This window comes from Castor canadensis, chromosome 7 (genome assembly GCF_047511655.1).
Source record: "Castor canadensis chromosome 7, mCasCan1.hap1v2, whole genome shotgun sequence".
NCBI lineage: Eukaryota > Metazoa > Chordata > Mammalia > Rodentia > Castoridae > Castor > Castor canadensis.
This window is the reverse complement of record NC_133392.1, coordinates 138807570-138878438: the sequence shown is the minus strand read 5'-3', so window position 1 is coordinate 138878438 and position 70869 is coordinate 138807570. Positions and strand designations below refer to the sequence as shown.

The 70869-nt window shown below is 43.8% G+C and overlaps 3 protein-coding genes and 2 pseudogenes across 8 annotated transcripts in view; 1 reads left to right on the top strand and 4 right to left on the bottom strand.

The window, feature by feature from the left end:
* The window catches only part of Tmem54 (transmembrane protein 54), a 5856-nt gene extending 2319 nt beyond the window's left edge, over positions 1–3537 (bottom strand). Inside the window, exons 1-3 of one of the 2 annotated variants that reach the window (XM_074080658.1) lie at positions 3320–3537; positions 1367–1480; positions 1093–1286 (exon numbers count right to left, since the gene is read on the bottom strand). In XM_074080658.1, coding sequence (XP_073936759.1) covers positions 1093–1251 — 159 coding nt within the window. In that variant the 5' untranslated portion in view covers positions 1252–1286; positions 1367–1480; positions 3320–3537. The remainder of the gene's footprint in view (positions 1–1092; positions 1287–1366; positions 1481–3319) is intronic. The other variant, XM_020173989.2, reaches the window with a different exon arrangement.
* Positions 3538–17846: 14309 nt separating this feature from the next.
* LOC109678734 (cleavage and polyadenylation specificity factor subunit 5-like) lies at positions 17847–18762 on the bottom strand. Its single transcript, XM_074077966.1, has 2 exons — positions 18372–18762; positions 17847–18334 (listed from the first exon to the last, which is right to left on the bottom strand). Exons 1-2 carry the CDS (start codon positions 18730–18732, stop codon positions 18012–18014), a joined length of 684 nt encoding a protein of 227 aa, XP_073934067.1. The 5' UTR covers positions 18733–18762; the 3' UTR covers positions 17847–18011.
* A 590-nt stretch (positions 18763–19352) lies between these two features.
* On the top strand, positions 19353–21264 carry LOC109692996 (SH3 domain-binding glutamic acid-rich-like protein 3 pseudogene; annotated as a pseudogene).
* Positions 21265–25060: 3796 nt separating this feature from the next.
* LOC109692974 (small ribosomal subunit protein eS7-like) lies at positions 25061–26273 on the bottom strand (annotated as a pseudogene).
* Positions 26274–37301: 11028 nt separating this feature from the next.
* Positions 37302–62190, bottom strand: Rnf19b (ring finger protein 19B). Of its 5 annotated transcripts, none has more exons than XM_020173961.2 (9): positions 61423–62189; positions 50080–50285; positions 48090–48234; positions 45736–45898; positions 45184–45298; positions 43486–43626; positions 41966–42173; positions 39213–39344; positions 37302–38135 (listed from the first exon to the last, which is right to left on the bottom strand). In XM_020173961.2, the coding sequence occupies exons 1-9, from the start codon at positions 62061–62063 to the stop codon at positions 37679–37681; spliced, it is 2208 nt and encodes a 735-aa protein (XP_020029550.1). In that variant the 5' UTR covers positions 62064–62189; the 3' UTR covers positions 37302–37678. The 5 variants fall into 5 exon arrangements, with proteins under 5 accessions (XP_020029550.1, XP_020029551.1, XP_020029552.1 ...); XM_020173962.2 differs by having other exon boundaries at positions 48090–48231; positions 61423–62188; XM_020173965.2 differs by having other exon boundaries at positions 37995–38185.
* Between the last annotated feature and the right edge of the window lie 8679 nt (positions 62191–70869).

The following is a 70869-nucleotide window of genomic DNA, read 5'->3' as shown; positions in this document are numbered from 1 at the left end:
AAAAAATGAAATAGTCCAGCCTGATGCTTATCCCTGTGGCCCTCCTAACCCTTTGCTCACGCCCTTCCCTGCCTTCCTCATGTGGCTGCTGAGCCAAAGACATTGACCACTGACTGAAACTCCACAGACATCACAGATAGCTGCACAGCCCAGCCCTGTTCTGCTGACAGAGCCTTTCCTACTTGCCGGGGTGAAGTTCACCAACCCCAGCTGCCAGCAGGCTCTCTGAGCTTTACTATGTAGGCAGAGACAGGTTTAAAGAAAGAGAGAGGCTCTCAGTCAGGAGACAGCAGCAAAGGAGCTCAGACACTTAGTACAGATGTTCCCCCCAGTGCTGCAGCACCTTTGCTGACAGCCAGGCAAGAGCTTCATAAGCCTAACAATCCTGGGCCCCTTGTTTGTGAAGTCATCAGACGGGCTGATGTCCAGGCCTAACACAACTATCATTCATCCAGTAGTTGCCAGAGACCAGGCCTGATGCTAAGCACCTGCCAAATTGTTTTCCTGTGTCTCCAGAACAGATCTTAGCTATTTCCACCTCCACATGTCTGCACCTGCTATATTCTGTACATGGAATGCCATTCCAGCTTCCTTTCCTGCCTGCTAGTCCCAGCACACCACATATCTGGGTCATTAATTGCAGTCCATCTGTGAACTCCTACTCATCCATCAATACCTTGATCAGTGGCCTCTACTTCTGTGAAACTCTCCTGGATCCTCTCAAGCTGACTTCATGTTCCTTCCTTCTGTCCCACAGTACTTTGAATATCTATGGTAATAACAATCCTAACTCACAGTAGTGCACGCTCACTGTGTGCCAAACAGTGTGCTAAGCACTTTGTATGGATAATGTCATTCTGCACTTGCAAGACCCTCTGAGGTGGATATTTTTCCCACCCCATTTTACAGATGAGAAAACAGAAGCAAAGACCGTTTGAGTGACTCGTATAGTTGCTAAGTGGTGTACTAGGTAGGGTTAGTGCTCTGGGCTCCCTGTTTACCCACCCAGGTTCTGGTGGGGACTCATCAAAGACCCTTTAAGCCCTTCCCTCCCACCGTCCCCCCCCTCCGCATGGGTACACCAACCCGTACCACAATGGCTGAAGTGACGGAGAGGATGTTGACCGTGCAGTACTGCAGAGCCACAGCGTCACGGGGGGCAGCCACGTAGCGCAGCACAGTGCCATGGAGGACGGCGGCCACGATGAAGCTCACATGGCCCAGCACCACCAGTACCAGACCTGTCTTCATCAGCACCTTCCGGAAGTCACCCACACTCAGGCCACCTGTGGGGGACAGCATGTCAGGGCCATGGCTGAGGCTCATCTTGGGCAGAGCAGAAAACCTAGCCTCCAGAGTGACGCACCTTGGATTCTAAATCTATTTCTGGATGTCTTGGCGCCAGTAACTTGTCTTCTCTGAACCTCAGTTTCCTCATCTGTAAAAGGGGCTCACCATTCCTTTGTGAGAGTCCTTGGAACTATAAAGTTGGAAAAGCACACAGGTGGCACTTTAATCCTTGCTAGTGCTCGAGGTTGTGAGCGGTGCAGTTCTAGCTCAGGACCCCAAGATTCTTCACTGATTCATTAATTCTTATGTTCATTACACAAATGTTCCCTGAGTTCCTGCTGTCAGGCCCTAGGGTGCCACAGTGAGCCTGACAGTTACTGTCCGGGTCCCAGGAGCCCATAGTTCATTGGGCAAGCATCAGGCCCTGTTCAGTATTCATTCAGTTTGGTAGATGGAGACTGGCACACCATAGGGACTTAACATACAACTGCTAAACGAAACTGTCTAGAATGTGTAACTAATGCAAGCCCCTGAACCTCCACTTCCTCATCTGTAGAATGGGAAGAAGAACCCTTGTCACTGGGTGGGGAAGAGGGTCATGTCACTTTCCTACCCTGGGAATACTGGGAAAAGCAAGTTCTTGGTGCAGGGGGGAATGGGCTTATCAGCACATCCCAGGAATAGGGAGCCCCCTCCTTAGGCAGCTCAGGCTCTCTGCAATGTCCCCTTTGGCTCCTGGCCCTGCTCTCAAGTACTGTACCATGCTGGCTTCCTGACCCTGTAAGTCCCTTTGTTCTAGCAGCTCTGTGAGACTGGAAGTGTGGTCAGGTTCCAGAGCTAAACAGCCCTTTCTTCCTTTAGCTGCTCGCAATAGGACTTGACTTGGAGCCCCTTTTAGACTCCAGTCTCCCCATCTCTGGCAGAGAGGGCTGATCATATTTTGTATGTGGGAGCTTTACAGCTGAATAAACACAAGTAAAAGAAAAAAGCTATCACTAGAATGGATGTGCTCAGGGAGCTGGGCCAAGAGGCAATCCAGAGGGCTGGAGGGATGGGGGCATTTAGTCACAGACTCTGCAGACCTCGCTCCAGCCCCTTGCCTCTTTGGGCCCCAGTATAAAACAGGAAGAGCTTGACTTCCCTGCTCTCTGAGACCCCTGGAGCCTGTAGGGTGTGGGACCAGGTTGGAGCAGAACAGCACAGAAGATTGGCAGGACAGGTACAGGGAACTGGAGTGGCCTGGAGAAGATGAACAGCTGGCCAGACAGGAAGGGGAACAGCAGCTTCCTTCCAGGGGCTGGACCCACCTCACCCCATCCACCCACCTACCTGGCAACCCAGACATCAATGGGCTCGGGGTTGGACTCAATAACAACAGCTTTCCAGGACCAAGGCTTTGGTCAGACAGGACAGTGCCGGCTTGGGCTGTACCTGGAGCATGGGTGCAGAGCCTCAAGGCAGTGCCTGGCTTTATTTCTAAGTTCCCATTCTGGGAACATTTAGCAATGGGGCTAAGCACTTAACACTTGGTAGCTAACTTCATCCTCATAGTAGTCCTAGGAGATGGGTACGACTGTCCATTTTACAGATGAGAAAACCAAGGCTCACAAGGTCTCTAGGCTAAGTAGTAGGGACTCCCTAGTGCTGTCTGATGCCCCAGATCAGCATCTCAGTGCCCAGAGAGGGAGAAGGGGCACAGGGTTTCCCTCCTCTGTCCCAGCCCTTCTCTCCTGGCTGTGGGAGAGCAGGGGATGGAGGGGGGACCCTTGTGAAGATCCAGAGGCCCTGCGCTCTGGATCCCGGTCCCTCTCATCTCCCTGCATCCCTTCTCCTGCCTGGGAGTCTTCAGGGCAGTCGTGCCCCTCAGCAAAAAAGGGAAGTGGGGGCAATTGGGCAGCCCCACTCCCTGCATCTCACTGCTGGGGAAACTGAGGCCCCTCAGTTCTGCCCCAGGCCACGAACTGAGTGCGTTCCGGCTCTCTCCACCCGGAGGAGGGTCTGGGCCAGCCTCCCGCCCCCCGCCGCTCACCGACGCGCAGACACATGTCGCTCCCGCCCGGGTCGCCGCGGCCGGCGTCAGCGGAGGCTCCTGAGGCTGCGGGCCGCCCGGGGACCCCGCTCCCATCCGCGTAGCCTGTGCGCCCAGCGGAGCCGCGCCGCGCCCACTTCCCTCCCGAGCGGGCTCGGCGCCCCGGCCGGCCTCCCTTCCCCGCACCCCCTGGGCCGCCCAGCCCCGACGCCAGGCAGCGCGTCCGCGGCCGGTCCGACCGGCTCCGCAGCCCTCGGCCTTCACGACTGAGTCACCGCCCCCGCCACGCCCCCGCGCCCCGAGCCCGCCCCTACCGCACCCAGGCCCATTGGACGAGTGGAAACTGAGGCTCGGAGGAGCTGCGATCGCCCGGGCTGTGTGTGTGTCTGCAGTGCCCATTGTGACCCTGTGGGCACCTGCCGGAAAAGCCCCCCGGATGGAGGCTGGGAATGCGTGGTGAAAGATCGCTGCCTGGGAGACTACGGTCTGCCCTTGACCTGCTGTGTGACCTCAAGCCAATCACTTCTCCTCCCTGGGCCTTCCTTTTATTGAGGAAAGAATGCTGCCGGGTCTGAGTCATGTCTTCCATTTTGAACAAGGTGCTTTGTTTCTGTTTTGGGGGTCTCTTTCCCTCCTGGGAAAACCAGGGAGAATACTTCCTGTCCTTTGAGGTGGTGATGAAATAAAATGAGACACAAAAATAAGATACGAAAACGCCTTAGAAACTCCCTTGGGTGGCTATTTGGGGGTCAATGGTGGACCCAGCAGGACATATAGCTGGAGCTTCACTGATGCTGGGTAATGGTTACTGGGCCGACCAAGCTGTCCCTTGTTTTATCATCAGTGTGGGAAGGAGGTCTGTTCCTGTCCCTTGGGTTCAGAGAGCTCAGGACCACCCTGCTGGAGCCTGAATTCCCACCCACATCTCCAACACGGCCAGGCTGTGGCTTTTTCCTGGATTCTCTGGGTCTTTGGAGCAGTCCTCTGGGAGGCACTTATTGTGTACATGGATGACGTCCATTCCCACTCTGTACCCTGCTTTGGTGGCAGAGGCTGGCCTTGCACACAGGTGTCCAGTGAATGTGTGCCTTGTTGTGTCACCTGGGTCTAGCTTCTGGAGTTTGGAAAACACATTAACATCAGGAAACGGTGTGGAGCCATTTCTCCTGGGAAGCCCCAGGCATCAGTGGCCACCACAGACCATGGGGGGACGACTGTCATCTGTTATCTAAAGGGAGAATGTGCAGTGGCGCATGGTGGGGAGACAGTCTTGTCAGGTAGAAGGGAAGATGGAAGCAGGTCATTAAGCCACTGAGCTGGCTCCCTTCCTGGCTGACATGATGTCACGGGGACCTTTTAGGAAGTACTTGGACAATACTTACCCACATTGCAAATGGCTGCACCCTCGTAATTGGGGCCCACCAGCTCCAATTCTAGGTCTTCATTCTATACCAAAGAGTGCAAAGGGATGCCTGCATTTAATGGTGTTTGTGGACCATGCAGCCATTCCTACCTGAAGTATTGGCATCCGTGATAACCAAGGTGTGAGGGGGCCTGCAGGAGAGCAAGGGAAGGGTTTGCTTCCCAAATTACACACAGCTGTATTGTTGGAGGCTTACAATGAATAGTTACTCGTGTCTTCTGGCCCAGCCACTTAGAGCTTTCTGATGGGGGAGCTCGCCTCCCAGGGGCTGCTCTGGAGAGCACGTCTGGTCACTGCAAAGCCAAGGTCAACTCTCAGGTGTGCAAGAGCCCATGGCTTCTCTATCTGCCAGTGTGGGACAGTGCCACTGACGCTGAGCCTGGCTGGAGCTTTCTGGAATTGGGCTTGGGAGCAGACCTTTTAAAAATGCCTTTGTTTCTGGAAACATAGATGGCAATTCTCTTTTTATTCATGGAGCAACCTCAAGAGCTAAAGACGATCATGAGACTATCATTTTATAGGTGAGAAAACTGAGATCCCACAGCATTTATCAAGGGTAGGACTGAGACTCAAATCTAGGCCTATCTGACCACAAAGGCAGCTCTTGGCTTCTGAGTGTGTACTGGAGCACCGGGAGAGACAGCGCCCAGGACTGTGCCTGTTCTATGGGGCCTCTGACAGGGAGAACTACTTCTACTTTCCAGACTAATTTTCCAACCATCATCCAACCTTAGTGGCCTGAAGTTATTGCCATTTCTTTTCCTTATTGCCACAGGGTCAAAGTCCACTAGTCCCAGCTAGCTGTGACCCTTGCCTCTGTCCCACCTCTGCACACTGGCCTGAGACTCCAGAAAGATCTCCAGAGCTTTAGTTCCTTATCCTCTGTCACCTTAACTGTGACATTCTAGCAGCTTACCACCATCTCCTGAGCCTTAGTTTCCCTATCTGGAAGGCTGGCTGGATTTCTGAGGCATTAGTGACTTGAATGATATGAAAATGGGTTGAAACCTAGCCAGAAAAACACAAGTAGTAATTCTCTGCTTTCCTGGAACATTTAATGACCAGGTGTGGCCCAGTGTATTTAAACTTGGTCTTAACAGTACTTAAAGTGGGGTGAGGCCTCCCTGCTGGTGTTCTGCTGGGGAGGTGGGTTTAGGCGTCCACTCTGTGAAACCCCTCCTGGTTTAAAAAAAGCCCTGGCCACCATTTTAAAAACAGTTCTTCCATGTAAATAAACTGCCACACATCATATTCTGTACATATGTGTGTACTAAAACCAAGCAGCCACACTTCTCTGAAAGGAGAGGACAGTTAGAGGGGACTTTGGCTATAGCTCAAAGCATTCCCTTTTTTTTTTAATAAAGAAAATATGTTTACCATTACAAATTGTGAGTGGTGTGAATTGGGGCATTTGTTGCACTATTTTCTTTCTTTTTTGTTGGCTTTTGTTTGCTTGCTTTTGTTTTGTTTGGTTAAGACAGGGTCTTGCCTAAGCTGGCCTCAAACTTGCAGTCCTCTTGCCTTAGCCTCCTGAGTGCTGGGATTACAGGCGTACACCAACATGTTTGGCTTTTTACATTATTTTCTAACTTTAACATTTCTAAAAAGAAATATGCGTTGCAGAAAACATAGGGGAAGATGCAGGAAAGTATAAAGAAGAAATCAGAAGGACCCGTCATCCTCCGTACCCTAAGGATAACCACCATTCAGTTTGGAGGGTTTTCATATGTGTTTTCTGTCAGCATATATACTTTTCTCCTCCTTCTCTATGACTCCTGCCACATGTCTCTACTGTCTCCCCTCCTCATTTTTATCCTCCCTGTCACCTCCCTATCTATCCAGGACTTGGATTTTTGTTCCAGTGTCCTGTTCATCCATGTGAATGACCCTTCAATACCTTCTCCGCGTTCCTCAGTGACCTTCCTCATGACTCTGGCCATCCCTTGCCAGGGCCACACCTTAATTAATGCCCTCTTGAAGTCTCAGCCTCTGGCATGGTCCAGAGGCCTCTCTGGTGGCCTGCCTGTGTTCTGACTTCCGCTGTCTCACTCCCCAAGTTTTGGATGCCACTGGCCTCCACAGCACTAGGCCTAAACCAAAGGTGAGCATCTGAAGGCCAGCTCAGTTGTCCTAGTGAGATGGGCCATATGGGGGACTCGGATGGGGGCCATGATTGTGGCTGTGGGGATGGAGGAAGGAGAGGAGAGTTGGGGCATGTGACTCATTTGCACATTAAAATCTAAAAAGCACTGTTCTAAATCTCTCCCCTCCAAACTCCTCCAGGCAGCTTCTACAGCTCCAAGGGTCCCCACCCCACTTCCTCAGTCCATTGCAATGTGGCTTCAGAACATCCCTTGTTGAGGTCACCAGTGACTTCTAATTGTGTTAATCCAAGGAGGCATTTGGGTCCTACTAATTACCATTATCCATGCCCCCTGCACAGGTAGCACATGCCCCATTTTTCCTTCTGCCTCTGCTTGCTCCTTCCCAGTCTCTCTGTGGGATTTTGTCATCACCTCCACCTTTGGACATCGGCACAGTCCCTTTCTGTCTCCTTTATCATTCCCATTGGTTGGTTCAGTGCTTCCCTGACCCCAGACTAGGTAGCTCTCCTGAGCCTCAGGTGCAAACATCCAGTTACTTTCAAGCCATTATGTGGGCGGCCCACTGTCCTCCAAGTTCAACATGGACTGAATGACCACTTTCTCTTCCCCCAAATGGGATCTTTCCTTTAAGGTTGGTCTCAGTTGGTGGCATCATGATGGACCCCAAGTCAAAAATCTGGAAGTCCTCTTTTTTGTTTTTTGTGGGATGGGTTTGAACTCAAGCCTTCATGCTTGCAAAGCAGGTGCTCTACTGCTTGAGCCACATCTCAAGCCCATTTTGCTCTGGTTATCTTGGAGATGGGGTCTCAAGAACTATTTGCTGGGGCTAGCTCAAACTGTGATCCTCCCAATCTCAGCCTCCCAAGTAGCTAGGATTGTAGATGGGAGCCACAGGCCCCTGATTTGGAAGTCTTTCTCCTTCTTTTCTCCTTCTCCTCTTCCTCCTCCTTCTTTTGGCAGTACTGGGGTTTGAACTCATAGGCATAAGTCTTTGTGACCTTGGATCAGGCAATGTTGTTTTAGGTGTGACACCAAAAGCATAAGAAATAACAACAAAAAAGGTAAACGTAATTTCATCAGAATAAAAAAGTTAATTCAAAGGATACTATCAATAAAACAAAAAGATAGGCAACCAAACAAGAGAAAATACTTGCAAATCAGGCATCTAGTAAGGGTCTAGTCTCCAGAATATGTAAAGAAGTCTTGCAAATCAACCACAAAAATATAATCCAACTAAAAATTAGGCAAGGCTGGGTGCAGTGGTGTGTACCTGTAGTCCCATCTACTAGGAGGCTGAGGCAGGAAGATCGGATCAAGGACAGCCTGGGCAATGTAGTGAGGCTTCCGTTTCAAAAAAAAAAAAAAAAAAAAAAGCCTGCTCTTCTTCCTGTGACCTCACACCCTTCAGGTTTTCTTTCTTTTTTTCTTTTTTAAAATTTTTTATTATTCATTTATTCACATGTGCATACAGAATTGTTTGGGTCATTTTCCCCCCTGCCCTCCTCCCCGCCTTCCCCCCTCCCCACCTCTCAGGTTTTCTTACTTGTGAAGATATTCATTCATTCTTGTCTCTTTAGTTGATTTTTCCAACTTGGACCTTTAAGTTTGAGCACCAATGATCCAGTCTAAGGTTAGCAATAGCTGGACTACTTCTAAGACCTTACATTTCAGCACCCAGCTCCCTGACACCATGTCCTGTGTGTGTGTACGCATAAATGCAAGCACGTGTTCTGCCATTGAACTATATCACACCCCCCATCTCCTATCTTTCCAACTCATTTACCATAATTTCTTCCCAACAGTTCTTTAGCTTCTTGAGATAGCCATTCTGTTGTCCCTTCATGATGGCAGGCTTGAGAATTCCATCAAAGTTCTCTCTTCTTCATCTACGCACTCTTTCTCAGCAATCTCATCCAGCCCCTTGGCTTTTATACTACCAAAACATCAGGGACTATGTAGACCATATGCATAGGTGTATCTATACACGTATGCACATATGTATATCTCCAGCTCTGGCCTTTCACTCAACTTATGTGCCCGACTGCCCGCTTGTCATATCTACTTGAATGCCATTTGACCAACTGAATTGAATATGCCCAAGAAGAGCTCTGAGTTCCAGTCCCCTCAGTTCATTTTTCCCCAGTCTTCCTCATCTCAGTTAATGACACCATCATTTACCGAGTTACTCAAGCCAAAGACAGAAAAGCCATTCCTGATTTCTCCCTTTTTCTCATTCTCTACATTATATCTACCTGCAAGACTTGCTGCTTTATTTTTAAAATATTTCTTAAATCTATCAGCTTCTCTCCACTTCTGCTGTCACTCGCTTATCCAGTAGCCTCCTAACTGGCTTCTCTTTTATTTTTATTTTTTTCTTGGAGGTACTGGGGTTTGAACTCAGGGCCTCATGCTTTCTAGGCAGGCAATCTACCATTTGAGCCACTTCACCAGCAAAACTGGCTTCTCTACTTCCATCTTGCTGTGGTTTGCATGTGTCCCCCAGAAGTTCATGTACTGGAAATTTAATCCCCAAATTTGTATGTTAATGGAATTTGGAGGTGGGGATTAGGTTTAGATGAGGTCAAGAGGGTGGGACCCCATGCTGGCATTAGTGGCTTTAGGAGAAGAGGAAGAGAGTCTTGAGCTAGCAGCTGTCTTGCCATGTGATGCCCTCTGCCATGTTATGACATGACAGGAAGGTCCCCCTACATGTGGAGCACATGCCATCACCATGTGCATCTCAGCTTGGAGGGGAGTCCATTGGTCTTAATGCCTCCCTTGGTCATGACCGTGAGCGTGACCTTGATATGCTTCTGTTCCAATAAAGATTGTGCTCTGTTGTAACCCCAATCTGTCTGCCTCGCCTTCCTTCCTCCCTCCCTCCCTCCCTCTCTCCTTTCCTCCTTCCCTCCCTCTCTTTTCTTTTCTTTCTTTTGTTGTGGTTTAACTCAGGACCTTGTGCATGCTAGGCAGTCACTATATCTCCAGTGAGATCCATTCCTAACTATTTTACTTTTTATTTTAGAGATAGCGTCTAACTTTTTTGTAGTAAGGGAGGTAACAGAGTTTATTAGAGGTTGGAGAGAGGAGTTACAAAAGGTCATGTCAGGCCAGGTATGAGGTGGAAGCAGAAAGCAGGGTCTCACTTTATGCCTGGGTTGGCCCAAACTGTGATCCTTTTATTTGTGCTTCCGTGTGTAGCTGGGGTCACAGATATGCACCACCACCCCCAGTCATTGGTTGAGATGAGGTCTCTTGAACCAGGGTTTGCCTCAACCCATGATCCTGAGGTAACTGGGATTATAGGTATAAGCCACCATACCCAGCCAGTATCTTTGCTCTTGCTATTACCTCTATCACCAGTACTCTGCTCTCAATCATCAGTGAGATTTTTTAATACCACACAGGCCGAATCAGTGCTATACAATAGAACTCTCTGTAATGATGGAAATGTTCTATGTCTTCACAGTCCAGTGTGGTGGCCACTACACACAAATTACTGAGCACTGGAAATGTGGCTACTGTGACTCAGAAATTGACTCATTTAATTCAATTAATTAAAGTTAAAATTGAGGCAGAGTAGATATTCGGGCAGAGTAGATATTGTGTTGAACAGAGGGTGAATTGCTCCCAGTCCACTCCTGATTAAATTACCCTGTTTTATTTTCTCCAAGGCACTTTTCTCTGTGTAAAATAATCCTGCTCCTTTATTAGCTTTCTGCTTCTATTGGCAAGAACTTTGGATCCATGGAAGCAGAAGCCTTAAGAATCTTGTATATAGCTCACTACTCAGCAGTCAGGACCTGGAATTGGGTTAGGGACATAGTGGGCACCCGGGCAACATTAACTGGTGAATAAACGGTATGGACTTAGGGACCCCAAGAGCCCCCCAGGACTTTCCCAGAGGGCCCGTGGATTCAAAATGATGTTCTCCCCTGCCAGAGTATTTCCATCATAACACTAAGATCTTTTATATTCTGGATGCTGAAGAGCGATGGCACAGCTGGGCACAATGCAAGGCAGCACCTCTCAACTGTACGAGCGGGCAGTGTGCTCTTCCCGCACGCACTCACGAGAGAGGCAAGCTTCCCTACAGAACGACTTGATTAAGACTCCGCCTCAAGTACACCTGTATTTACTCATTCATTATCCTGTCTACTTTTGTGGACTGGGGTTTGAACTCAGGGCTTCGTGCTTGCAATACATGCACTCTACCATTTGAGCCACACCTCTTGTCCATTTTGCTCTGGTTATTTTGGAGATGGGTCTCATAAACTGTTTGCCTAGGCTGGCCTCGAACTGTGATTACAGCTGGATTACAGTCATGAGCCACTGGTGCCTGGCTCTTTTTTTTTAAATTTATCTTTCTCTATTTTTTTTTTTTTTAAGTTTTGAGAATTAACCCCAGGGCCTCACATATGTCACTAACCTACACCCCCGGCTCCAAATCTCTCTCTCTCTCTCCACACACACACACACACACACACACACACATACACACACACACACACACATGTACATATACAGATACATATATATGTTTTTTGATTGAGCCCCCTATGTTGCCCACACTGGCCTCAAACTCCTGGAATCAAGCAGTTCTCTTGCCTTAGCCTCCCAAGTAGATGGGACTGAATACAGGTCATGCCACTGTCCCTGGCACGCTTCTTTCAAATATTTTGACAGAGTGGAAAGTGTCCTTCCGTATACTAGTTGTCTAAAGGAAAAACCCTGGGCAACTGACAGTTGTTTGAGTAGCAAGCTAAACTAGCCACTTTTTTCATGGAACACCATTTGTAGTTGAAAGAAGGATGAAAAGACATACTGTGGTTTTGCAAATGTGGCTATTTTGCAGACATTTTCTCTAAAATGAACAAAGTAAGCCTGGCACTTCAAACAAACAAACAAACAAACAAACAAAAAACTGACAATCTTTGCTGCCAGTGATCAATTTTGAGCTTTTGGTGGGTCACCAGTAGCTCATGCCTCCTAGCTACTCAGGAGGCAGAGATCAGGAGGATTGTGGTTCAAAGCCAGTCCTGGGAAAATATTTTGAGAGAGCCTATCTTAAAAATATCCAACCCCAAAAAGGACTTAGTGGGGTGGCTCAAATGGTAGAGCAACTGCCTAGCAAGCGTTGAGGTCCTGAGTTCAAACCCCAGTACTGCCAAAATAGAAATAATTTTTTTGAGCTTTTAAATGAAAATTAGAATTTGGAGAACCTTGTAGACACCACAATAACTTTAACAGTTTCCCAATAATACTTAAAACTTTCTGATAGGCTCAATGGTGACATTAACAAATGTGATTTTTCTCTATTGTACAATGATGCAATATGTCTACATTTGGAAGATCTTATAACTCAGTGAACCCATATTTGTCAAATCATAAATGCGCTATGTTATGTTATGTTATGAAATCATGTATGGATAAAAATGCATTCCAAGTGCAAGATAGGACCAGGCAGGTGGCCCATGCCTATGATCCCACCTTCACAGAAGGTAGAGGTAGGAGGATTGTAGTACAAGGCTGTGAGCAAATGCATAAAAAGACCTTATCTAAAAAACAAACTAAAGCAAAAAGGGTTGGTGGAGTGACTCAAGTAGTAGAGCATTTGCCTAGCAAGCATGAGGCCCTGAGTTCAAACTCCAGTACTGCTAAAAAACAACAAGAAGAACGACAACAAAAAAACCAAAGTGAAAGATAGATCAACAAATTTTAATTTAATGAAAAGTTAAATTAAAATTATTGTTTCAGATTTGATATTGAAAGTAACTTTTACAAAACTATAATTTGTTGACTTTTGATGGAATGTCAAGACTATCCACAATGATATGAAAAGGCTTTAAAAACCTCCTTTTCTAGTTACATATCTGTGTGAGACTGAATTTTCTTCATAAGATTCAAGCAAAGCACTGAGTCTCAACAGATTGAACAAGCTGAAGCTAGACATCAAGGAGATTTGTAAAAATGCAAAGCAATGCCATTCTTCTCACTATATTTTTATTTGGAAATACAGGTTTTTTTTTTTTTAACATTGTAAGTATATTATTTATTTATTTATTGGCAGTACTGGAGTGGGCTGGCTTCAAGTTGCAATCATCCTGATCTCTGCCTCCTGAGTAGCTAGGATTATGGGCACTGGCTCCTTATTATTTTATTTTTAAATAAGTATTTAAAAAAATTTGTTGGCTATACTGGGATTTGAACTCAGAGCCTTGTGCTTGTCCTTAAACTTCTTAATTTTAATTGGTAATATGCCAAACATCAATTAACATAACCCACTTAAATAAAAACTCTTTCAAATTTCCAGGTGTCTAGAAAATTTGTAGCCACCACCATGACTAAAGTCAGCCAACAGTGGATTCGTCCAAGCATTGGTGGAGAGAAAATAAGATGATTATAAAGAAGCAGTTCCACTGGAAGAGGAAGGAAGTGAAAACACGCAATGGCCCATGGTGCGTATTGTATCCTGTGGGTCAAGAACGACAAGGATGCCCTGCCTCAGTACAGGGAGGTTGGTCTGGCTGCCCTGCCATGTTGGAGGGCAGTAGGGTTTAGATAAGTGTCACCCACAAGTCCACTGTAAAAACTTGGTTCCAAGGGTAGCTGTATTGGGCTGCTGGGGACCTTTCAGAGGTCGGGCCTAGTAGAAGGTCCTTAGGTCACTGGGGGCTTGTCCCAAAAAGGAACTGTGGAGCCCTAGTATCTGTCTGTCTGTCTGTCTGTCTCTGTCTGTATGATCAAGTTGTGACTTCTCACTCTGACCTGAGCTTCCTCAACTTTCTGTCACTAAACAAAATACCGGAGATAATTAACTTACAAAGAGAAAAAAGTTATTTTGGTTCACAGTTTTAGAGGTTCCAGTCCAAGACTGGGTGGACTCATTGCTTGGGGCCCTGGTGGGCATGCCAGATGCAATAGCGGACACGGCTCACCTCATGGCTAGGAAGCAAAAGAGAGAGAGCAGAAGATGTGGTCCCACATCCCTTCAGGGACCTACTAGGTGTGGGACCACTAGGCGCCACCTCTCAAGGGTTGCACCACCTCCCAACAGTGCCACCTCTCCTAGGGACCACAAGTTTAACTCATGGGCCCTTGCGGGTGGGGGGACTCATCCAAACCATAGCAAGATGAGAACCAAATAAAGTTCTCTTTACTTCCTAAGTAGCCTGTGTCAGATAGTTCATTGTAGTGGTGAATCACATAAGAATACAAGTGTTGTTTTGGCTCATGATTCTAGAATGTCCAGTCCAAGGTCTGGCCTCTCTACCTCTTTGGAGGTGGTCAGAGTGGCACATCCTGCCTGGAGCACAAGGTAAAGTACAATCACGTATATCATGAGCCAGGAAGCAGAAGGAAAGGACAATCCTCTCCAAGAGATCCCAAGCCCCAATGATGTAAGGACTTTGCACTAGGCCCTACCTCGCAAAGGTCTCACTACCAGTTAACAGCAATCCTTGTGGACACATGGACCTTTAGGGGACATGCATCCAAATCATACCTGCCTGCTCTATCTCTTTTTAGTGATGGAAAGATGACTAATACAGAGGGTCTCCCCTATCCAGTGGAACTCTGCAGTCACATCTTTGAAGGATTTTGAGGGTCCCCTGTTGGTACTGTGTGAGGCCCACGCATTGCCTTCTGGGCTAATCACTCATAGGCTTCCACTTGCCAGGAGTGGGATTTCTCTGGCAACCCCCCCACCCCACTGCCCGCCTCCCCACTCCCTCCCCTACCCCCCACTCTCCCCCAGCTCCTGCAACTTTTTTTTGGTGGGACTGTGGTTTGAACTCAGGGCTTCGTACTTGCAAAGTAGGTGCTCTACTGCTTGAGTCACATCTCCAGCCCACTTGCTTTGGTTAATTTGGAGATAAGGGATCTCATAAACTATTTGCCCAAGCTGGTCTCAAACCTTGATCCTCCTGATATCAGCCTCCCCAGGAGCTAGAATTACAGACCTGAGCTACTGGTGCCTGGCTAAAACTATTTTCTTGAAAGGTTTGTAAGTCTTCTCACTTATTCACATTTGGATAATGACACAGGCTAATAACCAAGTCAGTAGAATTGTGATTTATGGAGCCTGAAATCTAGACTTAAGTCCTGTGCTGGGGAAAGCCAGAGTATCTCTCTCAGGAACAGCAGACCTCAGCTCGGGGCCTCCATCTTCACCTCTGCCTCAAGCCACTGTGAACACCAGGCACAGAGAGGCAGAGTTGGCCTGCTCTGACCCTCGGGTCACATCCCTGGTGAGAGGCTCTTTACATAAGGGTAATAGTCCCCTTAGTGGGGACAGGTAGCAAAGGGGTAGAGGGCTGTCTCCTGCCTCCCTGGCTTTGCTCCCACACTTTAGCATTGACCTAAAGAGATGAGCTCTTTTGATCCTGCAAAGTCAGTGACCATCAGACACTGAACCAGCCTGGATGGCTGACTACAAACAACCTCTCCTGGCAGAGCTGTAGGAGCACAAGGTCAGGGTCAGGCTGCCTGGCGTCAAGCCATAGCTCTACCATTGTCTAGCTTCATGACCTTAGGCCTCCATTCCTCAAATATAAAAAGAGAACTAAAACAGTGGCCCCTTTTTGATGTTACCATGTGAAGATGAAATGAATGTCTGTAAAGAAAGCACTTAGCACAGTGCCTGGCCCGTAATGAGTGCCTCGCGCATGTGAGCTCTTATTGTTTACTATTCTCTCTGCAAAGTGTCAGTTTTTGCATGCTGAACTGAAGATTTGGGGAAATGGCCAGCCTACTGTTGCCTCCTGACATACTTCTACCAAGTCCGCTAAAGCTCCACCTGCGTTAGGCACATGACCTGATTTTTGTGGTTGTGTAGCTGCATCTCGGGGCACACAGAACTCTCAACCTGGGGTGGTGAAGTCCTTGCCATTCTGCAACCACTTCATGCAGCCAATTGCAAGTGGTAGGGACCATTGCTTGTGCTATGATTTGGATGAGTGTCCCCTAAAGGTCCATATGTCTACAAGGGTTGCTATTGACTGGTGGTGAGACCTTTGAGAGGTAGGGCCTAGTGGGAAGTCTACATCATTGGGGGTTGGGATCTCTTGGAGAGGATTGTAGGACCCTGGGATGTCCTTTCCTTCTGCTTCCTGGCTCGTGACATAAGTGATTGTACTTTACCTTGTGCTTCTGCCAGGATGTGCCACTCTGACCACCTCCAAAAAGATAGAGCAGTCTGATCTTGGACCGGACATTCCAGAACCATGAACCAAAACAACCCATTTCTTTTTATAAGTTAATTGCCTTGGATATTTTGTTATAGTGATGAAAAGCTGACTGATACAACTGGCAGCACTCTAATTGCTGTATTAGTCAAAACTTCAGTTACAGGTGACAGAGTCCTGACTGAAAAAGACTGGGTGAGGGAAAGAAAGGTATTAGAAAATGGAGCTAAAACATTCAGATGCTCTCTCTCTGCTTTCTGGCTGCCCTAATTTTAGCTGTTCTGCCCGCTATGTCCTCCTCGCTATGATGGACCGAAACCTCTGAAACTTTGGTTGAATCTGCTAATGTGGAACCCACAGATCTGGAAGGCCCAGTGTATTTCAAAAAACAGTCACTGACATTGAAGTGGGTTTTAAAGGCACAGGGAGGACTTAGTTTCTCTGGCCTTGACCAGGGCATGATAGTACACGGGCCTTGAGTAGGATTCCTCAACATCAGAGGACTAATGTGGTCGGCCCCCATCTGCAAGCTAACTTCATCCCACAGAGGAGGCAGAGCGAAATGTTCCCCAGGTTAAGTGGGACTGTAATAAAGATAACAATGAAGTAAAAAATGGAAAAAAGACAGGAAATGTTGATTCCTGTTTACAAACTAAACACTAGGAAGGAAAATAGTCCTTGTGCAGCCAATTCGGTCCAAATGAACCTTGATTTCAATTTTGGCTTTAGCATTGAGAGAAGATCAGTGCGTTGAAGCACTTCCTTCTTTTCTTTTCCAGCAGTGCTGGGGTTTGAACTCAGGGCTTCATGCTGGCAAGGTAGGTACTCTTACCAATTGAACCATTCTGCCAGCTTTTTTGGGGGATGGGATTTTTCGAGATAGAGCCTTGGGAACTATTTGCCTGGGTTGGCGTGGAACCATAATCTTCCTGATCTCTGCTTCCTGAGTAGCTAGAATTACAGGTGTGAGCCACTGGCACCAGGCTTGAAGTACTTTCTTAATACAGAGTTCCCCACAGATCCTTCTGGGGACTTTTCTATATCCCTAGGTTTCAGTGAATACTGATTAAATCTCCATTTTGTCTTAGGAAATATGAAAGAAGCATATGTGCTTCCTCTTACCCATTTTTAAGACAAAACTGACCCACAGTACACTGAGATGAGATCCCCAAGATTGTAGATTTCACGGAAGGGTCAGATTGTAAAAGGAATGCAAATGCCATAATAGAGTACCACAAATGGGGTGACTCAAGCAGCAGAAACTTATTTCCTCACAGCTCTGAATATGGAAGTCTGAGCCCAAGGTGTCGGCATGCTGGGTTTCTTTTGAGGCTTCTCTGTGTGATAGAGATAGCCATCTTGTACCTGTCTTTACATGGTCTTCCATCTGTGTGTCTGTGTCCTAAGTCATAATCTTTTCTTTAGAGAAAAACATTTTTATTAGCATATACTAGTTGTACAGGGGGTTTCATTATGACATTTCCATATATGCTTTCAATGTGCCTTGGTTCAGTCCATCCCTGCCGTCATTTCCCCTCATCCTCTCCCTCTTACTTAAAATGATTCCCGCAGGTTTCAGTGTTCTTTCTTCAGAAGCATATATAAAGCACGTAGGCCATATTCACCCTCCTTTTACCCTCTCCATTCACCTTAACCTCTTCTGGTTACAAGGACGCCGGCTATGTTGGGCTAGGGTCCACTCTAATGACCATTCTTTTTTTTTAGAAAGAAGTTCACTTTCTTTAATGTTGTACAAAAAAGTGTAAGTAGAACCAAAAGTTAATAAACACTATCACATTTGTTTACACCACTATCTAGTTGTTCATATTAACTTTACTATTCAAACCATAGGAAACAGGTGGCAATTTAGGGATTGGGAAAGAGATAAAACCAAAAAAACTTCTACCACATTTATTCTTCCACACTGTATAGCTGTGCTCACAGAGACGGCTTCTTTAACTTCTCATCTGTGCAGGAAGTCAGTTATATATAAAATTGAACCTGCTCAACAGCTGAGGGAGACTAGAAATGATGGGTCCATATCCTGGTGCATTGTCGTACAATTCAAACAGTGGTGCAGCTACCAGCTTGTAATTTTTAGGAACTGCAAACAAAGCTTTCTCTTGAAGCTGAACCAAAAACAACTTCTTATGTTCCTTAGGTTTTGTAATATATGCAGGAATATATGGATACTGAGGAGGTTCAAAATTTGGTCTCCACCAGTTACCAATGCAGTCATCAATGACCCAGTCTTGCAGAACTCCATCTTGACGACCCAGGATCTCTGTCATTAAGCGCTTTACCACTTGAGCCACTCCACCAGCTCATTAAGCACTTTAGTCCTTCAACTTCATCTTCTCCTGGGTTAAGTTCACCACCAGGTAATTTGAAGAAAGTTGTTCCCAGCTGTAGCAGTAAAACATGGGGTAGTTGGTGCTCATGTACAATCAGAACCCCTTCTACAGTCCTCCTCATTCCAATTTTATCAAATTCCTCCCTCATGCGCTGAAATCTGGCTGCAACAGAGCTGTCCTTCTCACAGAGGGGCTCTTTTGTATCCAAAGTATGATTGGTAAGAGGATACAGGTTGATGGTGCGCTCCAGGGTGAGGGGCTTGGTCTGCTGAATGTGCTTGTTGCCGAACTGGTTGACCCCATGGGGCCAGTCCGTCTGCGAGCGATTGGGCGGTACTACAGACATGCTGGCGAGTTCAGCACCGGAGGACACAGAGAGCAGCGGAAAGGGGGAGACTTGCCCCGTGCAGGCAGCGGTTGTCTGCTTCCCGCTCAGTAGCCACTGCCTGCCATTAACAAGAACGAGCAAGAGTAATGACCACATTCTGACTTAATGACCTCTTTAAAGATCTCTTCTCCAAATAGAGTGGTATCCCATGGAACGGGGGTTAGGACAGTGTGTAACTTCGGAGGGATGCAGTCGGCACATGGTACACAACAACAACCTCACACCCAAACAACCCCAGTGGATGACACAGGGTTTCAGCATTTTTAGTTTGCCAGACCAATAATTTAAAAGATAACCTATAAGGAAGGGGTGAATTCAACTATGATAACTTGTAAGAACTTAGATGAATGTCACAATGTACCCCCAGTACAACAATAATTAAAAAATAAGCATTTCAACATAGACAAAAATAAATAAAGATAACCTATGACATAAAAATAAAAGGGTCTGGACTGGAGGTGTGGCTGAAGTGGTAGAATGTCTGCTTTGAAGAGTGAAGTCCTGAGTTCAAACCCCAATCCCACCAAAAACAAAACAAAGCAAAGCAAAAACAACTGCCTGAAAAAAGAAGGGTTTTCATGCTTCTTACAGCTTCTGCTCCCAGCACCCCTCTACCTGCCTGCAGCACGTGTGACCTTTGTGTTTATAGCACATCTGTCACTGGCTCCTAAAAAATCAAGTCCCAGCAGAATGAGGTGGCCTGCATCCTGGATGGGAAGCAAATCCAATACCGGCTAGTGGACATCTCCCAGGACAGTGTCTTGTAGGATGAGATTTGAGCCTGGGGGGGCAGTCCCAAGGCCACTGCACCCCAGATTGTCAACTGAGACCAGTACTGTAGAGATTGTGAGCTTTTTTTTTTCTTTTAATTATTGTACTGGAGGTACATTGTGACATTTACAAAAGTTCTTACAATATATTATAGTGGATTCACCCCCTCCATCATTCTCCTTTATTCCCCCCTACCCCCATTCCTGGAATAGTTTCAACAGGTCTCATTTTTCCATTTTCACATGAGTACAGAATATTTCCATCATATTCATCCCCTTACACCCTCTTCTTATATTTTCTCACCTCCCCCTGGTGATAACCCCAGACAGGACCTGTTTTGCCTTCTTGTTCTCCATTCTTGAAAAAAGGCATATATATATATATATATATATATATATATATATATATATATATATGGTTTAAGATAGCTATACAGGGAGTTTCATTGTGATATTTCCATGTATATATGTATTATAAACTGAATTGGTTCATCTCCTATTTTTCTCCTTTTTACCTTAGTCCCTTTCTTATGGTGATTTCAACAGATTTAAAAATTCTATATTCATTCTTGTATAGAAAGTACATCAACCATATTCACCTTTGTAACTTCCTTCTTTTACCCTCCCTCTCCTGTTAGTGACCTCTCTTAGCATGACCTATTTTTCATAGTATTGCTTATATTTGTATTGGGCTTATCTTCCACATATGAGAGAAAACATGAACCCTTTGGCCTTTGGCTTTCTGAACCTGGCTAACTTCACATAAAATGGTGTTCTATCTTCAAATGACAAAAGTTCATTCTTCTTTATGGCGGAATAAAATTCCATTGTGTATAAATAACACATTTTCTTAATCCATTCACCAGTAGTGGAGCATCTTGGCTATTCACATAGCTTAACTATTGTGAATGATGATGCAATAAACAGTAAAGTGCAGGTGACTTTACTGTTACCTGACTTACATTCCTTTGGGTATATCCCTAAAAGTGGAATTGCTGGATCATATGGCAGTTCTATTTTTAGTTTTTTGAGGAAACTTCCATAGTGGTTGTACTAACTTACATTCCTACCAACAGTGTATGAGGGTTTCTTTTTCTCCATGTCCTCACCAACATTTGCTATTGTTTGTGTTCTTGGTGGTAGCCATTCTAACAGGAGTGAGTGGAATCTTAATTTTTTTTTTGCACTGGGGTTTGAACTCAGTGCCTACACGTTGAGCCACTCCACCAGCCCATTTTTTTCAGTGTGTTTTTTGAAGGTAGGGTCTTGCTAACTCTGCCCAAGTTGGCTTTGAACTGCGATGCTCTTGATATCTGCCTCCTGCCTCCTGAGTAGCTAGGCTTACAGGTGTGAGCCATTGGTGCCCAGCTCTTAGTGTGGTTTTGATTTGCATTTCTTTATGGCCAGAGATGTTGAGCATTTCTTCTTGTGTTTTTTTGGCGGGACTGTGAGTTCTTCATGGAGGCCATGGAACAGAAGACACTGCAGGAGTTCCTGATGCTGGCCTGAGTACAGCGAGGGGGCCCACAGTCTTCACTGGACTTATATCGCCTCCTCTTCACAGACCTCACCAGTCCTGAAAGGACCTTGTGACCAATTCCCTGTCATTCCTGACCTTCTTGGAGTTCCTTTCTCCTAAAGCAAGTCCCCTCTCCTCCATTCAAAGGCAACATTTCTTACCCACTAGTCTCAGAAATTGTCATAAGTAACAAACCCAATGCTGTCTGGCTGTCCTCAGCCAGGCCTTGGGGCTCCTGCCTCCTTGCCTGGCACTGGCTGATGGATGGGCACTTTTGTTCATTCTATTAGCCAGAGTTCTGCAAAAGGCCCTGTAACCCCCTCCCTGAGAGCATACTAGAGACAATTAAGTACCCATTCCACTGGCAAAAAAACCAAAAACCAAAAACCAAAACCAAAGTGCAGGGACTTACACATTGCTACATCGTGGCTTTAGAACGATATCATCTGAAGGCTGTGGGCTGAGGGCATAGTTCAGTGGTAGAGCACCTGCCTAGCATATGTGAAGTCCTGGGCTTGGCCCCCAGCACCAAACACACACACACACACACATAATGTCATTTGGTGTAGCTAAATGATGTCTCTGCCTTTTGCCTTCTATTTCTCAGCTCTGCTTTCCTGTTTCATGGGTACTGGAGTTAGAACTCAGGGCCTCACACTTCATAGACAGGTGCTCTACCACTTGAGCCATGCATCCAGCCCTTTTTGATTTAGTTATTTTTAGAATAGGGTCTTGAGTTAATAACTGTGGACCTGGTCAGCAATCCTCCTATTTGTGTCTCCTGTGCAGCTGGGATGACAGGCACAGGCCACCATGCACAGCATATTGAGACAGGGGTCTCACTAAATTTTTGCCTAGGCTGACCTCTAACTGTGATCGCTGCCTCCTGAATAGCTGAGATTAAGGAGTAAGCCATGGATCCTGTGAGTATTAGCTTTTAACACCAGCCCATCTGTTCACATAGTGGCCATTGGAAGATCCAAGCCTCCATATTCTCAGCTTAGAAGCACCAGGAGAAAGCAGACTTTGCTTGTTTGGAATTCCAGGAAAGTGTGGGTTTGCTTTTAATTTCTCCAGCAGCAGTTGAGTTCTTTAGCCTCGTGACATCCTAAGATGAGGTCACATACAGGCTGGGAGGACTGCACAGCAAGACAGAGGAGGAGACCATTGGTTCTGTATCAGGTGTTTCATATTTTCTCATTGTCAGCCAACTAGATCTCACAGTTGCCCCCGGCTTCCCTGAAAGTTGACAGAGATGGGCCCCCTTAGGCCCATGGCTGACCCCTCTGCCAGTGCCTGTGACTTTCCCTCTATCTTCCCCTCCCTCTTATACTGTCACTCTCTCCCTGTCTATCGTTTCCCTGTATCTCAGAACATGTTTAAGTCTCTTCCACTAAAAAACAAGCTCACTTCCTAGTATACAGCTGTCTTGCCTCCACCTTCTCACCTCCCACTTATTCCTCCGCAGAAGGAAATCAATTTTCTAGGCTGTTGTCTGAAATTGCTCTCTATCTAAAGTTACCAATTATTTTCCTCATGACAAATCCAGTTCTGGGCCAGCCTGAGCCGTCTTGAGTGTCTGCTGATATGCTTCTCTCCCAGAACCTCTCCCTGCCTTGGCTTCCACGATTCTAGTCACTCCAGGGCCTCCTTCTCCCCTTTCTGGTGGCTCCTTTCCCTGCCATCATGGGTTAAAGGCTGAGAGAAGAAAGCCAATTCGCCCTGATGGTTTCAGGTGCCAAGTGTTCATGGGTGAATTTTCCCAGCTCCACTGCTGGAGCACTGTCCGTGGGTATCAGACAGTATAGCACTGCCCGTGCTATAGTCTGGAAGTGTCCCCAAAAAGCATGTGTGCAGTGGTGGGAGGTGGGGTCCAATGAGCACTGTTAAGGTCACGTGGCCTGCGCCTTCATGAATGGAATCATGCTTATTGTAAGACTAGAGGCTGCAAGTTTGCGGTCTGTTTCTCTCAGTGCACGCACGTGATCATACTCTCTTGTCCTTCCCCCTTCTCCCATGGCATGACACAGTGAGAAAGCCCCTTGCCACATGTGGACCCCTTTACCTTAGACTTCCCAGTTTCCAGCACTGTAAGAAATGGCTGTCCTTTATAAATTATCCAGTCTCGGGCACTCTGTAATCTGGCAGCACCAAACAGACTAATCCTGGAACAGAACAGCCGCCAGCATCAGTGAGCAATGAATGCATTTCCTGAAAAGCAGGTGCGAGGAATGGCAAAGCAGGGAGCCGAGTCCACATCTAGAACTACCTCCAAATCACACGCCCGGCAGACCCCAAAAGTGAAGCTGAGTGGTGCCCTCAGTCCAGGCCTGGAGGAGGGCCAGCTCCCCTGTGCCTGATGGTCCTGATGACAACTCAGGCCTCAGAACACAGTCACAGAGTCAGCGTCTTCTCACGTTGTCGCTCTCCACCCACATGAAGCCTTCTCTCTCAGTGCGGGAGACAGCCATGGCAGAGTGGGAAAAGTGTGATGTCTGGAGTTTCAGAGCTGGGTTCATTGCTTCTTTTTTGATCTGGCTATATGATCTCCTGAAAGTCAGTGGCCATGTTTGGGCCACGTTTGCACATCTTTCAGATGTGCAAAGAAGAGCCAGCCAGGCTCTGACGAAGTGATGTAATGGGGTCACAGTAAGGACACAGATGAAGTGAAGTCACCAGGGGAAGCTGTCAGCTGCCCCAAGCAGGTCTTTGGAGCAGAGGAACTGTGACAGGCCTGTGCTCTGGCACTGTGCCCTTTGGGTTTGCTCCCCAGCCTTTGTCTCCTGCACCGGACAGTCTCACTCAGGCGGTTGGCTTCTGTCACGTCTAGCTTGCTCACAGCAGCATTTGGCTCGGGCTCAAGTCCTCTTCCAGCCAGTTCCAGTAAGGTTGGCAGAGCTGGCCTCACAGCATTTACTTGACCTAGATCGCGGAGATTTCATGAAGTAGGATGAGCTCAGGTGCGCTGGTTTCTGGAAGAGGCTGAAGGAGTTGCAGGCATGTAGCTTCATGCTTTCTGGGTCTTCCTCATTGTGCCTCAGTTTCCTTCTCTGTCAAATGAAGGAGTGGCATCAGTTGGTCTCACAAATGTTTTAAATTCTGGCTTTCTAGAAATTCCTTATCGTTATAGTTTGGCTGTGCATCAGAGTTAGTAAAGTGACATACCATACCCTTACTCTCAGGGTTTAAATTGGGTGTGATCAGTCAGGACAGGCAGAGGAAACAGAAACCACTAATTATTTTAAGCAGAAAGAGATTATTATTATTTTTTGAGCAGTGGAGATTAAACCCAAGGCTTTGTGTATGCTAGGCAAGCACTATACCAGTGAGCTACACCCAGCCCCAGACAGGGATTTAATACAGGGAATTAGATTTTTTAAATTGTAAATGATATTTTAGTGGGTTTTTTCTTCCTTTCTTTTTATTTATTTTTTTTGTGGTACTGGGGTTTGAACTCAGGGCCCCATGCTTGCTAGGCAGGCACTCTACTACTTTAGCTATGTCTCCAGGCCTTTTTGGTTTTAGTTATTTTTCAGACAGCGTGTGGTGCTTTTCTCTCTCTCTCTCTTTTTTTTCCAGGAGGGTGGCCTGTACCTCTTGTTTTCTCCCTTTATTGTTGGCTGGGTGGGGGTACACTATGACATTTACAAAGGTTCTCACAATGTATAAAATATACCACACTTGAATTCACCCCCTCCACCATTCTCCTTCATCCCCACTCCCCTTTTTTTTTTGATGGGACTGGGGTTTGAATTCAGGGCTTTGCGCCTGTGTAAAGCTTCAGCCACACCTGCAGTCAAATAGTGGGCTTTAGACGTGCAATGTTTTGGTTTTTGACATTATTGGAGTTTGAACTCATGGCCTCATGCTTGCTGTGCAGGTGCTCTTCCACTTGAGTCACTCCACCAGCCCCTGACCTGGATCTCAATCCTCCTACCTATGCCTCCTATATAGCTGGGATTATAGATGTGAGCTACCACATCAGGCTCATTTTTATTTACAACTGAAACTCTGGGAATTCAAATTAACATATTTGCCCATGATCTTCTTATAGACACCAGAAATGGTTTCAGCTGTGTTCCCCACTGTTCTGCTGCATTGTGCCCAAATGAACCTTTCTGCGCTGGCAGCCATCCAGTTTCACATGGATCCTCTTGCCCACAATTTCACTTAGGAAGACCAAGCCCTCAGTCTCCCAAGTGCTGGGATTACAGGTGTGTCACACTGAGTCAGGCACTTCCGTTTATTTTTTTCTTTTAGTTGATTTTTAAAAAAAATTTCACCATGGTAGGGATTGAACCCAGGACCTTGAACATGCTAGGCAGATGCTAGCTATATACCCAACCCTGTTTATTTTTCATATGGCATTTTTTAGTTGGCTTAGCAGAATTCTCTCAGAGCAATAAAAACATGCTTCCTACTAAACTTTTTCTTTAATTTACACACTAGCTTGTCTTGAGTTTTCTGGAAAGATTTCAGTTAAGGAACTGGAACAAAAATGATGTTACCTTGCCAGCCACTGCCAGCTTCAATTGCTGTTCAGCTCCATAGCTGTCTGAATTCATGTCCAGCTCCGTGAGCCCCTAGGAGGCGCTAGACTCAAACTCATTCGCCTGCTTGCCTTCCTGTTACGCAGTCAAACTTAGGCCCACTGAAAATGTACAAAAATTACCTTCAGGCTATGTGTATCAGGTGTCTATGAAACAGAAATGAGTTTCATGTTTACACCTCGGTCCTGTCTCTAAGATATCTCCTTACATATATGAAAATATTCCAGATCTCTGAAAAAACACAAAGTCTGAACTACTTCTGGTCCGAAGCATTTTGGATAAGAGGTACTACCTTTTATCTGTTTAGAGACATGTATCCAGAATATATAAAGTCTCACAACTCAACTACAAAAATATAAATAACCCAATTAAAAAATGGGCATCTGGGCACCAGGAGCTCATGCCTGTAATCCTAGCTACTCAGGAGGCAGAGATCAGGAGGATCTCCGTTGGAGACCAGACTGGGCAAATAGTTCACAAAACCCTATCTTGAAAATACCCAACACAAAACAGGACTGGAAGTGATTCAAGTGGTAGAGCGCCTGCCCAGCAAGCATGAGGCCCTGAGTTCAAACTCCAGTAACAGAAAAAAAAAAAAAAAGGTGGTTACACACATACACAATTATGGCTGCAATCTAAGACTCAGAAAGCCACCTCCATTGCTGCTACTCCTGGTTTTTGCCCTCCATGAAGCTAACAATTAGACACTAGAACTCACAGTTCAGTCACCACTGCCTCTATGAGTGCCTCTTGACACCCACAAAGCTAGTGCGTGGGCTTAGAGATGGGTCAGAGAATAGCCACCACAGCAGGGCAGCAACTCCACAGCCGACACTCACACACACACACACACACACACACAGAAAGAGAAAGGGGGAGGGGGAGAGAGAGAGAGAGAGAGAGAGAGAGAGAGAGAGAGAGAGAGAGAGAGAGAGAGAGAGAGATCCATGCAGAACAGTAGCTGCATGGGAACCTGGGAAGCACCAGGTTTATCTCCACAGCCTATGCAGGAGGAAGTACTTGGAGTGGACTCTGAAAGCCAACTCAGCGCATCTACACCAATTCATCCCTTTGGCCTGTGAGGAATCTAATCCCCTCCCTAAAACAAGAGACCCCCCCCCAAATCCCACTGCTCATGTACCCATCTCTAGGTGATATTTGATTTAGTCCAGTTACAATTGCACCTGAACAATGTAACTTAAAGATTAAATTGTTAAGTTACCAACAGCACACCTTACATACTAGGGAAAATGTTGGGGGATGAAACAGGTTGATATCTATAAATAAATACACAATAGAGCAAGGAAGAAAACCTGAAAGGCTAACATGGTCCTCATTGGTCAGCTTTGCATGATAACATCCCATGTTCCTCTCCTACCACTATTGAGGTGCTGGATTAAGTTATCTGGTGGGAAGACCTAAACCTTTATTCCTAGAGAAACTGAGCCCTAATGCTCTACCCTTTAGAACTTTTACTCCTGAATATGGCAGTACTAGAGGTAGTCCCAGTCACTTCTGGAGGTTTCCGACATATTCCTTCCTGACCCATCAAGCAACAGCAGCACTCCTATTTCCATTGATAGGATAGATCGCTCTGCCTCTAGAGGGCCATATGTTACTGGGTCAGTGAAAAGGGAGACCAAACTGGCTAGAAAAATTCCAGTTCAATGGACTCATTGTTTGCCCTGGTGGAAGTATTTCTTCTGTAGTTAACTGACTTTTAAACAAATACTAATGGAGCAAAAACTTTACGAGTGGGTTATTGGAGTATTAATAAGACATTCCATACCCTAACTCCTGGACCCCATAAGGTCTGACTATGGCAGAAATAGTACCATACAGAGTTCACTGTGTCAGAACAGATACCTGATCCAATAGGACGGAACTTCAACTTCACAAGATGTCTCCCAGCTGGTGCCATGAGTCTTTAGTAAGCCATTTGACTGTTCCTTAAGGCCAGTTGCCTTAGGATGGTCCCAGTGCCTCACTTGAGGTGAAGCAGTGGTGTGAGAATTGCCACATAGTAAACAAAAGGCATTTAGTAAGTTCTTGGTGATTCATAATGGTGACCATAATGAAAAAAAAAATGACAGTGTTGGGCTAGGCAGTATATTCATTTAATTCTTACAATCCCTAGGGAAGAACTTGAGATACAGGGGTTAAATAATTCACCCAAGGTCATTAGCTACTTAAATGGTGGAGGTGGAATTCCATCCCAGGCTTTCTGGCTCTGGAAACTATCCCCTTAATCACTATATTTCTGGAATTGAACATATAATCAAATTTAGAATAGGGGGCATCTTTGATTTTTGGAATAATTGAAAATTTTCTCATTTAAAATCCATTCTTTGTGAATATTTTAGGCTTGGCATGCTTAAAATCATCCCTATCTTGGAAACAAATATCTTTTTTTTTAATTTTAATTTTATTTTAAAAAAATTTTTATTTTATTCATATGTGCATACATTGTTTGGGTAATTTCTCCCCCCTTCCCCCACCCTCTCCCTTACCCGGCCCCCCCCCCCTTACCCCCCCTTACCCCTCGCTACCTGGCAGAAACTATTTTGCCCTTATCTCTAATTTTGTTGAAGAGAGTATAAGCAATAATAGGAAGGACCAAGGGTTTTTGCTGGTTGAGATAAGGATAGCTATACAAGGAGTTGACTCACATTAATTTCCCGTGCGTGTGTGTTACCTTCTAGGTTAATTCTTTTTGATCTAACCTTTTCTCTAGTTCCTGGTCTCCTTCTCCTATTGGCCTCAGTTGCTTTAAAGTATCTGTTTTAGTTTCTCTGCGTTGAGAGCAACAAATGCTATCTAGTTTTTTGGGTGTCTTACCTATCCTCATACCTTCCTTGTGTGCTCTCGCTTTTATCATGTGATCAAAGTCCAATCCCATTGTTGTGTTTGCCCTTGATCTAATGTCCACATATGAGGGAGAACATACGATTTTTGGTCTTTTGGGCCAGGCTAACCTCACTCAGAATGATGTTCTCCAATTCCATCCATTTACCAGCTAATGATAATATTTCGTTCTTCTTCATGGCTGCATAAAATTCCATTGTGTATAAATACCGCATTTTCTTAAGCCATTCGTCAGTGGTGGGGCATCTTGGCTGTTTCCATAACTTGGCTATTGTGAATAGTGCTGCAATAAATATGGGTGTACAGGTGCCTCTGGAGTAACCTGTGTCACAGTCTTTTGGGTATATCCCCAAGAGTGGTATTGCTGGATCAAATGCTAGATCAATGTTTAGCTTTTTAAGTAGCCTCCAAATTTTTTTCCAGAGTGGTTGTACTAGTCTACATTCCCACCAACAGTGTAAGAGGGTTCCTTTTTCCCTGCATCCTTGCCAACACCTGTTGTTGGTGGTGTTGCTGATGATGGCTATTCTAACAGGGGTGAGGTGGAATCTTAGTGTGGTTTTAATTTGCATTTCCTTTATTGCTAGAGATGGTGAGCATTTTTTCATGTGTTTTTTGGCCATTTGAATTTCTTCTTTTGAGAAAGTTCTATTTAGTTCACTTGCCCATTTCTTTATTGGTTCATTAATTTTGGGAGAATTTAGTTTTTTGAGTTCCCTATATATTCTAGTTATCAGTCCTTTGTCTGATGTATAGCTGGCAAATATTTTCTCCCACTCTGTGGGTGTTCTCTTCAGTTTGGAGACCATTTCTTTTGATGAGCAGAAGCTTTTTAGTTTTATGAAGTCCCATTTATCTATGCTCTCTTAGTTGCTGTGCTCCTGGGGTTCCATTGAGAAAGTTCTTGCCTATACCTATTAAGTCCAGAGTATTTCCTACTCTTTCCTGTACCAACTTTAGAGTTTGGGGTCTGATATTAAGATCCTTGATCCATTTTGAGTTAATCTTGGTATAGGGTGATAAACATGGATCTAGTTTCAGTTTTTTGCAGACTGCTAACCAGTTTTCCCAGCAGTTTTTGTTGAAGAGGCTGCTATTTCTCCATCGTATATTTTTAGCGCCTTTGTCAAAGACAAGTTGGTTATAGTTGTGTGGCTTCATATCTGGGTCCTCTATTCTGTTCCACTGGTCTTCATGTCTGTTTTTGTGCCAGTACCATACTGTTTTTATTGTTATTGCTTTGTAATATAGTTTGAAGTTGGGTATCGTGATACCTCCTGCATTGTTCTTTTGACTGAGTATTGCCTTGGCTATTCATGGCCTCTTGGGAAACGAGTATCTTAAGTGTTTTTTTCAATGAGCACAAATCTCTGCTTTCTCTGTGATGGGAGTGCTCTGATGTGATCCAACTGTTATTGAGTGCCCAATTGGTTCCCCTAGAGCACAGAGCAGGGCTCAGTAGTAAATCAACATCAGTTTCTAAACAATGGCCATTGCCAAAACAGCATGGCTTGACTCCAACATTTAAAGGCTTGTGGTGTAGTTCTATGTTGGTGTGTGTCACGGAAATACATAGCTTCCTCATAGTAGCCAATGGTCTACTAAGTCATAAAGCCCAAACTGTGCACCCTGCAAGCTCTATCAGCTGGTGAGTATTCTTCTGGGCCCATCAAAGCTAGTAGTCTTTCAGGCTACTTGATAGAAAAGTCAGTGTTGTATAACTGAACATGGCAAGTCATTGGATGCTCAGGTAGAGATGTACAGAGAAGAGCTCATCTTTCACGTTAGAGGGTTACTGCCATGAGCCAGGCTACTGGCTACTGCTGTTCCTATGCACCCATAGGAATTTCATGGAGCTGGAAATTCTCTTAATTTTCACAGAGATTCTTTCTTATCCTCTAGAACATGTGTTTTACCAAGGCATTTAGGTATCTGCTACTTCTTAATAGGTCCAGAGTGATGTTCTGGGAGATGTGAGATAATTAAAGGTGACTGCAGATTAGATTTCAACAGGGCCGGAGAGGCCATATGAACTGGATGTATGATAGTGAGATGCACTTTGACGCTGACAGGCGGGATCTGCTTGTTTTATGCGCTTTGGGTCAATATTCTGCTCTAGGTCAATATTTATGTTTAGTTGCATGGCTGCAAGTTCCAGGGGCAGGTGTGGGATTTGCTTCATGAAGAGGTTATAACTGCAATTAACAGCTACAAGCCAAGTCCTGCATAGACTGAACAAGTGAGTTAAATGAAGGCGGTAAGATAGGAATAATCACTGTAGAAACTTGTCTTGATGGTGGCATTAATATCTCATTCCCTCAAGAATCACTTTTGGTTTATGATGTTTTTGTGTGTGAGGAAGAGCAACTTCAGGGTTTTCCTTTGCCGTTTTTTACCACAATAGCTTTCATTCCCTGGGTCAAGTTGAAAATTCTAGCAGTAGCCAAGTATATCTATTAAAACTATGCCACAGAATGACTAGGTGAGAGACCCGGCCCATACTCCTTTCTCTTGCCTGTCCCATGTTTGCTAGGGTTGCCACGACAAAGTACCACGACCTGGGTGGCTTAAACAACAGAAATTTATTGTCTCACAGTTCTGGAGGCTGGAAATCCTAGATCGAAGCCAGGCATAGAGGTTCAGGCCTGAAATCCCAGTACTCAAGAGACTGAGGCAAACACAGGAGGATTTTGAAGTTTGAGGCCAGTTTGGGCTACATATTTTTTAGGCTTTGTCTAAACAAAACAAAACAAAAACCAAACTGGGTGTTGTGGCCCACACCTTAATCCTAAACTATTTGGGAGGTGGAGATCTGGAGGATTACGGTTTGAGACCAGCCCTGGCAAAAAGTTTGAGAGACCCCTGTCTCAACCAATAAAATCTGGGTGTGGTGGAGCACACCTGTCATCCCAGTTGAGAGAAGTGTAAATAGGGGCATAGAAGTTCAGGATGGGCCAGGCATAAACACAAGACCCTATTTGAAAAATAAAGCAAAAAAAGGGGTTTGGGTGTAGCTCAAGCAGTAGAGCGCCTGCCTAGCAAGTGTGAGGTTCTGTGTTCAAACCCCAGCACTGAGGAAAAAAAAAAAAATCCTAGCTCAAGGTGTTGGTGGGGTGGGTTCCAAAGGCTGTAGGGAGAATCTGTTTCATGCCTCCCCGAGCGTCTAGAGAACCTAGTTTGTTGGTAATCTTTGACTTCCCATGACTTCTGCTGCATCAGCCCAATCCCCACCTTCACTTTCAGGCAACGTTTAGCCAATGTGCTTATCTGTGTCCAAATGATAACCTCTTCCCCCCAACTTTTTTTTTTTTTTTTTAGCAGTGCTGGGAATTGAACCCAGGGTGCAAATGCTCTACCATTGAGTTATATCCCCAGCCTGAAAGTCCCTCCTTTTATACAGATACCTGTTGTACTGGATTAGGGGACCACCCTACTCATTAATTACACCTGCAATAACCTATTTCCAAATAAAGTCACATTTTGAGGTATTGGTGGTTAAGACTTGGCTGTGGCAGAGGTGACACAATTCAATCCATAACACCTTAAATACTTCTATTCTAACAAGTGAACCACAAATCCTTTTAGGTCCCTTGGGATTTGTCTTGGGTCATGGCCAGTTTCCAAGTAATCCCTAAAGGACTGGGTATTTCCATCTCCCTAAGAACAGGAGCATAGCCAAATGGCTTAAGATCTCTTTGGGGAAAATGAGATTTCTAATGCACTTATGGTGCTATTGCTGGGTACTTCTTCCAGGTCACTCAGCATGCCTTTATTTTAAGGGCCTCCACTCTGAGAAGTGAATGTCCAAGAGCTCTCCATTTGGGTGGCTCAAAACAGGTTTCTATTTGTCAGATCAGAGGTTTTGTTTTGTAATATAAACCAAGTAGGATATTAGCAAGTTATCCATATTGTAGCTTTATTGTCCTGGTACTGTCCCTTGGCCCTTGTCACTTCAGGATCCCATCATCCCTACCAATATCCAGAGACCCCATTTCAGAGATTTTTTTTTTTTGGTGGTACTCAGGTTTGAACTTAGGCCTTCTGCCATAACACTTGTCAAGATAAGCAGTCTAGTGGTGCAGCTTAGTGATCAAGAATTTGCCTACCATGCTGGAGGCCTTAGGTTTGATCCTTTGCTCCACTGGAAAAAAAAAAAAGTGTTTCCCTTATTTATGTACTTCACAATTCCATGGGGAAAGGAATAACCTCTAAGCAATCTTAGAAAGCAAATTAGGAGATAAGGTCATACATATGATAAGTCTACAATCAATACTTCTTTATGTTTTGGGTTCTTCTAATTACACTAAGGAATTTTTGGCATTTCAATTTCTTTGAGTGGACCACTCTTAAGTTCAGGTTTCATCTGTCACCCAGCTAAAGGCCCTTTTTAAATGCTAAGCCAGTAAATATAATGACTCCACAATCTCTAGTATGCCCATGTTGATAAATTCAACAAAAACAAAAACAATTTCTGTTCCTTTCTTCCTGGCTTAATACTTTAGAATCTAGTCCACACACATTCTTCAGGTTTCTGCTGATACAAATAGGCAATCCTCAGTCTCTTATCTCAGACTCTGCCTTCATAAGTAAGGGAGATCTGGCAGGAGTCACAGATCTGGTAGTAACAAGAATGGGCATGGGGAGGACTGGCATGCTCTCTCAAGGCAGCTGCACCAGGGTCTCCAAGCTACAGAACCAGCAGGGTTGCTTCTGTTGGGAAGTTAGGTGGAAACAGTACCTTCAGAGCACCAGAAATTACCTGAATCTGCTCAAATATCCCCATTTCTCATTTCAGGATCCTACTTTACCAAGCAGTGCCCTCTCTTTCACATAAGAGGCCTGGTAAAGCTCTGATTTTCACATACAGCAGCCTTATAGACACAGAGGTAAAACTCTTTTGGGGGTTCTCTACATTCCCTGAGCTTTTCAGTTTTCTTACTTTAACTTCTCTAGCATAGTCATATTTTTATAGTCATCTCCTACATGATGCTCTGTCATGGCAGCTAATCAATCTGCCACTCTTTCCTCCAAAAGACCTTGCATTTCAGGTGACCACTGATGTCATCTTTTGCTTTCCCATTTACCATTTCCAAAGGCAACAAGATCCTCATTTCCTTCAAAACCAACAAGAGGGCTTGTTGCCTGTTGCCACTTTTGGAACCAAAAATAATGGCAGGAAACAAAACTACCAATTTTAAATAGAAAAGGATTCAATACAGGCAAATTAGGTAGTTACAAAGAGTTGAAAAGCCTAGGCAAGATGGCTGTTGGCTGAGCTTCTACGAGATTCCCAGAATTGGCTTACAATGGGACCTGCTACCTCTACCATCATCAGGGACCAGACGGCCACCACAGGTTGACTATTACCCACTACTCCTTGTTACTTCCAGATCTGTAGCTAGAGTCAGACCCTCTTGCTTCTGTAGAGTCTGAGCTGAGGGACTTAAGGATTGCAACATTTTGAGATTGTAGCAGCAACCTTGCTATCTAGATCAGGATGCCCTTGGAACACCACTGAAGAGAATCCTATGGTCTGCACAGCTTGCAGGAGTGACAGCCAAAGTAGCTAATCTCTGAATCACTTCCTTCATTCAAATCTCATTTGTGTATCGACTAGGCACAAATTCTGTGCCTATAGGCAACACATTCTGTGTTGACTTCAAGGAAGTCTAAGACATAGTTTTTAGCTTGCCAGCCTCTGTAGTACAAGATGGCACATTAGGGCACAATACCCATTTACTAAGCCCACAAGCTTCTTTCCATTGGCCTGTGTCTGGACTGGTGACCAGACATGTCCTGTTCCAGTTTCAGCCCCTTTGAAAGTATACTGTAAGCACCCCATCTGTCTAGCTTTGAATGTTACTTCTCTTCTTGGCCTCAAAGAAAACAAGTTTCCTCATTCATAGTTATGCTGGTTTATACAATCTTGTCCCCAACTGCCTCTTGACCTAATCTCCTACTTTCCCTGACTTGGCCTACTTTGTGGCCATACAGGCCAATCTACTGTACCTTTTTTTTTTTCTGGGGCTGGGTGCATACTGGGATTCGAACTCTCTCTTCCTGGGAAGGTGCTCTATCACTTGACCCATATCCTCAACTTTTTTTACTTCAGTTATTTTTCAGATAGGGTCTCAAGTTCTTGCCTGGGGCCAGCCTCAGACCTTGATCCTCCTTCCTACTGCCTCCCATGTAGCTGGGATCACAGGTGCATGCCACAATGCCTGGCTTATTGATTGAAATGGGGTCTAGCTTTTTGCCAAGGATGGCTTTGAACTGTGATCCTTTCAATCTCCACCTCCATAGTAGCTGAAATTATAGGTGTGACCTACTGTGTCTGGCTTGTTAAAAAAAAAAAAAGGACTCTGAACGCAAAGGGTCTTTATGATCGATTCCTCATGTCTAGTGTTCTCTGCCCCTAGTCTCTTCCTTGCTGCACTCAGACTCTAGTAAAATATCCCCTTATCAAAGGCCTATACTGACTGCTATAGTTTAGATATGAAATATCCCTAAAGGCCCATGTATCAAAGGCTTGGTCACCACTCTGTAGTGTTATTGGGAGGTGGTAGAATCTCTAAGAGATGGGGCCTACTTGGAGGAGATTAGGTCACTATAGGTGTGCCTTTGAAGAGGACATTGGGACCACAGTCCTCTTCTCTTTGTTCTGACTGTTGTGAGGTGAACAGCTATGATCTCCCACCATGTCACCACCACAGGCCCAAAGGAAATGGTCCAAGGGACCATGAACTGAAACCATGATCCAAAACAGACCTTTCCTCCTTATAAGTTCAGTATCTCAGGTATTTTATCACAGTAACAGAAAGCTAACATTCTGCCCATCTAAAGCAGCACCATCTACTATTCTCTTTATCTTTTTTCCTCAACATGTCTATCCTCGTCATGATTATATATCTGATTGTCATTCCCCCCTAAAGTGTAAGTTTCATAGGAACAGGGATTTTGCATTTTCTTCCTGCTGCATTTCATACCTGAAACACAGTAAGCATTTCAAAATGAATTAATGCTCTAAGAAGACTTAAATTTTCCCCAGTTTTTCAACACTTTTCCAATGTACTCATTACTCATGTTCTCCTCCAGGTGGTGCTGATGGACTTTTTCACCTGCTAAAGTCTGACAGGCAGCAAGTAATGTTGCAAAAGATTAGAATAAACAAGTATTTCCTAGCCTCTGCTCTAGAATACTGGGCTTCCTTTTTAGATGATAACTAAATCTCCTTTAACTTAGCTCTTACTCCTACAGGATGAAAAGAAACATGGGCCTTTACCAAAAGCACTTTCAGTACACATCTTACTTAATCTTTCAACCCCATAATTAGGTATATTATCCCATTTTGGCCAAGTAAAAATGGACTCAAGAGAATAAGCTGCCCAGATCCATTAGCATTAAGTGAAGCCCAGATAAGGAATACAAGTTTGGTTTGTAAACTTCACCCCTCCAACAGACTTCTTTGATTTTAACCAAGTTAATTGTTCTCTTTACGAGGCTTCAAGAGGATTGCAAATCTTGAGTGGATAATTTGCATTTCAGTGGTCTCCAGACTGGTTTCTTTAGTCACAGGGACACCCTCTAGGGCACTTTGTTCCAGAGACCCAAAGTCCACAAATAATATTTCCTGTCCCAGGTGCAAGGAAATGCAAGTTAGACTGCAATGCCCAAAAGATAATCTTCCATGTTAGCTATTGTCCAGGTTCCTCATCCTCATTGTAGTAAAACACAGGCCAGGAAGGTGAAGAGCAGGTGCATCTGTAAAAATAAACAGAAAGCCAGCTGGTCCTTAGGGAAAGATGCTTTCAGTTCTTCCTCTGGGCCCAGGGCTAGGGTGATAGAGAAGTATGGCACTGGAAGCTCCTTAAATACCATCTGAAAGTTGGGCAAATTGGGGACGTGAGAGAGTAACTCTCATACCACCACAAAGTGAGTTACTATCAGATTTGGAATCTTGCAGTCTCATGAACCTTTTGTTTTCCTGCTATTCTGCATCTGAGCTTTCATTCCTAAGGACATTGTTCTTGACAGTGCCGAAATCCCTAGTACTAACCAAGTTCAATTCTGATGAATTTGTAAGGTTGGGTTAAATTAGGTATGTTGAAATTTTGATGGCATTTCTTTTTTCCCTTCATTGCAAGTGTCACATTTCTTAGTCCCTCATACTTAAACTAGATTGCCAAAACTAAGAAAGATTTTTCAAAGAGGGAATAGGTACCTGGAGTATAGCAAACACCTACACTATTGCCTGATGACCATGCAGAATCAGAACATCTCTTCCTCCAAACACTCTGTTCCCAGGCTTGGAGATGTAACTCAGTGGTAAAGCACCTGTATACATGCACAAGGCCCTTGGTTCAATTCCCAGCACCACAAAACAAAACAGAAAAACTGTGTTCCCCAACTTGAAACCCTGGAACATTCACAGAGATGTCTCTTAAGAGCTACTGGAATTGCCACCTCTTCCGTCTTCTGAAGCATGGGACTAACAGTGACTATAATGGAGAACAGGGTAAGTAAAGCTTTAATGGGAAACTGCACAGTTGCCTCTAGAGAGCAAACAAAGTCTGCTTGAATCTCCTGCTTCCCTATCCAATTGACTCAGCTAGTAATTCATTCAGTATGATTATACAGTTCAAAGTAAGTCTAGCTTTGCTTCCTGGCATGCTAAGAGAGTCACTAGTTTATAGATGACTGCCCGGCAGTCAGATCTGAATACCATCCTTCTTTGGGGTCTAGACACTATCAAGTATGGAATGTCTGTTCCAATCAAACACTTAGCTCTGCAGGACTATTCAAGCCAAGGAAAATGAAATGAGGTGAATTGCAACAGAAATCTTTATTAAAATGTGTCCTTCAATAATATGTTAGCATACATACAATATACACACATACATATGTACACTCTTTGACACACCTCACGGATTGCCAACATCAGTTTAACCAATAAATTAAAACTAAAAATGGGGGGTAGGGGCAAGGGGAGGGAGACTTAAGGGTAAATTTTTCATGTTTTATCTGGTAAGAAATTGCAAATTTCTCAGAACTTCCCTGCGGAAAACCTGACCAGAGAATCTTTGAAACAAAGTACATAAATCCACCCCCCTCCCCAGCCCTTCCTTCCCCCCCAAAAAAAAAAAGATTCCAAAAGATGCAGTTACAAGTGTGCTTCTCAGAACAGGAGCATTCATTCCACTTCATACTCTGGCTTCTGCACCTTCTGGCTTCAATACAGTCTGTCCCTCAGCTGGGGAAGAGAGGTTCATATGGGCACTTGGGCTCGGTGCACCTTGGGCTCTGGGGGTTGGGGGGCAGGCTGTAGTATGGGAGCAGGGGGAGCCACACTCATCTGAGGTGATGTCTGGCACATCGTCTGACTGTGTGTCAGAGCTCTCCAGGTCACTGCGAATGCTCTCAGGCTGGGCCAGGCTGATGTCCCAAGCTTTGCTGGCCAGGCAGTCTTTCTGTTCACAGCTTTGGTGTTTGCAGGGGGGATCTTCTTCACTGCCGCCAGCACCACCACTACCTTCTTCTTCATTTTCTGCCATCTGAGCATGGACATGGAGTGAGTCCTCTGTGCTGCTTCCACTCACCAGCTGATAGTGGCTTGGTTTGGCTTCAATGTCCACTTGGATTTCCATATTGTTGCATTCTCTGTGGAGACAAAATCCACTGTGCTGAGTCATGCATAGGTCATGCTATACCTGTTGGTAAAAGCAGTTTTTGGGTTCAGGATTAGGAAGTTGAAAAAGATATGTAAACAGTGGACTAGAGCTCATTTTTTGCTACACACACACACACACACACACTCTCTCTCTCTCTCTCTCTCTCTTTTCAGGTTTTCTTTTTTTGTGGTACTGGGGTTTGAACTCAGGGTCTCATGCTTGCTAGACAGGCACTCTACCACTTGAGCCACTCCACCAGGCCAAATCTTTTTTTTTTTGTGCTACTGTGGTTTGAACTCTGGGCTTACACCTTGATCCACTCTGCCAGCCCATTTTTGTGATGGGTTTTTCAAGATAGGGTCTCACAAACTATTTTCCTGTGCTGGCTTCGAACCACGATCCTCCTGATCTCTGCCTCCTGAGTAGCTAGCATTACAGGTGTGAGCCACAGGTGCCTGGCTAGCCTAAATCTTTTCTAAACATCTAAAAGGAGCTTCAAAATTCAACTAAGGGTCAGAGCCTCCCACTGTCTTACTCAAAATATGAAAGTGAAAGATTTGTAGCTTTTTACTACTCTTCCATAATTAAAAGCCGCCAGAATCCCTGCAGTAAGGAGTACCGTAATCACACCATGCAAGAAACAAGCTATGGGAACCATATGAAGGCAAAAGGCAAGCAGAAACACTATGGACTCAAGATATGGTGATATCAATCTAGCTCTTTAAGTTCTTTGCGAGTAATCTTGAGTATTACACACTGTTACAATAGCTAAGAAAAAGACAAAAAGGTGAGAGGGAAAGAAGAGGGATAATGTGGGGGAGGGGAGGAAGAGAGACAGAGAGAGAGAGAAGGAGAATCTCTAAACATAAATGTAAAGTGGTAACAAGAAGAATCAAGAGATGATGCATATACCAGTACTAAGAACTTGCTCAACAAATCATAGGACATCCTACTATACACCCCACTAGAAGGTACATAAAAGCCCTAACGTGAGACACTGAACTTCTGAAGACCTAGTATCCAATCAAACAACACAACTTCTCCTGGGCATCTGACTTTCACATACCTGTCCTGTGGGTTGTAGGAACTGATTATGGAACCGGCCATAGCACGAGTGCTTGCGTTGTCACTAATTGCACCAAGACTGGCTGTATCTTTGGGGAAAATTTCCTTTTGGACATCGGCTTGGACTTCTAACCTGTGTAAAGATGGGACGTTCAAGTTAATATGAGACCTGTGTATTCTGAGACAGCCTGCTTCCTGGCACACATCCCTTCCATTATTCTCTCGCAAATTGTGACGATCTATCTGATCATCTCCAATTGTCAAACAACTCAAATATATGCCCACACATTTTTTCTCTTAAATTTCTCCTGAAATTGTCCCCTCCTTTCTAGTCCCACTGCTATTGCTTAACTTCAGGCCCTCAACATCTGTTGTCTGGATAATTACCACTGGGCTCCCTCTCCAGAAGTCCAAGTCCAACTAAACAACCTCCAGGTCAGCGTCAATGTATACAGATAGATCCATTCACTCTAGCAATTCTCTAACTCTTGTCTCCCTCCTGCCAACAGGCATTACGGTCTTCTGATGTGCCAGGAAGCTCTCTCTCCAGCTCCGTTTTTCACTGAAGGTCCTAAATCAATCACTCTGAATTTACATTTTATATCTCCATGACTCTGCTCATACTGTTTTCTCTCTCTGGAAGTTTCCTTTATCTGACAAACTTATACTCAGTCCTTAACAACAAAGGAAGTGTCATTTCACCTCATTCTCCCAGCAAACCAGTTATTTTCAACTAAGGGCTGTTTTATTATACACCTTTCTCCCACTCTTCTGTGAGCTCCACAAAAGGAAAGATCCCATCTCATTCATTCACACTTTATCTTTCTGGCCCTTACACATTAATAGGAAGAACTCAAACATGTAACAATCAAATTACCTCTAGACTATAAGATTGAAGGACACATAGGAGCCAACCTCCTCCCTCCTTGTACAGCAGCACTTTCCCAATGATGTCTCAGAGCTGAGAACCCATAACTATTTCCTTTCTTGGCTCCAATACCATTTTGTTGCACACTTCAGTATTTCCTCATAATGGGTTTCACAGTCAAACCCATCTGACTCATTCACTTCCTATAAAAGAAAGGCTTTCACAGAACTGGAACAGCTGGACTGGCTAAGCTGCAGTTTCAGCAAGTCACTCTCTAATTATGTCTGTTGGCTCATTTAAGGGGAGTTGGCTTTAAGAGAGCATGGCAGTGAAAACTCCAGTATGTGGGGGCGGGATCCCCTGACAAGAGACAGCAGCTAGGAGGCACAGACAGGTCAGCAGCAGTCTCCATCCTGCCATCTGTGCCTTTGCTCTGCTGTTCCACCTGATATCATTCAAGAATGTGCCAAGGGCCAGGGGCATGGCTCAAGGAGGACAGTGTTTACCTAGCAATGCTGGAGGCCCTGATTTCAATTCCTATTTCCACAAAATAAATAAATAACAGTAAAAAATAAAAAAGAATCATTGAAGAAGAAGAGGAGGGGGAAGAGGAAGTGAAAGAGGAGGAGGAGGAACAGGAGGAGGAGACTGTGCCAAGGCCCAGCAAAATGAGGGAGATGCAAGGGAAAAAGAAGGTATGCCCAGTGAGAGATCTGGGTTCTAGCTCTACATTTGCCATAGGATCACCCTTGGTGACCAATGCCTTTCTAAAGGCCACATATTTAGGGGTTCCCAGATGATGGGTCATGCAATGGCTATACTACAAACACCTGGGAGCTTTTTCTAAACATAGACCACCTGTAGGTCCCACTCCAGGAGATTCTAAGTTATTAATTCTAGAAATGGACCCCTCAAATCTATTTTAAGAGGCTCCAGGTGAACAACAGCCATCAAGGTGTGGGATACAGTCCACCTGCCATCTGTTGCTTGAATCCTTTCAATAGCCAAATATCCATCTGGTCTCACTTTAAACACTTCCCATGATAAGCAGCTCAATATCTGTGAAGGTAGTCTGTTCCTTCTTTGGGCTCTTATACAGCTTTCCCCATATATTCTCTATACTGCATCAAAAACAGTTTCCCTCTAGCTTTTGCCTGGTCACTTTATTTTATTTTTATTTATTTTTTGTGCGGTACTGGGGTTTGAACTCACGTCTTCACACTTGCTAGGCAGGCATTCTACTATTTCAGCCATCTGCCAGGCCTGTCTAGTCATTTTAATCTTCCATTTGGCATGAGTCATAGGAGACTAATCCTTTTCCAAGCCCTTTGGATGTCAGGAGGCAAACATCTCCCCTACCTGCCTACCCTGCTTTGCTCTACCTGTGCTCCTTCACAGGCTGCTCTCTTCCACTGAGGTCAACTGCTTCTCGTCTTAGCATCTGTTAAGCTTCTCTGAATATACACTTTGGTTTGTCTAACTGGTGAAATGACCAAGCAAGTCACAATCTTTTTAGTTATAAAGCTTTATGTATTTCTATACAAATTCATAGAACTGATTTTCCTATCTACCCAATGAGAATAGGAAGGTTATAAGGATCATGGTACATGTAAACCAATAAGATACAGCATAAATGCTGTTCAGATGAAAGTCTAATGGAGAGCACTGCCTGCTCTTCCCAGGAGCAGGCAGCCTAATGTAGCAGAGGGAGGAACCGAAGTCAAGATTATTCTTTATATGGAAACAGCTATGGCACAGTGGAAAGAACTCTGAACTTAGCTAGAAGTGAAGAAAAATACCATTCATGATTACATAAAAGTGAGATGATACATGAGACACATCTGATGCAGAGAAATGGCTAAATGTGAAATTGTCTACTTGCTTACCTGCTGTATTTTCCCTTGCTACTAGAGAGAATGCCACCACTCAATGTGCCCCCTGAGAGGGCTGCAAAGCTGGCTGTTTCACTGTAAGGGCCTTGCATAACACTGAGTCCATCTGTGGGGCTTCCACTTGTGCTCAACACACTAGTTAGGCCTTCGATGCTGCTTTCCCCAATGCTAGGATTCTTGAGGGCTCGCCAGGCATCTGCCACTGTTGGTGGAACCAAACATCTCAGTTTGAGACAGCATAGCATCAAAACAGTCTGGTAGGCATTTTTCTGCAATGACTCTCAATCGTGGAGGATGCTGAAAAGCACTAAGGTGTTCACTGAGTCAATAGCTACTATGTGCAGCCACCATATAGCAGGTGTTTTAACATGTTTGTACTTTAGTTGTCCTAGTAACTAGCCCCAATTTTAGATGAGGAAATTAGACTTTAAAACTAAACTTGTCCAAAGTCACTGTTAGCCACACTAAACTACAATACTGAAGATTTGCCAGGTGCCAGTGGCTCATGGCTGTAATCTCACCTACTCAGGGGGCAGAGATCAGGAGGATCATGGTTTGAAGCCAGCCAGGCAAATAGTTCTTGAGACCCTATCTCAAAAAAACTCAATACCAAACAGGGCTGACAGAGTGGCTCAAGTGGTAGAGCACCTGCTTAGCAAGTGTGAGGCCCTGAGTTCAAACCTTAGTACTGCAGAAAAAAAAAAATATAATGTACATGGGAGGGTGTGTGTAGGTTATATGCAAATACTATAAAAAAACTTGAAGATTTCCTCCTTTCCTCCATCCCTCCTTTAACCTTTCCTTCCTCCCTCCCTCAACCTTTCCTTCCTCCCTCCCTCCCTTCCTTCTGAATAGCAAACACTGGCCTCAAACTCATGATCCTCCTGCCTCAGCCTCCTCAGTGCTAGGATTACTGGCACATGCCACCACACCCAGCTTAAACTGAAGAGTTCAAAATATGTTTAGTTATATGCAGATTCTAGTAGGAAGCTTGAAAAACTTTTGGGGATCTCTGTGTTCCAGGTTAATTAGAGGATAAAATGAAAACAAGTTTCAGCAGAAGTCAGAGGACTTGCTCTAGTCCCAGTTCTGCAGAAGCTCTTAACAGACACTGAAATAAAGCTTACACAAGTTCCCATGTAAATGGGGATAATAATAGCCCCTGCCCTCCCTCTTCAGAGTTGCTATAAAAAACAAGTGAGATAATAACTGTGTAAAGTCCTCTGAAAATTATAAAGTACTGTGTAGCTATAAGGCTTTATTATAATGACTTCTACCAATAGCATACTTGTAGTTACTTGGAATCCTACTAGTCTGTACCTGTCACACAGAGGCAAGCACCAGAGGAATTAACCTAATAATTCTAGAACAAAAAAATGAAAAGCTAAAAATACTTTACCCCTTAGAAACCTCATTATCCAAAGTAATCCAATGACAATGTCTGTAAAATGTGCTGAAATTTTACAGATTTTATCTTGTGTCCCATAAATTCAAATGAAATAAAATTCCTTTACCTGTGATTGGACCATCATCTTCATCAAACTCAATTTTTACTCCCTTTCCATTGGCTGTGCTAACTCCACAGCCACCTCCACGACAGAGAGAAATGGGCACAACCCCATAGACGTATGCCAGCATAATGGGGACGCCAATACCTAGGGGAAAGAGAAAGAAACATGTCATCAGGCCATCAGACTGCAATTGCCCTAAATTCTCCTTGCCAGACTGAGCAAGGATAAACTACTTTATACGGGGCAGAGAGGGCTATCCTAAAAAGGCTGCCTGATATGACAGAATGATGACCAGACTTGCAATCTGAGAGTTTTGGATCAGAATCCTGGCACCATTTTACCGGCTATCTGATTGTGGAATCCTCTCAGGGTTAATAAGAATGTTCATAGTGTCCAACATAGTGAATGTATGTTGCTTTTGTTTTCCCTTCCTATTCACTGCTGAAGTGTTAACCCAAGAACCAATCAAGAATCAAACGTTGCTGAGTATGATGGTACACACCTATAATCCCAGCTACTTAGGAGGTAGTGATGGGGAAGACTACAATTCAAGGGCAGCCTTGGTAAAAAGTTAGAGACACTCCATCTCAACCAATAAGCTAGGAGTGGAGGCACATGATCCCATCTATGGGAGCATCCTGGTCCAGGCTGGCCTGAGCAAAAACTTGAGAGCCTATTAAAAAGACAACTAAAGCAAAAAGGGCTGGGGGCATGGCTCAAGTGGTAGAGCGCCTGAAAAAGCACAGGGCCCTGTTCAGACTCCAGTAAGGCCAACTGAGAATCAAACATTAAATAAGTGACTAACTGGGGTTTAGGATTCTTCCCAGAGTGTTAATTCCAAAAATCATACTGCTATGGGAGGCAGAATGACTTAGTTGTTAAAAAAGCACAGAATCTGAAGTCAGAATGCCTTGTTTCATGTCTTAGCAAAGTGACATGAATTTAAAATTAAATTACTTGTCCAAGGTCAATGTTAGTCACACTAAACTACAACTCTGATCCTGGTCCACTATTGTCTCCACTACACTATAGCTGCTTTTAATCAAATTGAAGATATATATGAAACACTCAATCATGGAAAAGCTAATGAAAAGTTAGTTACATATTTTTTGTAAAACAAACCCTCATGCCTCCCAAAAAATTGTGAGGCACTAATAAATCAAAAATGAAAGTGACTTTATTTTGTGAGTCCTATAGCAAGTAGAGAAAGAGGAAGATAAAAAGTGAAAAACTAGCACTTGAAGGTTTTTTTTTTTTTTGTGGGTCTGGGGTTTGAACTCAGGATTTTGTGCTTACAAAGCAGGTACTCTACCACTTGAGCCACATCTATAGTCCATTTTTGCTCTATAATTTTGTTATTTTGGAGATATGTCTCATGAACTATTTGCTTGGGTTGGCCTCGAATCTCCATCTTCTCGATTGCAGTCTCCTAAATAGCTAGGTGTGAGCCACTGGTAGGTGGTTTAAAAGTAATTTCTTTAATTCAACCTTTTCTCTGTGCTAGAGTTGTCTAAGACATACACTGATAATTTAATTAGGTGAAAAGCTGAGAAGTAATCATGGTAACAGAGCTACTGGAATTAACTAGCAAGGTGGGTATGACATAAAGCATAGCCATTGCTAGGATAAAACACCTGGCCAGCTGGCTAAACTGCTATGGTCAGAAAGCTAGTAGAGGACCTGTGAATCTGACTAGCTTACCAACACTAACAGCAGCAATCACTGGGGATGCAATGACTGACAAAGTCACTCCTCCTGTGATGGCCAAATTCCTCTTGTGTTTGGAGGTTTTCCTTCCTTCATACCTGCTGTGAATCTAAAAATAAAAAGAAAATCCAGGTCAGCAGATTAGGACATTGGTATTTTATCAGGAGAAAAAAGGACACTTGAATATTCACTTACAAGTTTATCTAATACTCTCTACCCTAAAGAAGTATCTTTCTCAAATTTTAACCTAACTTAGACCTTGAAAATATAAACTAAAACAGAAAGTTAATCCAGGAAGAGACAAAATAACTCAGGGGAATGAAGTTAAGCATTTCACCTTTAAGTCATTGAGACAAGTCAGGCCCAGGATGTTAATAAGAACTTTCAGATCTCATGAGGGTTTATAAAAATCCATTTAAGAAATTAAAGTTATTTTTATCTATGAACCAGCTGGTTTTCAGGCAGCTCTGAAATATAAACTCCTTCCTATTTCCTTCAAACCTTTGCTAACAAACCTAAAGCTGGAACAGACACAGCATGTCTTACCTTCCTTCCGACATAAACAGGAATGCCAATGACCATGGCAGGAATGGCAATGCCAGCAATAAGAGAAATCCCCACAGGAGCACCAATCAATGTGCCCAGCTGCCACAGAATTTTCTTCTTACGGCTCCATGGCTTCTTGCCCCAGAATGTACAGCCAGAGGGGCTACAAAGGAAACATGTTGAAGTTAATGTCAATGTTACCAGAGAGCTTGATAAGAGACACAGCCTTCTTTTCAACAGAAGTGATTAAGTTACTGGAGGTTTTAGGAAATAAATATACTACACAAGGACAGCAAAGGACAAGGTCAATCCATTAGAACTCTGGGCTCTTAACGTTTTTTGTTGTTGTTTTGTAAAGGCAGGCCTCCGGGACTGAAATTCCTTTTCCTTTTTCTCTGCTGAATTCTGTTCTACCAACATTGATCCAACTTTCTTGACTGACACTACTTGGGATCTTACATAGCCTGTGCACTTGATCAACTCATCCAAATGCACGTGTCCTGCAGCTAATCAACATGCTGATCATCTTACCACACTTGAGATACTACAAATCATGTTCTTGGGAAAAGATATAAAAAGACTTCATTGCATCCTTCATGTCAGTTTGCAACTCTGAGTTTGGCTGCTCTGACATTAGCCCTTTTGTGCCCAATCCCTTTTCCCTTATTCCCTTTATGCTATCTTCTCTACTTCACAGAATAAGCAATTTTGAAAATAGGAATCATGTCTTATTCACCCCAGTGTCCCCCCCTCAATCAGTGACTGTTACATGTAAATACTAAAATGTTCATTAAATTGGAAATAAGTGTTTCATCTACACAATGAAGTTGGTAAATATTCAACAACAATATTTTAAAATTTACTCAATTCTTTGGAAACTGACTACATGCAAGAAACTGTAAAAAGGTCACAGTTTAGTGCTGGGCACCAGTGGCTCACACCTATATCCTAACTACTCAGGAGGCAGAGATCAGGAGGATTGTGGTTCAAAGCCAGTCTGGGCAAATAGTCATGAGACCCCTTCTTGAAAAAAACCCAACACAATAAAGGTCTGGTGGAGTGGCTCAAGTAGTAGAGCACCTGTCTAGAATAACAAGCATGAAGCCTTGAGTTCAAACCCCAGTGCTGCCAAAAAAAAAAAAAAAGTCACTGTTTAGTAAGATTAGATATGTACATGAAATACAAAGTAGTGATGACAGAACAAGTCAGGCATGGTGGTACATGCTTATAATCCCAGCACTCAGGAGACTGAGGTGGCAGTAGAATCATAAGTTTGAGACCAGCCTGGGCTACATAGTGAGACCCTATCTCAAAAAGAGAGGGAACAAAAAAAGTGAGGGAGGAGGGAAACAAAAACAAAAACAAAAAACCAGCTGAGATCAAAGGAGGATACTGGGAGGCTGAGGTGATTAGGAAGCATTTCAGGCAAAGAAAAGAACACAAACAAGTATGGAGAGGCAAGAAAGACACAGGCCTAGTCACTCCCCCCAAAAAAGACACAGGGGCTGGGTGTGGTAGTTCACAATTACAATCCTAGCTACTCAGGAGATGGAGATCAGGAGGATCTCAGTTCGAGGCCAGCCCAGGTAAAAGCAAGATCCATCTCAACAAATAAGGTGGACATGGTTGGGTCATCCCACCAGCTACATGGGAAGCATAAATAGAAAGATTGCAGTACAGGATGGCCTAGGAAAAAATATGAGATCCTGCTGGGTGCCAGAGGCTCACGCCTGTAATCCCAGCTACCCAGGATGCAGAGATCAGGATGATTGCAGTTTGAAGCCATCCCAGAGCAAATAGTTCCTGAGACCCTATCTCGAAAAAACCCTTACAAAAAAAGGGCTGGTGGAGTGGCTCAAGTGGTAAGAGCACCTGCCTAGCAAGCATGAGGTCCTGAATTCAAACCCCAGGGCCACCAAGGAAAAAACAAGAAAGGGATACTATTCCAAAAACAAAAACTAGGAGTAGAAAGGGTTGGGGGTGTAGCTCATGTGGTAAAGTACCTGCCTAGCAATCTGAAGGCCCTGAGTTAAAAAAATAAGATGACAGAGGGAACAGCAAGCCCAGATTACCTAGAACATAGCATGACAGTAAAGTAGATTAGGGCCACACTATGGAAAGCTTTAAAAGTCATGCTGGGGGAACACATGACATAGACATGATATATGATAAATGAAGACAGTCCCTGGAGGTTGCTGAGCTGGAAAAAACATGATCAAAGGAGCATTTCAGAGGACATTTTTACAGCTTCCTTACTTTGCAATGAGAGGTCAGCTATGTCTCTTTGACATCCTTTTCCCTAAATGAGTAAGAGAAAAAGAGTACAAAAGCAATAGACACATTTTTTATCATACCTGAGGTAATGCAAGTCTGAGATCTCTTTCATACAAAGCCAGCAGAATTCACAGCCACACACTGCACAGGTCATGTGATTACAGCTTCCATCATTCATCTTGATAATGTAAGCACTGCATCGTGGGCACGGCTTGATGTCATCTGCTAAGCGGGGAAGGAAGAATGGGTAAGAAATACTCCCAGTTAAACCTAGTTTGACTGTGCTTTTCCTAAGAAATGAACAACAGGCAGTCAAGAGCTCTTGACCAAGAATTCCAAATTGTGTAACACACTTTCCTAGAAAATTTCACTATGTCTAGACCGCAGGAATTTTCATAAAATGGATCCATTTCTTATTGAGCTGCCTATCCCAACAACTGGCATCTTATACAGCACATGAAAAACACATTCTGAACAACCAGACTTTACTAGAGAGAATGATGGATCCAAGAAAAATGGAATTTCCATCAGCCAATAGGCTGAGAGATTAAAAGCAGAGTCCTACAGCAAGAATAGTCTGCATCATGGAATTGGCTTTGAGTTTTGATAACTGTTAGTTAAGAAACTAATTTTTTAGGCTCAATAAGTATTATTGTGTTTTGCTCTTAACACAACCTACAATACCTTCCCATGTATACTTTCAAATTCAAAAATCTAAAATCATGTACTTTCAAATTCAAAAATCTAAAAACAACTGGGTACACTATATAGTATGTACTTTGTAATTTTCATAGCAAGTTATAAACTATCCTATTAAAATGACAATTTAGGAGATTATACTGTGCCAGGAAAAAATGAATGGCAAAATCTTTCCTACTAGCCTCTCCCAAATGACATCAGTGAAATAAAATACATTTATAAAAGGCAATAAATCCATTGACATTTTAAAATAGGTTTACACTTAACCATCAAGGTTGAAACTGAATGTATGACATCCTTCCTTTTGAGGTTAATTATTAATCCATACTAGTATTATTTCCTTTCCTTAAATCTGTACCTTACCTCCAAAAGCAGTGATTCACTTAAAGCTAGAGGGAAAACAGTACTGGTTTAGCACTAATTAAATGCTCACAATGAAAGTATTAAAAAAGCTCCTAGTAAGTAAAAGAACCTAATTGTTCTCCAATCTGAGACATTATACTAAGAAGAAAGAAATGTGAGAGTTCAATCTAGTTGTATTGCACAAAATGGCTGGAATAACCTACAAATATCAGAGAGAAGCTATATATATATATATAATATGTTATTGGAAATATAACCAAGCCAAGCTCTGTGGCATGTGCCTGTAGTCCCAGCTTCTCAGAAGGCTGAGGCAGGAGGATCATTTGAGTCCAGAGGTTCAAGGCCAGCCTGGCAACAGCAAGATCTCATCTCAGGAAAAAAAAATAGTATAACCAATCAATCTCTAATCTACTTTCTGATCTAAGGGATGCAGTAAAATAACCTCTTTCAGTCTGGGGCCAGCATAATAAATAGACACAATAAGCTAGGTGCCAATGGCTCACATCTATAATCCTAGCTACTTGGGAGAGGCTGAGATTGGGAGGATCATGGTTTGAGGTCAGCCCAGGCAAAAAAGTTTGGGAGACCTGATCTCAACAGAAAAAGCTAGGCATCATGGTGCATGCCTATTTTCTCAACTATGGTGGGAAGCATAACATAGGATTGCAGTCCAAGCTGGCCAGGGCAAAAAAGTGAGAATGTATCTCAAAAGTAACCAGAGCAGCTGATGAAGTGGCTTCAGTGGTAGAGTGCCTTCCTAGCAAGCATGAGGTCCTGAGTTCAAACCCCAGTGTGGCCAAAAAAAAAAAACGTCAAAAATAACCAGAGCAAAAGGGCTGGAGGTGTGGCTAAGTGACAGAATGCCTGCCTAGCAAGCACAAAGTCCTGAGTTCAAACTCCAGTACCACCTAAAAAAAAGAAAGAAAGAAAGAAAGAAAACGAGAGAGAGAGACAGAGAGAGAGAGAGACAGAGAGACAGAGAGAACATGAGATAATACTGACTTATACCTGGTCCAGATTCTTGCCCATAACTGAGACCTGAAGTGTGCTTGGTCCGAACTCGTAAAGTCTGTGCCCTCTGCTGACGGGCCATATCGCAGGTCTGATTTGGATGCCATATCTGCTTGCAGTGGTAGCAGAACTCAGTCTGGCAGCCTTCTCTCTCACAGGTTAGCTTTGGGCAGCTGGCACAGCCATAGGCAATAACAGCATAACTGGGTAAGGAAACAGCAAGAGATGACAGTAAGTTAAGAATGATCTAACCAAGACAGCTAATGCTGTTTGGCATTACCACATATGATGGAAAGAACACACACACACACCCCTCAAGCCTGACCAATTAGATAATAGATTCTGTGTAAAAAAGTAGATTTCTTTTTTTTTTTTTTGGTGGGACTGGGGTTTGAACCCAAGGCTGCACATCTGCAAAGAAGGTGCTCTATCGCTTGAGCCACACCTCCAGTACATTTTGCTGTGGTTATTTTGGAGATGGGTGGGGGAGTTCTCCTGAACTATTTGCCTAGGCTGGCCTCCAACATTGATCCTCCCCACTTCAGCCTCCCAAGTAGCTAGGATTATAGACGTGAGCCACCAGCGCCCAGCTGGATTTCTTCTTGATATTCCAAAATCAAAAATAGTTTATTTCCTGAAAAAAATGGAGGAAAATATGATATTCAGCTAGAATTCCTAGCATTTATCCAGTCATAGTTTAAGCTGCTTTAGGTGAAGTTTGCCCACAGCCAATTTCATAAGTAATAGAGTACAAAACAATTTCCTTTCAATGGCTTGATATATTTAGAGACATCAGAATTTGTTTACAAGAAGGGAAAGAACAGTTGTAAAATAAAAAACTATAGCAAAAACTAGGCAAGTAAACTTTTCATCTTAAGTTCTACAGTAGAGCTGGTCTGACCACAGCTTGAGAGATAGAAGCCCTACATGTGCTATGGTTAGCTTCTACTGCAAGCTCATTTTACCTTTCTATGCTTTTTCTTTTCTTTCCCAATTTAATTCTATACCTTTTAATATTTTCTTTCTTGATAGCCTCCAAAACCTAAGAATAGTACCCACTTCTTTTATTAATATAGCATAAGGTCAGATCTTTCTCTCTACTGACATAAATTCTTAGTTTATAGACATGAAATTCAGAATTTGTCGGCATTAGCATCAAATATTTCTTGTAATTCCTATTCATTTACCAAGAATTAGTGTCTCATTAAATAATCCAATATATTTACAACTATTAGTCATTCTGATTAATTCTAAATATGTCAGCTAAATGCTCAGATGCCTTAACAAATAGACACTTGTTTAAAGTAAGATTAAAGAGTTATGGATATAGCTCAGCAGTAGAACACCTGCCTAACATGTGTAAGGTCCTTGGTTCGATTCCCAGACTGGAAAAGTCAATCAATTAATTAGATTAAAATTTAAGAAGTAAATTTAAATTTTAAAGTTGTGAAAGTTTCCCACATAATTTTAAACAGATCAATGCTTGCAGACTTAGCTATTGCCATCTGTGCTTTGTGTCCCTAGTCCATACTCTTTCCCAGTATCTAAACACCTCAAACAACTTATGCAAATGGTTAATAAGGTTTTCTTGGATTTACTCTATAGTTTGTTTATTTGAATGTATATTCATAATAGTAACTAAAGTTCTCAGGTTTATCGTAAATTTGGGAATGATACTGAAAATATAAATGACAACATATTTCCTATGTCATATAACAGACTTCATTAAAATTCTAAGAATGAACAAAGTGAGAACAGGTCAGTGTGAATGCAAATGATTCATATCCTGTACCAGTTCTGAGTTTTACCTCATCCAGCTACAAAATAGCTACTAAAGATAAACAATGTATCTCTGAAGAAAATGACTTGTTATTTTGTTAATTAGAAAGGTAGTAGATGACCTCAAAAAAATAATAAGCCAAGTTCTAAACAAATTAAAACTACCAATCAGGAGGCCTGGAACATACTTCATGATCCATCCCTACCTCAACTCACATGGTATGAGTAATTCATTATGATTCCTGTATTGTTTTGTTTTTTTTCCGGTATCAGGGCTTGGACTCAGGGCCTACACCTTCAGCCACTCCACCAGCCCTACTTTAGTGAAGGGTTTTTCGAGATAGGGTCTCATGAACTATTTGCCTGGGCTGGCTCTGAACCTCGATCTTCCTGATCTCTGCCTCCTGAGTAGCTAGGATTATAGATGTGAGCCACCGGCACCTGGTTGATTCCTTTTTTTTTTTTTTTTTTTTTTTGGGGGGTGGTGGGTACTGGAGCTTGAACCCAGGGCCTCGCATGTACTAAGCACATGTTCTGCTACAGAGCCACAGCCTCCAGTTTCATTTTTTTTTTTCTACCTTTGGCATTAAACTTAGAACAGTCTTCCTTACCCCAAGGTTATATACTTATTCATTTGATTTTCTCTTATCACTTTTGTAATTCTATTCCTTTATATATTTTGTTTGTTTGTTTTTGTTTTTTGAGATTTTGTATGTATTTTGTGTTTGGACATATTGTTATTTATTTATTTATTTATTTATTTATTTATTTACTTTTTGATGGTACTCAGGTTTGAACTCAGGGCTTCACACTTGCTAAGCAGGTGCTCTACAGCTTGAGCCATGCCTCCAGCCCAATATTTATATTTAATTGTAGTTGAAATCTTAAATTAAAACTAATTTCTATAAGTAATATTTCCTTTTTCAGATTATAACTTAATACCATTTTTTGAAAACTTTGAAATTTTTAAAAATTCATTTATTCAGATGTGCATACACTGTTTGGGTCATTTCTCCCCCTGCCCCCTCTCCCTCCCCTTCTTACCCCCTCCCCTCCCTCATTTTTTAATCTAAAAGAATTTAATACAGTTCAAATCATTATATCTCATTCATTTTAGTTCCTTCACTGCACCCAGCCAGGGGGAAGGGACTGCTTCAGTTTCATTGCTTGCTCCTGTCTGTATAACCAACGCATAAAAACACGTGGATTTCCTCAATTTTTCAGGGCATGGCCACAGATTTGCAAGAGAAAGGGTGTGAAGTGGCATAGAAAACAGAGAGAAGCCAAATTTGATAGTATAATTTGGCTCCAAGAAAGTAAAATAGCCCCAAATACTCATGAGTCCACCTCAATCCATTACTACAACAGAGAATTACTCAGGGCATGAGACTAAGCATTACTGTTTTTAAGCACTGTGCCTGAGCTCTGATTCATGCTGTATGACGTGGAGCTACTTGAAACCTGCAAGCGTCAGCTTATATCCCTCAAACGGAGATCCAGCTGCTTGCCACCTTCAAGTGTAGCTGAACATATTCTACAACTGCATTTGCTATCTTGTCTTGAAAGACATGGAATAAAAAACATAGGACACTTTGTCTCATACTTCCTGGCCTTTGCATACTCTGTTCCTTCTGCCTAGAAATGTCTTGTTTTTTCTTGGCCTGGCAAACAATTTTTTTTGGTGATACTGGGATTTGAACTCAGGGCTTCACACTTGTAAAGCAGGTGCTATACCACTTGAGCCACACATCCAGTCCATTTTGTTCTGGTCATTTTGAAGATGGGGGATCTCTCAAATTATTTGCTGGGCTGGTCTTGAATCATGATCCTCCTGATTTCAGTCTCCCAAGTAGCTAGGATTGCAGGCATGCACCATGCTTAGTAAATATTTACCTACTTAAGTAAGAATCAGTCCAAAAAGAAGACCAAAAAAAAAAAAAAAGAATCAGTCAAATGTCACCTTTAGAAAATCTATTTAACCTCTCCAAAGAGCTGGTTGACTACTTTATGCCAGTCCACAATTACAACACTATATTTATTTGTTTATGGGCTTTTGAACCACACCAGACTCTGCTCAAAATATTTATGTTGAATGACAGAGATCTTCCTTTGCTCTGGTTCTTTGACTTTCCCCAGAGCATTGTAGCTCTTTGCCTGGATAGCAATCTTTTCAACTTATCCAAATATCTGTTTGGCTTACTCTACACCAGGGATAACTTATTTCTAAAATTTTGTATAAATCCATCTTACAGGTGAGCTCCTAATTTCTGAAAAGGGAAATTTTTCCTAATAGTTGGAAAAACAAAACAAAACAACAACAAAAAACTTTCATTCTTGAGACTAAATTTGCCCTGACCATGTCCTTCTCTTCCAGGTATTACACTGGAACGTCTCTCCAACTCTGCTGTTTGGCTTAACCAAGCATTCAGGTTTGCTAATTAGAAACTAAAAGGAACCAAGCATTCAGGTTTGCTAATTAGAAACTAAAAGGAGAGAACAGGAAATTACATGCTGCTATGAATACAGATACCCCTGTAAGTCCATACAATTTTTATTCATCTTAATAATTTCCTAAATCTTCAGACACATCACAATGTGATAAGCTAGACCAACAGCATTACCTTAATTTCAGCTCTTGAAAAAATATATTCTATATTAATCTTCCATTAACATAAATTTGATTATGCTCCAACAGACCTAGGATTAAAGCAATGTGTTCCTATATTATGTCTGTACTTCCCATCCCCAAGTCATGTAACTTAAGGAGGTTGCTCATTTACAAATAGACCCTCAGGATGTTTAAGGATAGTATACATTGGGCCAAGGTGATACAAAGAGCCCTCCTATTTTCCTGCTCTGTCTCAGACCAATCTGTAGGCCAGACAATTGAAAGAGCCTCCCTAACTGGGCTCCCTATAGCTCAGTTGAATCCAAATTCCATTCCAGAAAGCAGTCTATCATGAGGTTATTCTTTTGCTTAAAATCCTTCAACAACAATAAAAGAGGACTGGGGGAAGGGGTGTAACTCAGTAGTAGAACACTTGCCTAGCTTATGCAAGACCCTGAGTTCAATCCCAGAATCAGAAAGGGAAGGAGGGAAAAAAAATTTTTTTCTTCAACCCTAAACTTATTTGCATGGCTCAGATGTGTATCAACTTGAATCCACTTTGCCTTTTCATACTAATTTCTAAGTCATTTCCAGACCATGATCTCCACAATATGGTTAGCCGCTAACCAAACCAGACTCCAGACTTGGGATGGTATCTTCTATTTTAATACCTCCATGCTTTTGCTCCTAACACTCAGGTTTAAAATGACTGTCTTTGTCTGCCAGGTATGAATTTCTGCCCATATTCTCAAAGTCCCAGATCAAATATCACCTCCTCTGTGAAGTTTTTCTTAGTATTGTTATGCAAAACCTATTTTTTCATCAATCTAAGAGTACTTGTACTTATAATTTATCTGTCAACTATCTGTCTCCTCTAAGAGATCAAACCCCCTATCAAGAGGTCCATAGCTGGGGTTAGGGACGAGAATACGGTTGAAGTACTTTATATCCATGTATGAAAATAGAACTATAAAACATGTTGCCTATTTCTTTTTTTTTTTTTGTGGTACTAGGGCTTGAACTCAGGGTTTACACCTTGAGCTACTCCACCAGCCCTTTTTTGTGATTTTTTTTTTTTTGAGATAGGGTCTCTTGGATTATTTCCCTGGACTGGCTTTGAATGGCAATCCTCTAGCTCTCTGCCTCCTGAACAGCTAGGATTACAGGTGTGAGCCACTGGCACCTGGCTTTTTTTTTTTTTTCCTTTTTCTTTTGTGGTACTAGGGTTTGAACTTAAGGCCTATACCTTGAGCCACTCTGCCAGCCCTTTTTTTGTGAATAGGGTCTCTCGAACTATTTGCCTGGGGCAGGCTTCAAACCTTGATCCTCCTGAGTAGCTAGGATTACAGGTGTAAGCCACCAGCATCCCAAGGAAATTTTTTTAAGAAGGTGGAAGGGGGGCGAATCGGAGGTACACAGGGTGGCAAATTTGATTGATATGTATTTGTATGCACGTGTAGAAATATCACAATGAAATCCTTTCCACAACTAATATATGCTAATTTAAAAAAAGAAGAAAGAAAAGATAACCATATCTAAGTCCCTTTTGTAATACGCATTACTCACCCAGGGTTCAACACAGCATCATTCTTGAAAGTGTCTTCTGAGTGATTACTAGTTTATCCTATTCTTGCCCACCCTCCTCATCTCTGTTCCTCATCAAAAACTGTGAGGCTCAGACTCCTTAACCTTGTTATCAAAATTCACCTATTCTCTACATTCTTCTAGGACCTAATTGAAAGGGTTTATACATGGAGTTGTAGTAATAGAATGTAGATATACCTACTATAGAGGAATAGATTCTTAATCTACTCTGAGCACAAGATTCAGTTAAGTAAGGACACCAAATGCAATCTTGAAAATAACAGAGAAAATGGCAAATAGTTAAGCCTTAAAGATGCCACAGAAAAAATTATGCTCCTTGGTGATCATAGTTTGGGGAAATTATATCATATTAGTAATTTATATCATATTAGTAATTTATATCATATTAGTAATTTACACTGTATGTTAGCATCAACAAGATTTACCACACAGATTAACATATTTTAAGAGTCTAAGAAAGCTCAGAAATATACTTGTTTTATTTTATTCAGTCCATGTTTCCCAAACTTATCTGATCACAAAATATTTTTCTTGCAAGTAATGCCTATTAACATACTATATATAAATGTTGATATAGATGAAAAATAGAAAGCACAATTAAAAAATGGTTGGAGATTATAAGTGAGCTTAAATAATAAGGATCACCCAAATAAATGAGTTTTTAAAGACACAGTGAAAAGTCATCTTTTAGGTCAGGTAGTTCTTAGGAACAGTTCTAAGCAGAGGAACAATACAACTATTCTACTTTAGAATGAGTACTTTGCCAAATCTGAGAAAAATATATTACTGGGCTAGAGGATGGTGTAGAAGGGGTTGGAGGAAGAAGCAGGGGAAAGTTGTAAAATAGGAGGAAAGGAATCAAATTGAGAGTTCGAGAAAGGCTTCAGAAAGGGAAAATCTTCCTTCATTGATTGAAATATGCCTCACTCAGAATGCTTGTTCTTCCCTCATAAATGTGCTGGAATAAACATAAGCTTCCTGCTTATGGGAAGGTCTAGTCCAGTAGTTGAGAAGGCCAATAGCCAAACTATCTTCTCAGGTCAGGTAGGAGGTGAGACTCTGCAGGGAACAGAGGCAGCAATGAGAGGCTGGAGTGGTAGACCTTCCCAGAATTTAGGTCAAGACAGCCTTATCTCCTATTCATCTGTACAGAGAATTTCCTGGTACTGTTGGCTAGGAAATTTTGTTGCCTACTTTGCTCACCCCCAGTCTCTCGATGATTCTGAAAAGATTTAAAGATTGGCAATATAGCACCTGAGAAGTAAACATTACAGTTACATCATTTGGGGCTTTCTGAAAAGACATGCCTAGGCAGAGACTCAGAAGGGTTGTAATAGTCAACTGTACCATTTATTAACTATGAAACATGAGGCCCCATTTAAACTTCTCTGAACTGATTTCTCCTTTATAAAATGCATTTTCTGACATCTACCTCTATGAGACTAAAATGAAATTATTTCTGAATAAGATCATACTCTGAAGACTATAGTATAAAGTAAAAATGTCAGTTATTTTTATTTTGAGCTAATTTTATCTCAAATTTATAGCTAAAACTATAAAGATTATACTTGTTGACCAGGTGTGGTGGGGTGCACACCTATAATCCCAGCTATGCAGGAGGCATAGGTAGGAGGATTTCAGTCTGAGGCCAGTCCTGGCAAAAAGCACAAGATCCTACCTGAAAATTAACTAAAGCAAAACAGGACTGGAGGAGTGGCTCAACTGGTAGAGTGCTTTGCCTAGCAAGTGCAATGTCCTCAGTTCAAACCCCAGTATCAGTTTAAAAAAAAAAAAAAAAAAAAAAAAGCTATGTGCCGTTAGCTCATGCCTGTAATCTTAGCTAGAAGGCTGAGATCAGGAGGTGATTCGAGGCCAGCCAGAGCAAAAAGTTCACAAGACCCCATCTCCAAAATAACCAGAGCAAAATGGACCAGAGGTATGGCTCAAGCAGTAGAGCACCTGCTTTGCAAGCCCGAAGCCCTTGTTAATATAGTACTTAGTATGTCAGTCAACAATGTGCATGTTTTCCCATTGAAATTGTTTCTTATTAATAAAAATCACATTGAAATGAGAAAAGAAATACTCAAATTCTTTGCTCTGTTTTACAACCGTTTGTAAAATAAATACTCTCTTAATCTGTATTGTTCTCATTACTTTCTAGTCACAGTAAAAGTAACCATCAGAATTCTGCTCCTCTCACTCTGACAAATACACCCCCCCCCACACACACACGCACACATGGGAGGACTTGATAAATTTGGCTGGGCAATAAACACAGTCAGGTGTGGGAATAGATAACTTGGACTTAGGACTTCTTTTCTAGTGTTTATCCATGACTTTTAGTGGGCTTGGAATAAGACAATTTGATTAAAAAAAAAAAGAAAGAAAGAAAAGAACTGAACAATATTTAGTAAGAACACAAAATCTATTTCTCCTGACATTGAAAAGAGGTGGCAAAACTACAGTCCACATACTTAGGAAACTCAGACACTTAGGGAAGTAACAGAATTTTAAAGTTTTACCCTGTTAACCTAACCACCTTCAATTGAAAATATGTCAAAATACTTTGCAAACATTAACTAAGACTCTCAAGTCAGGTAAGACAAATAAAAAGTAAGCAGGAGCTGCAATCCCTAAATTACAGCACTCATGAGCTGAGGCAAGAGAATCTCAAGTTTGAGGACAGCCTAGGCTACATAGTGAGACCCTGCCTCAAAATTTCAAGAAAGAAGAAGAGAAACAAAGTAGGTAAGAGACTATGGACAACAGGAATCAGAAAGTAGATTCTAGGATCCTTGGCTCTCTCAATGTTGTCCTTAGGCCACACTTGAAACATGCCCATCAGTAACATTCCCGTTATTGGGGCTGTGCCGACAAGCCAATGGTTTTTAGAGCAGAGCTTGAGTGCAAAGATACTTGCCTTCACTGGAGTTAAGACTAGTTTTCCAAGCGTAGTCTCACCACCTACTAGTTATATGACCCTCAACAAATCACCCACTTTCTTTAAACTCCAGTTTCCTTATCTGTAAAACTAAATCTCATGATGTTGTAAAGATCAAATTATTTTTATTTTGTTGAGTTGGTACTGGAGTTTGAACCCAGTACAAAGCTCTACCACTTGAGGCACACCCTTAGCCCTTTTTTTTGCTTTAGTTATTTTTCAGGTAGTGTCTTGTGTTTTTGCCTAGGGCCAATCTCTGACCACAATCTTCCTATGTATGCTTCTCTTATAGCTGGGACCACAAGCATGTACTACCATGCCTAGATTATTGAGATGGGGGTCTCTCTAACTTTTTTCCTTGTCTGGGTTGTGCTTGAACCTTTATCCTCCCAATCTCCATCTCCCTGGTAGCTGGGATTATAGATGTGAGCCACTGCACCTAACAAGATGAAGTTATTTATGCCTGGCACACAGTTACTCAGAAGCTAGTTTGCTTTCTTTCCCCAAACTTTACCTTATTTAAACCCATAGATGGGCCATAGATACACAAGAAAATACATACATACATACATATATGATTGTCAAAATTATGTTGACTAATTAAAAAAATAGAATGGATGATGTTAAGCTAATATGTGGCTAAATTAAGTAAATGACCTAGTTCTTTAATAACTTTCAAATTAGTAATGATTTAGAATTGTTACCAAACTTTCAAATTCATTTGTCTATTTTTATTGATGTGAGTAAAGACAAAGATTGACTTCAGAGAAATAAAAAAAAAAAAACAAAAGGAGCGCTTACCCAGAAAGATGATCAGGTAAGTCACATTTCTTAAGTTAAAATTAAAGGAAACTGACATTTCAAAAAAAGTTGTTAATACACTATTTCAAAATGAATCATGCAGTGTTTTCTTAAGTTAATATTCCCTTAGTTCACAAAACAGATCAACAGTATCTGCAAAAACTTGAATACTATAAAAATTAACCTCATAGGGCCAGTAAGACCACCAGAAATAAACAAACTTTTTCAAGAGCCTGCAAAGTCCTTCCTGATACTTATTAACTGAAAGTGAAAGTGATCTACTATAAACTGGGTACCTTTGATCACAACACTTCAAAGTAATTTAGAAACCCCATTTCAGGTTAAATAACACCATTTCTAAACAAGTATGACACTCAAAAAGGGCTCCTTTTAAAAGGAGACAAAAGGCAGCATCAGAGAAATTTCAAAACAGCCTTGTTACATAGGCTACAATTAAAAGCCCTCAACTTCTTTGAAGCCAAATCACATAGCTTTTTACTAGTATTACATCTACCCACGACACTGCTGCATCTTCTGCTCCCAAATCAAGAAAAAATTATTTGTCCAAGATCACAAAGCAGGTGATGGCAGTCTAACACTCAATCACTTAAATGAGGCCCTTTTGGCTGCATGCAACTATTCTTAGAATGTACAGTGACAATCAAGACTTTTTAAAGGAGGGTGTAGGGTCTCCACTGAATTGTCTTTCAGATAGAAAAATATGGTGGTATGGGGCGGGGGAGTCTGCAGGTACAGAGTAATTTAGCTCACTGACTTTTGAAATCAAGCCTACCCAGCGAATTAAAAAAGACTGTCATCAAGATTTCAAGATCAGAAGGGTTGGCAAACACATTTTCTTCTACAATATCAATCTCTGGGCATTTTTGGTCTGTGTCCCATGGTTCTCTGGACGAAGAGTCTGTCCACCCCTCAACCTGTCCAAAGCAGCCGGATAGGAACCATGGGTGCCTCCCAAAGGCTTGGCACCACACATGGTGCTCAGGGTGCTCCCAGAGCTCTGCCCGGGAGAGCTGTCTTCTTCCCCTAGTGCATTGCCATCATCTCCAACTCAACTTTCAGCAGCGGTTGTCTGGAAAAGGAACGTGCAATGCTGCTTAGTGTGTCCCTAGACACGCCCCTTCAAGGCGCTGCCCTTTCAGAATCACATTCGCATTCCCTCCTTTGTCAAGGATCCCCTTCCCTCTCATTAAGAGAGAGACCCCACCACACACACACACACACACACACACACACACACACACACACACACACACACACACACACACATCCGAACAGAGGGGTTTGCGCCACATTTTTGAAAAACAAAAAACGCCTCCGCGGGTCTCCAGACTTGGACAGTTCCCTTCCACTTAGCGATCCCTGGACGGGTGCCTGCAGACCACTCGTCCGGGCTTGCAGGATGGTTAGTTACCGGTAGCCACCCCGCCGCAGTTGCCGCCCTCCTGTCCCCCCTCCCTCCTGGGGGACACCCTCGCTTGCACCCAAGTCAGGCCCTCTCGGCTGGCCCCACTCGGGGTCCTGCAACACCCCCCCGCCACGCCCCTCGGCTGCCCCGCGCCCCAAACGGCCACGCCCCCGCGCTCACCCGCAGTCGGGGGCTGGGCACCAGCGGCAGTCGGGGTCGGAGGCCAGGTATCGGCGCAGCATGAACTCCTCGTACTTGTGCATGAGCGGCGGGTCGGCAAGCAGCAGGCGGATGTCGTGCGGGTTGAGTCGCTCGCTGCACTCGGGACAGCTGATCGGCACCCGGCTCTCGCTGATCTCCAGGCGCAGGTAGTGGCGGAGGCAGTCCCGGCACGAGCGGTGCGGGCAGCTGAGGAGGCGCGGGGCCCGCTCGGGCGGCAGCCGCACCAGGCACAGCGGACACTCCACCTCCTCCGCGCCCGGGCCGCCGCCCTCCGCCGTCTCTTCATCCTCGAGCCCAGGCGGCCCCGCGGCTGCCGCTTCGGCCTCTGCTTCGGCCTCGGCTGCCGGCTCGGCGGGCAGCGCCTCGGGCGGCGGGGCCTGGGCCGCGGCGGGGGCCGGAGCGGGCGGCGGCGGCGGCGCGGCCGGGGGCGGCGGCTCGGCCTGTGGCTTGGCCCGGGCGCGGCGGCCGCGGGCAGAGGCGGAGAAGACGCTGTGGAAGGTGAGGCGCCGGCGCCGGCCGCCGCTGCGGCACTTGGGGTCGGGCGCGGCCGCGTATAGGGATGTTGACCGCGGCGACTCAGAATCTTTCTCGGAGCCCATGACCCGCAGAGGCCGAGGGGCTAGGGGCGCCCAGCGCCACCACGGCTCCCGCCTCAGCGCCCCTCAGCCGGCGCCCCGGCCGCCGCCGAAGCCTCGGCCGCCCTCCCGGATAGAAGCTGAGCAGTGGCTACGAAGTGGTTATAAAGCCTCCGCCCCGCGCGCCCCGGCCCACTGCGCAGGCGCGGGACTCGGACACCTCACAACCCTCGCCGCCTGAGCCGAGGGCCGATGGGCGGGGCCGGGGGCGGGGCAGGCGAGCAGGGGCGAAGCCCCGCCTCCTCCTGGTCAGGTGGTTTCTAGCGCGGCCATATTGTACAAGCTGTGAGCCGCCCTGACCAACTGCGGTTCTTGGCCTCCACCAACGTTTCATCACCTCTACCCGTCTTCATCCCCAAGGTGAACTTTCAGCGCACTGTTCCTTAGAGACACGCTGACAGTCCCTTCCATTAAGTGAAGCTTCAGTTACTTCGGCTATGAAAAGTTGATGGGTTGATCAGATGGTAATTTCCAACTGGTCCACCATCCAACATTTCTGTTGATACTGTTCATTAGGCAAACAGCATTAATTAACAGAGAATATATTAATTCATTGAGAACCTACAAAATGTGACAGAGCAGACAGGGTCCCCTATCTGCAAGGGATCTGCAGATGAAAGTCCAAATTTCATAATCTAATATTCAGTGATCTCTGTGAAGTAATAAATTGTGTTTCTAAATCCACCTTCCATTCCATCTTCCTCTTTTTTTTTTTCATTCCATCTTTCTGGTACGTTGGTTATTTACCATTTGTGGAAGGAGGCCCCAGCAGTTTCTTGCCTGGAAATGCCTTCTCCCAGTTCCTCTTCCCCAGCTCCTCTGACTGGGGACTCTTGGGCTCTTAATGGGAGACAGGCAAACAGCTTCAATAGCAATGAAAACATCAGAATTAGATTTAGTTGCAAATAACAACAGCAAAATGCTTATGATAGAAATTTCTTTTTTTCATGAAAAGTAAGTCTAAAGGTAAGCAGTTCAAGTCTGCTCAGCTATCCTCAGCATTTGGTTACCAGTCTTAAGGTCACCTCATAATGGTCCACATTTCAAATGGTGGGAAGGAAAATGCGAAGACAGGTGTGCCTTTTTTCTTTTAAGAAGGCTGCCTTGGAAGGCCTGCACATTTTTGCTTAAATTTCATTGGCCAAAACATAATCACATGGCCATACTTAGCTGCAGAGGAGCCTGGGAATTGTACATTATTTTTTAACCTGGGTACAATATGCCCAGCTAAACAATATGGCTCTTGTTATTGCTAAGGAATGACAGAATATTGATTGGAGGTGTAGCTCAGTGATAGAATATTTGCCTAGTATGCCCTGGGTACCAGTCCCTGGGCAAACTAGCTAAGACGTTTTTTAAAATGGTATACTGAATACTGGAACATATTCAGAAGTCTTTTTCATGGGCAGTATTTAAAACCAAGTCTCCAGATCTTGAAATTTTTGAGGTAACAACAACAACCCACTGGAAGAGGATCCAACAAGAAAAAACTATGAAGCAGGGGCCAGTAAGCTAAGAGGAAAACCAAACAGATATGATGTCACAGATGCCAAGATAAATTGTTTCCAGGAGGGAGTGGTCAATTGTGACAAATGCTGCTGAGAAATCAAGAAAGATAAGAAAAGAGAAGTGATCATTGGATTTGGCAATACCAAAGAGTCCTTTACGGAGGGTGGAGGGTTTATCTTCAAGTAGGAAGAAGGTTTCATGCTTGATGGCTATGCTAGGTTCTGCTGTGGTAATGAACAACCCAAATATTTCAATGGCTTACCAAGGATGTATTTCCCTCACTCATGTTAAAGCTGCTATGTGGTCAAGGCACTCTTCTCCCAGGTAGCTCCCCTTCATTCTACTTGGTTAACTCAGAGATTCAGACCATTTGGGCTCCACCATCTCAACACAAGACTTTGGAAAATTCCAAGGGTGAGGGAGCCAGAAAGAAAGGCATGGGGGAAGGAAAAGGATCAATCTGAAGAAGTAGGAGCAGCAGGGTGTGACAAGAGAACAGAATGTCTGAGAGAACGTGACAGAGAAGGAAGAATGGAAAAGTTCTGTTTCATGGCTCCATTGGATGAAAGAAACAGAAGCCTGGTATGAATAAGCCTAGGCCAAAGAGTAATGTTGGGCTCAAGTAACCCTGTGCACTGTTGGGACCACAGCAGCTGGGCTCAAAGACCAACTGGACCAGCTGCATCCAGGGAACCACCCAGCTCCTGTACCCATCATTCATCTTTGCATGTCAGCTTCTTTATTAGTATTATGGTTTAAAATACATAAAACATACCATTTTAACCAATTTTAAGTGTATGGTTCAGTGACATTAAGTACATTTATATTGTTATGGAACCATCACCACCATCCATCTCCAGAACTTTTTCATCCCAAGCTGGAACTCCATACCTATTAAATATTATCCTTTCTCACTACTTTTTTTTTGGTGGGGTGGCAGTGATAGAGATCAAACTCAGGGCCTTGCACACGCTAGGTAAGGGCTATATCACTAAGCTATACCCTAGCTTCCTACTTCATTTTTATTTCTCTCCAAGTTGGAACTGTGCTATACCTTCCAGCTTCCTTGCCAGAGACCTGAGTGATTCTCTTTGTTTCAAATACTCAAAATCCTACAGAAGGACTCAGATAACTAGGATTGGTTGCATGTTTACTCACACCAGTGGTTATGGAGCATGAGATGCCATGATTGACAGCCCCCATGTTATTGTTCGGATCTTAAATGCTCCCCAAAGGCTTAGTTTGTTGAAGGCTTAGTCCACAATGAAGCAGTGATTGAATCATGAGGACTCTGATCTCATCAATGGATTAACCCATTTATGAATTCATAGCTTAACAGGTTTGGGGGCCAGGACTTTGTTATAAAAGCACACTTTTTCTTTGCTTCTCAGTCACTATTAGGTGAAAAGCCTCCTTTCTTATACAATCCTACTACAATAATGTTCTGGCTCACCATAGGTTCAAAAACAGTTGGGTCACTGGGCACCAGTGACCCACCTGTAATCCTAGATACTCAGGAGATAGAGATCAGGAGGCTCGAGGTTTGAAGCAAACCCTGGGCAAATAGTTCACAAGGCCCTATCTCAAAAAAACCCATCACAAAGAAGGATTGGTGGAGTGGCTCAAGGTGTAGGCCCTAAGTTCAAGCCCCAGTACCAGTGGGAAAAAAAAAAACAAAAACGGTTGGGTCAATCATGGACTGAAACTTCGGAAACTGTGAGCCAAAATAAACCTTTCCTCCTTTAAGTTTATTTCTCCTAGGTTTTTTGTCACAGTAACAGAAAGCTGACTAACACATCCCATGTAGATTATATGACTGGATGGGGGAGGAACAAATTTCCAAAGGAAGGAGCTGGGCTGTCATAAGGGAGGAGCCAATAAACAGATGAAGTATGAAATGTTCACCAGAGACAGGCTGAAGCCATGCCACCAGGATCCTTGAATGCCTCAGCCTTTATTCTGTTAGGTAGTAGAGCCTTGTAGCAGGTTTTAGTCAAGGACAGCTATATATACAATGAAGTTGGAATATAAAACCTGCTCTTACTTGAGGCCCATTTCTTACTTGAGGCAAGCTTTCTTTTGCCTTTCAAGGTTAATCTGAAAGCTAATTTTTATTTTTATTTTTTTGTATTGTTTAGGAGTGAACCCAGGGCCTTGTATGTACTAGACAAATCATCTACCACTGAACTACATCTCCAGCCCTTTTTGACAGGGTCTCTCTATGTAGACCAGGCTGACTTCGAACTCTTTATCCTCCTGTCTCATCCTGCCAAGTGCTGAGGTTATAGATGTGCACCACCACACCCTGCTCTGAAAGCTAATTTTAATCAGATTATTACCTGAATACTGACTGGGCCCCAGCTCCTTCCTCTAGCCTTAGAAGTAAACTTTGCCTGTTGCAATCCCCGCATTTTCTCTCTGGATCAAGAGTGATGAATGCGTAGTCAGCCCTGATCTGACTTACCTCTTACCTTCTCAGTCTCCTGGTCTTTGCTCTCTCCTGTCTCAGTGAATAGTTTCCCCATCCACCTGGAAATCCTCCTGCCTCCAGCCTATCCTCTGAACCTCACATGGAAATCCTATCCATTGTACTTCCCAAGTGCTTATGGAACTTCACCCTACGTCCCTGGGCCCTGTCCTAGCTCAGGCCTCATTATGGCTTCTGCCTGAAATTTACCCCCAGCTTCTCAGTTGATCTCTTATGGAAAGTCACTAGGTCTAGGCAAACATATTCCACAGCTAGCACTATAGATACCTCAGTCTCCTTCCATGCCTCCTGGGCTCAAGCCATTTGGCCTTTTTTTGTATTATCTAAACAGTTCAAGCCTTGCTTCTTTGCAAGTGCTGGACTCTCTCCCTGTTAAGCCCTTTCTATGCCTCTCTTCCTGGTATCATTTATTCATAATTCCAGGCTCACTTCCGTAGTTACCACCCTCCTTTCTACAATCAGACTTACCTACTCCATCCTTTGTGTCCCAGAGCAGAATGTAGAGCTCTAGTCAAATCTATACCCCCACATAACTTATTGGCTAAACCAGGACACCTTTGAGGATGAAAGAGAATGCTATTATTAATTTTTGTGTTTCAACAGGCGTCTTTGTTCTGTTCCAGGCAAACTGGAAGGTATGACCATCCTCCTACACTCAAGATCACTGTAAAATCTGGCAATTGGTATTCCTATTTATTTCATATCTTTCCACAGCCCTGTAGGATTGGTATTACTATTCCCATTTCTCAGATGGAAGATGGAGCCTCAGAGAGAGGAGACTTGTGGTCATACAATCAGAAAGTGGCAATGTCAGCCTGGGAACCCAGATATCTAAATTCTCTTCTTACTCCATACCTGTCCCCTCCAATATCAGAGTCCTGTTGCCTAGGTTAGTGACATGTGATCCCTGAAGGAAGGTAGAAATGGAATCTTACTCATAGAGATGACCTCAGTGCATGTTTGCTGGATAGATGATTTCTTGAATACAGAAACTGTATTTTATCTTAAAAATCCATGCCCCTTCTCCTAGCACACTGGTTGCTATACATCTTTTCATCAATTCATGCATTTAATTAACATTAAGCACCTACTGTGTACTGTGGGAGACCCCAGATTATGCCTCCCTTAAATATATTTCTTTGGCATACTTTGGAGATAGTTATTCAGAGAAATCATAGACAGAAATAACTTCAAAAATCTGTTCTTTAGTAAAAGAAATTTACATCTCTCTACATTAGTAAAGAAAGCAACAGATGCAAATAGAGACTTTCTGAGATCCCCACATCTACCCAGGAAAGACCTTTTCACAGGAAGGAGAGATTGTCAGGATCTGACACCTGACAGAGATGACCACGGTGGGCCGCTTCCCTGTTGTCCCACAGATTCTTACCTGGGAAGATAGTCTTTGATTACCATGCAGCTCTTCTCCTGAACTCCCAAGGCTTGGGTGACCACTTCCCACTCCAGGAGATCTAAACCCCTATTCCTTTTCATAACACAAATATATTAAACTTTAACTCTCTGGCCCTTTTCTTGGCTCTCATGCCCTGTACGTGGCTTTTGTGCCTATTCACATATTTGTATGTGTTTGTCTGCAGTGCTGGGAATTGAACCCAGGACCTCACAAACATAAATTTTGCTTGTTTTTTCTCCTTTTAATCTATCTACAGTGTTCATTATGGAATCTTCAGAGCAAAAGGAATTTAAAAACAGTCTACACCTGATACAATGTTGGTGCTACAAGGATGAGCAAAACAGATTGGTGGGAAAAAGCTTGTACAAAACCAATCACACAAACAGTTATGAATCAGGATAAATGCGAAGAAGGAAAAATACTGGATATGCGGTTTAAGAAATACTTTGGAGGTAATTTTAACGAGCTTTAGATTTCACAGATTTGATAGCCACAGCTAGACAGAGATAGCGATCAGGTTTCTGCTTCCAACAGAAGAGCAGGCTGGGGAGGGGAGATCCGTTTTGGATGTGTGAGGTTTGAGGTTCTGTGAAATCCCCTCAAGCCAAGTTAAATTAAGTTGCCGGAAACCAAAAAATGATGGCAAGTAACGAATGCCTGCTCCAGCCAGCTCAAATTAAGCTGGCCTCCAGATCCTATTGTAGAAAGAGGGGCAGGCTGGAGGAGGCAGAAGCAGAGAAGGGAGGGGAAAGAATGTGTTCCTGGAGACGAAATCAGACCTCCTCCCCAGGAGAGCCTTTAGGGACCGAACCAAACACAGTGGAGGGAGCCCGACATCTGCCCTCTTTCCATCATACATCCTCGAGCAGGGCCAGCGTGCTCTGCCAGGGAGGGGTGGGGGGGGTCTCTGCGTGCCTGGAAACCTGAGCAACCCTGGCTCTCTCGGCTGCGAGACCTGCCAATCGGGCTGCGCCTGGTGGAGGTGCCATGTGATCAGCATCCCCTAGTCTCCCTCCCTGGTCTTCCAGGGAAGACGGGCATCCCCGCCATCCCGCCCCCGCCCGGCGCGTGCCGCAGCCAAGTGGGAGGGCGCTCCCGCCAGGGCGGGGATTCCGCCGCAGTCCCCTGCAGCACAGAGAAAGCTAGGGGACAGAAGGGGAGCCAGCGAATTGTAGCCACAGCGTCCGCAGTGTTTTCCGCCAAGGTCAAGCGTACTCACTTCTTGACAAGGCTACCTCCGAAATCCTTTCCTTGCAGCCCTCCAGCCATTACCTCCGCCTTTGCCATGGGGCGGGCCTCAGCATCCCTGGACCTCCTGGACCACCACCCCAGCTTCTGGCTGACTTTCTGCAGAGGGAGTGGTAGGAGGTGGTCTTAATCCATCTCGCCCCTCGAGCTTTCCAGCCTTGGTTCTCATAGGCACAGCTCTTGATTAAAACCCCACCTGTGGCTGTGGCCAGCATTCCCCAGGCCCTGCTGGCGATCTTCACCGCAAAAACAAATAAAAATAAACACTCTAAACCCAGGCTGACTCCCAGTACCCTATAAGAGAACATGGAGGTCCTCCATAACAAAACTCCAGCTTAACCCTCTCCAGTTCCACCAACCCCTGGTACTGGAGACCCCAAGCCCTCTGGACCTCTCCCTTTCTCAGGAACAGCCATCACTTGCATACTTCAGCGACTGCTCTTGCTGTACTTCTGCCTAGGCTGCCCTTCCCTCTTTGTGAGCCTGGAAAACTCTCAGACCCAACATGATAAATAATGCAGCAGAGTGGCAAAGATGTACCTCAATGGTAGAGTGTCTGCCTAGCACGCACAAGGCCCTGGGTTCCATCCCTGGCACTGGAAGCCATGGGACTGGGGTTTGTTGTATTTAAATAATCTCTCAATAAAATAGTTCTTTAAGAAAGTAATGCAGCAGAAGGTGGAAATTGGTATGAAAATGCCTTTTAGTTAAAGCCTCTTAGCAAAGGCCACAAACTTGAAAACCCACAGGTTCAAGGAGGAGAGACAAAGTTCATGGGCAGAGTTATAAGAAAAATGTGTCTGTCTTGCAGGTTGCTGGTGGTTCACACCTTTAATCTTAGCTACTTGGGAGGCTGAGATCAAGAGGATCTTGGTTTGAGGCCAACCCTGGGCAAATAGTTTGCAAGACTTCATCTCTAAAACAACCATAGCAAAATGGGCTGGAGGTGTGGCTCAAGCAGTAGGGTATCTATCTGCTTTGCAAGCATGAAGTCCTGAGTTCAAACCTCAGTCCCACCAAAAAGAAAGAAAGACCTGTCTGAAGGGCACTCACCCTTCAGACCAACATACTCAGTAGGAGATATGAAGGGTCTATGATGCCAGATTTTTCTATTTATAAGAAAAACCACAAATCTGGATTTTTATGTGTGATCACTCAATTTTTAAATGTTTTAATTTTTTTAAAGCATACCTGTGGATTAGATGCAACTCATAGATCATCAGTACATGACCTCCAGTCTTAGGGAAGAGGGTAATTTTTATTAGGAAAATACTTTGAAAACCTGTCTAGGTTGAAGATGTGGTCTTGAGTTTCTGAGGCAACAAAGAGGAGGACCTGGATTTGGATTTGTTCTCAAAATGACTTTGGGTATTTTTGAACAAAGGGTCCTGTATTTAGAAGCTAGGGAGGGTTCAGATAATCTAGACTGGGTTTGGGAAACGGTCAGGAGAGGAGGGTACTAGGGAGTGATAGCAGCAGGAAGCCAGCCAGGACCATCTATCCACCAGGGTGGTTTCTCTGTCCTTTTGGGAGCTACATGAATGCCACAGTTGGACCCTTATGCTTTCTCCCAGTGCTGGTAGTGGTGAGATAAGAGGAGAAGTCTATTCCTCTAGCCCCCCAGAGTTTTACACAGTAGAATAATGCCTGGAAGGGGCATTGGAGAGCTATTAGAAAGAGTGGAGGTGAATGTCCATTACCAGGAAATAGGAGTTGGCCTGTGGCTGAGGGGCTAGGGACAGTGAGAAGGGAAACAAGAGCCAGCTGAGGCTGTCTTGGGAACCCAGGGGTGGGTTTTTTAGTTCACCCTGAGGTTTGTAGCTATGCTGAGATCTCTTCTGCCTTCCATTCCTGGAACTCTTCAGAAAAGTTTCTTGTATTCAGGCGGCCTTGGCTAGGGTGTTTGTGGAAATGGCTGCAGAGCAAAGTTTTACATGTATTTTGGTGTAGTGCTTCATCAACCATAGTACAGGTTGCAGCACAAGCTGGACTAGGAAAAATAAGACATTCCCGGGAATGTCTTGGAATGAAGTTTTAGATTGGGTGCTTGGATTCATTCTAAGAAAATCCCAAGGGATCAGGAGACTCTTGGCTAATATCTATAATCAGCC

Bases quoted from the DNA above. Each gene is read 5' to 3' on its own strand.
- Rnf19b (XM_020173961.2), bottom strand. From the start codon at position 62,063: ATGGGCTCCGAGAAAGATTCTGAGTCGCCGCGGTCAACATCCCTATAC. The intron at 48,235-50,079 runs GTATAAGTCAGT...TTCCCCGCTTAG, and splicing joins TGGGCAAGAATCTGGACCAG to CAGATGACATCAAGCCGTGC. The intron at 43,627-45,183 runs GTAAGCTAGTCA...TCTTTCCCCTAG, and splicing joins GATTGCTGCTGTTAGTGTTG to GTATTGGCGTCCCCATTATG.
- LOC109678734 (XM_074077966.1), bottom strand. From the start codon at position 18,732: ATGTCTGTAGTACCGCCCAATCGCTCGCAGACGGACTGGCCCCATGGG. The intron at 18,335-18,371 runs TAAAGTGCTTAA...TGGCTCAAGTGG, and splicing joins AGAAGATGAAGTTGAAGGAC to TAAAGCGCTTAATGACAGAG.